Genomic DNA, 72,089 nt, shown 5'->3' on the forward strand with positions numbered 1-72,089 from the left:
TATGATGGTCACCACAGCTCCCTACACACTGTATGATGGTCCCCACAGCTCCTTAGATACTGTATGAGGTCCCCACAGCTCCCTAGACACTGTATGATGGTCCCCACAGCTCCCTAGACACTGTATGATGGTCCCCACAGCTCCCTAAGCATTGTATGATGGTCTCCACAGCTCCCTATGCATTGTATGATGGTCCTCATAGCTCTCTACGCACTGTATGATGGTCCCCGCAGCTCCTTAAGCACTGTATGATGGTACCCATGGCTCCTTATACACTGTATGATGGTCCCCACGGCTCTTTATGTACTGTATGATGGTCCCTGCAGCTCCCTACGCTTGGTATGATGGTCCCCACAGCTCCCTATGCACTGCATAATGGTCCCCACACCTCCCTATGCCCTGTATGATGGTCCCCACATCTCCCTATGCACTGTATGATGGTCCCCACAGCTCCATAGGCACTGTATGATGGTCCCCACAGCTATCTATGCACTGCATAATGGTCCCCACAGCTCCCTATGCACTGCATAATGGTCCCCACAGCTCCCTATGCACTGCATAATGGTCCCCACAGCTCCCTATGCCCAGTATGATGGTCCCCACATCTCCCTATGCACTGTATAATGGTCCCCACAGCTCCCTATGCACTGCATAATGGTCCCCACAGCTCTCTATGCACTGCATAATGGTCCCCACAGCTCCCTATGCACTGTATGACGGTCTCCACAGCTCCCTATGCATTGTCTGATGGTCCCCACAGCTCCCTATGCCCTGTATGATGGTCCCCACAGCTCCCTATGCCCTGTATGATGGTCTCCACAGCTCCCTATGCATTGTCTGATGGTCCCCACAGCTCCCTATGCCCTGTATGATGGTCCCCACAGCTCCCTATGCACTGTATGATGGTCTCCACAGCTCCCTATGCACTGTATGATGGTCCCCACAGCTCCCTATGCACTGTATGATGGTCTCTACAACTCCTTATAACTGGCATGATGGTCCCTACAACTTCCTATATCCTGTATAATGGCCCTCACAGCCCCATATATACAGTACTGTATGATGGCCCCCGCAGCCCAATATATACTGTATGATGGCCCCCACACCCACTTGTACACTATATTATGGCCCCTACAGCTCCCTTTTTACTGTATGATGGCCCCACAGCCCCTTATAAACTGTATTCTGGCACCCACTCCCCATTTTATATAATTTGATGGCCCCACTGCCCCTTATATATAGCATGATGACTCCCATAGCCCCTTATAGTATGATGACACCCACACCCCTTATATATACAGGTGCATCTCACTAAATTAGAATATCATCAAAAAGTTTATTTATTTTAGTTCTTCAATGCTGAAAATGAAACTCATATATTATATAAAGTCATTACAATCAAAGTGATCTATTTCAAGTGTTTATTTCTGTTAATGTGGATGATTATGGCCAGGGGCGCACATAGAAATCATGACGCCCCATAGCAGAAGCTCTAATTGGACCCCCCCCACCAAAAAAATAAAGAAATATTTGTCTGTGTCACAGAAGAGCCGATCTCACAACTTTCCAGCCTTTACTTCGTTTTTTCTAATTTTCCTGCTACTGAAGTCCTAGATCCCTCTTTCATTGCCCCCATGAAGTATTATGCCAATAAAAGTGCCCCCCAAACACAGTATGATACCCCCATGGTGCACTCCTCCACATTAGCCTCTATATGAACAGTATAATGACCTTATTGTACCCCACTTCAACTCCCAAGGCAAAGTATGGTGACCCTAACACAGTATGATTCCCCCCACTGTGACTCCCACACAACCCTCCATACAGTATAATGGGCCTACATACAGTATAATGGCCCACACTAGCCCTCCAAACAGTATAATGACCCCACACAGCCCTCCATACAGTATAATGGGCCTACATACAGTATAATGGCCCACACTAGCCCTCCAAACAGTATAATGGCCCCACACAGCCCTCCAAACAGTATGATGGACCCCACACAAACCTTCACACCGTATAATTGCTTTCATACAGTATAATGGCCCCCCACATAGCCCTCAAAATATCATAGAGTCCCCACATAGACTTCCATATAGTATAATATGCCACCCATAATCCTCCATATAGTATAATGCACCCTCCAAAATCCTCCATATAGTATAATGCACCCCCCATAATCCTCCATATAGTATAATGAACTTCCCATGGTCCTTGATAGAATATAATGCACTCCCCATAGTCCTCCATACAGTATAATTCACACCCCAAAGGGTAAAATGCAGCCCCCATATAGTATAATGCACCACACAGTCCTGCAGTATTATGGGCACCACGTACTCACTGATTTTAAAATACTGTATGTTTTAAATAAGACGACCCGAGTATAAGCCGAGGCCCCTAATTTTACCACAAAAAAACTGGGAAAAAGTTTTGTGTTGAGTATAAGCCTAGGGTAGGAAAGGCAGCAGCTACTGGAAAATTTCACCATCCTGGTATGTATGGCACCCCTCATCACCAATCCTGGTATGTATGGCACCCATCATCCCCCAATCCTGGTACATATGGCACCCCTCATCCCCCAATCCTGGTATGCGTGGCCCCCTCATCCCCCAATCCTGGTATGTGTGGCCTCCTCATCCCCCAATCCTGGTATGTGTGGCCTCCTCATCCCCCAATCCTGGTATGTGTGGCCTCCTCATCCCCCAATCTTGGTATGTGTGGCCTCCTCTTCCCCCAATCCCGGTATGTGTGGCCTCCTCATTCCCCAATCCTGGAATGTGTGGCCTCCTCATCCCCCAATCCTGGTATGTGTGGCCTTCTCATCCCCCAATCCCCTGGTGTGTGTGGACCCCTCAACCCCCAATCCTGGTATGCATGGCCCCCTCATCCCCAAATCCTGGTATGTGGGGCCTCCTCACCCCCCCAATCCTGGTATGTGTGGCCCCATCGCTGCACACTGTCTGTCATCACTGTATTCCTGTGACAGCCAGCCTGTTGCTAGTGTTCATAGGAGACCGTGATTTCTGTTATATATAGCAGTGCTGTATATAGCACAAGCAATCAGATGATTGCAGGTCCAAGCCCCCTAAAGAGACGAACAAATACAGTGAAAAGTAAAAAAAAAAATCAAAAAAGTATAAAAGTTCAAATCATCCCAGTTTTCCCCCCATTAAAAATTAGGAATTATAAAACATTTTAAAAAATACACATATTTGGTATCGCTGCGTTTGTAAAAGTCAGATCCATCAAAATATAAAATAAATTAATCCATTTAGTATACGGCGTAACTAGAACATTAAATAAAATGCCAGAATTACAGATTTTCAGTCGTTGCAACAAGAAAAAAATAAATAATAACAGGCAATCAAAACATTGTATATACCCCAAAATGATATCAATATAACCATCAGTTTATAGTGCAAAAAACTAGCCCTCACGCAGCCCCATTCCCGAAACATGAAAACGCCGCGGCTTTCAGATCTCGGAAAGTGGCGACACAAGCAAATTATTTTTATTATTTTTTTTACAAATTTCAGAATTTTTTTTCATCACTTAAATATAAATCCTATAAATCGTCACTTAAGTAGAACAGATGAAGCTTTACTACCTCCTGCTCCAGCTCCAGCACTTCACCGCTGCCGCTGATCTTTAGTCATTGGCTTCAAGGGTGACATCATGACTGCAGCTCTGCAGCCAATCACTTGGCTCAGTGGGCCATGCTGACAGAGCTTCTAAGCTCAGTGATTGGCTGCAGCAATGATGTGTGCTGAAGTTGAGCCATCACCCCTGCAGCCTGTCACAATAGAGCACAGGAAGCGCTGAAGATCCAGAGCTGGAGCAGCAGGAGAAAGTAAAGCTCTGTGTGTTTTCTCTACCACTGGGAACCTCCTATATATTACATAAAAACATTCCTGAAAACCCCTTTAATCTGACTTTATAGAAAAAGTCTCTATCCGGCTACTGTCCTCCCCTCATGAATCACAAAATATGCCAAGTGTGAACAACTCCTGTCCCAAAATGAGGACTTGCAGGCGATCAGTTGATAGTCGGGGGTCTGGCAGTGAACCCCCTCAGCAATCAGCTGTGTTTTGCTGGACGTAGTGGCCTCTCCAGGACACATGTGGTATTACATGGTGCTCTTTCAAAATAATATGTAATATGTAATACATGATATCTTAAAGTCTTCCAGAAGAAGATATTGGCAGACAGGTAATGACTTATTACCTACCAGCCATTGTCTCCTTTATCACTCGCTAGTTCTTATACACATTTGGATGATGTCACATCTTCGTTGGAAGCCGTATTAGGAACCTCCATCGCAGATTTTATCATATAGGACGAGTTTTCAACCAACAGCTATTTGGCCATTGTTCACATAAAGTAAACCTATGTTATATACAGCAATATGCAGCAGGATACACGAGATCCAGGGAAATATCCAATCACCAGAAATGGGGTCAGGAATGGTATGTGTGGCCTCCTGATCCCCCCAATCCTGGTATGCATGGCCCCCTCATCCCCCAATCCTGGTATGCATAGCCCCCTCATCCCCCAATCCTGGTATGCATGGCCCCCTCATCCCCCAATTTTGGTATGTATGGCCTCCTCACTCCCCAATCCTGGTATGTGTGGCCCCATCACAGCACACACAAAAAATAAACACTTATACTCACCTTCCTTCCTCACCTCTGCTCCAGAGCTGCTGTGTTCTGTCTGCCAGCAGCTCATGTTGGTATCTGAGCAGCGCACGCTCTCAGTTGCCTAGGTGAGCTGCTGCCGCTGCCAGCATATTCACTCCTCTCCACGCCGGGACTATGAGCGTTGACAAGCGTGAATATGCATTCTCTTTGGTAGCGGGCACTGTAAGCAGGAGCCACGGCTCAGCGCTCCTCCGTGCCCGCTACTAAAGAGAATGAATATTCCCTCTTCTCCACGCCCATGGAATATTCATAAAACACAGTGGACCTACACCAGCAGATGACATGGCTCCCCAAACCATCACTGATAGTGGAAACTTCACACTAGACCTCAAGCAGCTTGGATTGTGGCCTCTCCACTCTTCCTCCAGACTCTGGGACTTGATTTCTAAAGGAAAATTGGAACTCTGGGACCTTGTGGATGGTGTCAATGACTGCCTTCTTGGCATTTGTCAAGTCAGCAGTCTTCCCCATGATTGTGGAGCCTACTGAAACAGACTATGGGACATTTTTAAACACTTAGGAAGCCGTTGCAGGTGCTTTTTGTTAATTATTCTAATTTACTGAGATATTGACTTTAGTGTTTTCATTGGCTGTAAGCCATAATCGTCAACATTAACAGAAATAAACACTTGAATTAGATCTCTCTGTCTGTAATGACTCTATATAATATAGGAGTTTCACTTTTTGTATTGAAGAACTGAAATAAATTATCTTTTTGATGATATTGCAATTTAGTGAGATGCACCTGCATATGATGACTGTTGCCCCCAGTGGAATATATGCGGTGTCTATTTTGGGATATTTTAGTACACCCATGATGATACTATAGACAGCCATTATACCTGGAATGGCCCCTTCCTTGCGTGCCTTGCTTTTTTCGCTTACATGTCTAACAATCACATATGTGTTGTGTCCCTTCCCCCATCATCCTATTTTTCTATTGCTGAATAGATATGATAGATTTTATACTCCCTGGACTCCTTTCATGGTCTTTTACCCTGCGGGGTTTTCTTTCATATATGGACTCACTGTGTGGTGGTGATGGTAGAGGACATTGTGTAGCAGGATCATTTTGGCCTTGTATAGTAGTAATTTTGGGAATATTGGTCTTTGTATAGTGTATTTTAGATTAGTAACAGTGGTATACTGTAATTATATATGTATAAATCCTCTTTTAAGTGGCAGGGAGGTTATATGGGGAAACACGTACTTTGGGGCTGGGGTCCCTGATCTCTTAGGACCCCAGCAACGCTCCTGCACTGGGGAAAAGCAGGGTCTGGAGGCCACTTTAATATCATCATTTTACGGATATGACGCCAAAGAAACTAATGAAGTTCTTTGCAAAGTGCCATAATTAAAAAATAAAATGGAACCATTTTACAAGACCCGCAGCGTCTCCATTTTTCGGGATCTGGGGCCGGGTTTATTTTTTGCACGCCGAGCTGAAGTTTTTATTGATACCATTTTGGGGTAGATCCGATGTTTTGATCGCCCGTTATTGCATTTTATTGCAAGGTAGCGGCGACCAAAAAACGTAATTCTGGCGTTTAGAATTTTTTTCTCGTTACGCCGTTTACCGATTGGATTAATTATTTTTTTATATTGATAGATCGGGCGATTCTGAGCACGGCGATACCAAATATGTGTATGTGGGTGGTATTTTTAGAAGTTTATTTGGAATGGGGAGAAAGGGGGGTGATTTAAACTTTTATATATTTTAAAAAATTTTTTATATTTTTAAAAACATTTTTTTTTTTACACTTTTTGCTTGCTTCTATAGTCTCATTAGGAGGCTAGAAGCAGCAACTGTCCAATCACCTCTGCTACATACAGGGGATGAGCAGATCAGCTCTATGTAGCAGAAATGCTCCTGTGCTATGAGCGCCGACCACTAGGTGGCGCTCATAGAGTCAGTACCTGACAACCACTGGGGTCTGCTGCAGACCCAGGGTTGTCATGCCCACCCATCAGTGACCCGCGATTACGTGACGGGGTCACAGATGGGCGGGGTAAGTGACGCGCTTCCGGCGCGGCGCTGTTAAATGCCGCTGTCAGAGATTGACAGTGTAACGGGTCTGGGAGGTGGAACCTCAGAGCAACTATACAAAGGGGCAGTCCTTGTAAGGAAGCGGGTGGCTCCCAGGGAAGGCGGGCAGGTAGTCACGGCAAGTGACAGGGACAGTCTCTGGGTAGAAGGGCAGGAGGTCACGGCAAGTGACGGGGACAGTCTCTTGACAGGCGGATGGTCACGGCAAGTGACAGCAGGGTAAGAGTCTCTAGACAGGCAGGTGGTCACGGCAAGTGACAGCAGGATAAGAGTCTCTAGATAGGCTAGCAGGCAGGTAGCAGGTGAGCGCTCCCAGGTGAGCGGGCAGGAGTCTCTGGACAGGCAGGTGGTCACGGCAAGTGACGGCAGAGCCTCCAGGTAGGCTAGCAGGCAGGTAGCAGGTGAGCGCTCCCAGGTGAGCGAGCAAGAGTCTCTGGACAGGCAGGTGGTCACGGCAAGTGACGGCAGAGCCTCCAGATAGGCTAGCAGGCAGGTAGCAGGTGAGCGCTCCCAGGTGAGCGGGCAAGAGTCTCTGGACAGGCAGGTGGTCACGGCAAGTGACGGAAGAGCCTCCAGGTAGGCTAGCAGGCAGGTAGCAGGTGAGCGTTCCCAGGTGAGCGGGCAGGAGTCTCTGGACAGGCAGGTGGTCACGGCAAGTGACGGCAGAGCCTCCAGGTAGGCTAGCAGGCAGGTAGCAGGTGAGCGCTCCCAGGTGAGCGGGCAGGAGTCTCTGGACAGGCAGGTGGTCACGGCAAGTGACGGCAGAGCCTCCAGGTAGGCTAGCAGGCAGGTAGCAGGTGAGCGCTCCCAGGTGAGCGGGCGGGCAGATCCATAGACAGACTGACAGGTGTTGGAAGGCAGACTGTCGGACCGCAGGAATGCAAGCAGATAGACAGGAATCAGGTGGGTATCAAGCAGAGATCTGGCAGGTAACTGGCAGGTATCTGGTAACGGGACCTGAGGGCTGAAGCAGAGTTGAAAGGCTTTGCAACAACATTGCTCGGGCACCTCCATTTTGGAGGAGGTGCCTTATATATGGTGAGGTCCTCCGGCCATTGGCCGGGGACTCCTTAGGACGGTGCGCGCGGCCCCTTTAAGAGAGGGAGAGCGCGCGCGCGCGTGCCCTAAGCACAGAGGCCGGGAAGCAGCGCGCGCTGTCAGCAGAGCGGGAGGAAGCTGCCGGGCACGGAACGGAGAGGTGAGGGGAACGGCGGCCCTGCCTAGCAGGAGGCAGGGACGCCGACGCTACAGACAGCAGCATTTAACATGTTAACAACCGCAAGTGGATCGCGATTCCACCCGCGGCTGTTGGGGGCACATGTCAGCTGTATAAATCACGGTTTTAGGCACTGGTCTTGTAGTGTGGTATTGGTCTGCGACCAAGTGTGAATAGGTTCAACAAAACACAGCTGGCAGACTTTAAATGGAGGGTAATATTTGGCACGCTCCACAAAATGTCACAATTATTAGGTAAGGTGTGTATAGGAAAATGTTATTTAAGGAAATAAAATGTACATTTTATTGGGGAATCCACCGCAGTCAGTGATTTTAGTCCAGTGTTTTCCTGTAACTCACATAGCAGTAGAAGACAAAGACAGAAACACAATACACAAATAACGGTAAAGTTTTAAATATTAGAGTTAGGACTGTCCCATAAGGGTTGCAGTGACGAGGCGGGATGGCTTTCGCATTATTTAGATCAAAATTATGTTAACTAAGTACACTTTATTATTTTCATGCACTATTGCGATTTATTTATTTACTGCAGGGTGTTTGAGTATTGTATTTCTGTCTTAGTTCTTTTCTGGTTAGTGGCCAAGTGTGAACATGCTCTTACATGCTGCATGCACGACAATTTAAATTCCAGTTCATGTCTCGAGGTTTTTTTCATATAGCAGTAGGTTATATGGATTAAAATAAAGGTTCATTTAAATAGCTGTCATGAATAATAACATGGGGCTGTGGGATATTTGCAGTCTGTGACTTTTTTGTTTAGTAATTTATTTCCTGAAGTGTAAACTTGATACATAAAACAGCAGTGTCCATTATGATGACATCACAAAGCACATGACAGCACCGAGAACATGACATCATAGACCTCACATGACATCATAACTGCTACAGAATGTACAAAGTTCTATTCCTGAGCCATCTTGTGTCACAGCTTGAAGAGGACCAGTCCAGGTAAGTAGCTCATCACTGAACGCTGGGGATCGGGTCACATCGGAAAGGGAGGAGGACTGGCTGCACAGCATTGTGTCACAGCACAAGCAGCAGAGTAGGATCAGGAAGAGATCTGCAGTGTGTGCTGTATGGACTGTGTCCTCATCCCCATGATATTTCCAGATGATTATTAGCTGCATTGTTTTCTTTCTTCCTGACCTTCCTCAAGGCTGTTCTGAGATCTGTGGAGTAACTATCATACGTCCGGCAATTATCAACTGAGAAGACTTTTTGGGATTCAGCAAGAAGGTAGGTGTGCGTGCATGTGACTGTGAGTGTAGGCACAGCATTGAAGGTTTGTGTGACCCCAGATCTAAAGGGAAGTGTGTCTGTGACCCCAGCACTACAAGGATGTGTGTCTGTGACCCCACCAATAAAGGGATGTGTGTCTGTGACCCCACCAATAAAGGGATGTGTGTCTGTGACCCCACCAATAAAGTGATGTGTGCCTGTGACCCCACCAATAAAGGGGTGGCAGTGTGATGGTTTGTGTGTCCCTGCACTAATGGGGTGTGTGTTTGTGTCCTCAACACTGCAACACTGAAGGGGTGTGTGCACGTGTGTTTGGCACACATGTACATGTCTCCAGAAATGCAGCACTGAAGGGCTGTGTGTGTGACCCCAGCACTGAAAGTGTGTGTCTGTGTCTGTTTGTGTGACCTCAGCACCAAAGGGATGTCTGTCTGTGATCCCAGAAATGAAGGGGTGTCTCTGTGACCCCATCAATAACGGGGTGGCTGTGTGATGGTTTGCGTGTCCCTGCACTAATGGGGTGTGTGCTTGTTTCCTCAACACTGCAGCACTGAAGGGGTGTGTGCACGTGTGTTTGGCACACGTGTACATATCCTCTGAAATGCAGCACTGAAGGGCTGTGTGTGTGGCTCCAGCACTGAAGGTGTGTGTCTGTGTCTGTTTGTGTGACCTCAGCACAAAAGGGATGTGTGTCTGTGACCCCAGCAATAAAGATGTGTGTCTCTATGGCCCCATCAATAACGGGGAAGCTGTGTGATGGTTTGCGTGTCCCTGCACTAATGGGGTGTGTGCTTGTTTCCTCATCACTGCAACACTGAAGGGGTCTGTGCACGTGTGTTTGGCACACGTGTACATGTCCCCTGAAATGCAGCACTGAAGGGCTGTGTGTGTGGCTCCAGCACTGAAGTTGTGTGTCTGAGTCTGTTTGTGTGACCTCAGCACCAAAGGGATGTGTGTCTGTGACCCCAGCAATGAAGGGCTGTGTCTCTATGGCCCCATCAATAAAGGGGTGGCTGTGTGATGGTTTGTGTGTCCCTGCAATAATGGGGTGTGTGTTTGTGTCCTCAACACTGCAGCACTGAAGGGGTGTGTGCACGAGTGCTTGGCACACATGTACATGTCTCCAGAAATGCAGCACTTAAGGGCTGTGTGTGTAGCCCCAGCACTGAAAGTGTATGTCTGTGTCTGTTTGTGTGACCTCAGCACCAAAGGGATGTGTGTCTGTGACCCCAGAAATGAAGGGGTGGATGTGTGATGGTTTGCGTGTCCCTGCACTAATGGGGTGCGTGTTTGTGTCCTCAACACTGCAGCACTGAAGGGGTGTGTACAAGTGTTTGGCACACGTGTACATGTCCCCTGAAATGCAGCACTGAAGGGCTGTGTGTGTGGCCCCAGCACTGAAGGTGTGTGTCTGTGTCTGTTTGTGTGACCTCAGCACCAAAGGAATGTGTGCCTGTGACCCCAGCACTGAAGATGTGTGTGTTTGTGACCCCATCAATAACGGGGTGGCTGTGTGATGGTTTGCGTGTCCCTGCACTAATGGGGTGTGTGCTTGTTTCCTCAACACTGCAGCACCGAAGGGGTGTGTTCACGTGTGTTTGGCACACGTGTACATGTCTCCAGCACTGAAGGGCTGTGTGTGTGGCCCCAGCACTGAAGGTGTGTGTCTGTGTCTGTTTGTGTGACCTCAGCACCAAAGGGATGTGTGTCTGTGACCCCAGCAATGAAGGGGTGTGTCTCTATGGCCCCATCAATAAAAGGGGTGGTTGTGTGATGGTTTGTGTGTCCCTGCACTAATGGGGTGTGTGTTTGTGTCCTCAACACTGCAGCACTGAAGGGGTGTGTGCACGTGTGTTTGACACAAGTGTACATTTCCCCTGAAATGCAGCACTGAAGGGCTATGTGTGTGGCCCCAGCACTGAAGGTGTGTGTCTGTGTCTGTTTGTGTGACCTCAGCACCAAAGGGATGTGTGCCTGTGACCCCAGCACTGAAGATGTGTGTGTCTGTGACCCCATCAATAACGGGGAGGCTGTGTGATGGTTTGCGTGTCCCTGCACTAATGGGGTGTGTGCTTGTTTCCTCATCACTGCAACACTGAAGGGGTGTGTGCACGTGTGTTTGGCACACGTGTACATGTCCCCTGAAATGCAGCACTGAAGGGCTGTGTGTGTGGCTCCAGCACTGGAGGTGTGTGTCTGTGTCTGTTTGTGTGACCTCAGCACCAAAGGGATGTGTGTCTGTGACCCCAGCAATGAAGGGCTGTGTCTCTATGGCCCCATCGATAAAGGGGTGGCTGTGTGATGGTTTGTGTGTCCCTGCACTAATGGGGTGTGTGTTTGTGTCCTCAACACTGCAGCACTGAAGGGGTGTGTGCACGTGTGTTTGGCACACATGTACATGTCTCCAGAAATGAAACACTGAAGGGCTGTGTGTGTGGCCCCAGCACTGAAAGTGTGTGTCTGAGTCTGTTTGTGTGACCTCAGCACCAAAGGGATGTGTGTCTGTGATCCCAGAAATGAAGGGGTGTCTCTGTGACCCCATCAATAAAGGGGTGGATGTGTGATGGTTTGCGTGTACCTGCACTAATGGGGTGTGTGCTTCTTTCCTCACCACTGCAGCACAGAAGGGGTGTGTGAACGTGTGTTTGGCACACGTGTACATGTCCCATGAAATGCAGCAGTGAAGGGCTCTGTGTGTGGCCCCAGCACTGAAGGTGTGTGTCTGTGTCTGTTTGTGTGACCTCAGCACCAAAGGGATGTGTGTCTGTGACCCCAGCAATGAAGGGGTGTGTCTCTATAGCCCCATCAATAAAAGGGATGGTTGTGTGATGGTTTGTGTGTCCCTGCACTAATGGGGTGTGTGTTTGTGTCCTCAACACTGCAGCACTGAAGGGGTGTGTGCACGTGTGTTTGGCACACATGTACAAGTCCCCTGAAATGCAGCACTGAAGGGCTATGTGTGTGGCCCCAGCACTGAAGGTGTGTGTCTGTGTCTGTTTGTGTGACCTCAGCACCAAAGGGATGTGTGTCTGTGACCCCAGCAATGAAGGGGTGTGTCTCTATAGCCCCATCAATAAAAGGGATGGTTGTGTGATGGTTTGTGTGTCCCTGCACTAATGGGGTGTGTGTTGGTGTCCTCAACACTGCAGCACTGAAGAGGTGTGTGCACGTGTGTTTGGCACACATCTACATGTCCCCTGAAATGCAGCACTGAAGGGCTATGTGTTTGGCCCCAGCACTGAAGGTGTGTGTCTGTGTCTGTTTGTGTGACCTCAGCACCAAAGGGATGTGTGTCTGTGACCCCAGCAATAAAGATGTGTATCTCTATGGCCCCATCAATTACGGGGAGGCTGTGTGATGGTTTGCGTGTCCCTGCACTAATGGGGTGTGTGCTTGTTTCCTCATCACTGCAACACTGAAGGGGTGTGTGCACGTGTGTTTGGCACACGTCTACATGTCCCCTGAAATGCAGCACTGAAGGGCTGTGTGTGTGGCCCCAGCACTGAAGGTGTGTGTCTGTGTCTGTTTGTATGACCTCAGCACCAAAGGGATGTGTGTCTGTGACCCCAGCAATAAAGATGTGTGTATCTATGGCCCCATCAATAACGGGGAGGCTGTCTGATGGTCTGCGTGTCCCTGCACTAATGGGGTGTGTGCTTGTTTCCTCATCACTGCAACACTGAAGGGGTGTGTGCACGTGTGTTTGGCACACGTGTACATGTCCCCTGAAATGCAGCACTGAAGGGCTGTGTGTGTGGCCCCAGCACTGAAGGTGTGTGTCTGTGTCTGTTCGTGTGACCTCAGCACCAAAGGGATGAGTGTCTGTGACCCCGGCAATAAAGATGTGTGTCTCTATGGCCCCATCAATAACGGGGAGGCTGTCTGATGGTCTGCGTGTCCCTGCACTAATGGGGTGTGTGCTTGCTTCCTCATCACTGCAACACTGAAAGGGTGTGTGCACGTGTGTTTGGCACACGTGTACATGTCCCCTGAAATGCAGCACTGAAGGGCTGTGTGTGTGGCTCCAGCACTGAAGGTGTGTGTCTGTGTCTGTTTGTGTGACCTCAGCACCAAAGGGATGTGTGTCTGTGACCCCAGCAATGAAGGGGTGCGTCTCTATGGCCCCATCAATAAAAGGGGTGGTTGTGTGATGGTTTGCGTGTCCCTGCACTAATGGGGTGTGTGTTTGTGTCCTCAACACTGCAGCACTGAAGGGGTGTGTGCACGTGTGTTTGGCACATGTGTACATGTCCCCTGAAATGCAGCACTGAAAGGCTGTGTGTGTGGCCCCAGCACTGAAGGTGTGTGTCTGTGTCTGTTCGTGTGACCTCAGCACCAAAGGGATGAGTGGCTGTGACCCCGCAATAAAGATGTGTGTCTCTATGGCCCCATCAATAACGGGGAGGCTGTGTGATGGTTTGCGTGTCCCTGCACTAATGGGGTGTGTGCTTGTTTCCTCATCACTGCAACACTGAAGGGGTGTGTGCACGTGTATTTGGCACAAGTGTATATATCCCCTGAAATGCAGCACTGAAGGGCAGTGTGTGTGGCTCCAGCACTGAAGGTGTGTGTCTGTGTCAGTTTGTGTGACCTCAGCACCAAAGGGATGTGTGTCTGTGACCCCAGCAATGAAGGGCTGTGTCTCTATGGCCCCATCAATAAAAGGGGTGGTTGTGTGATGGTTTGTGTGTCCCTGCACTAATGGGGTGGGTGTTTGTGTCCTCAACACTGCAGCACTGAAGTGGTGTGTGCACATGTGTTTGGCACAAGTATACATGTCTCATGAAATGCAGCGCTGAAGGGCTGTGTGTGTGGCCCCAGCACTGAAGGTGTGTGTCTGTGTCTGTTTGTGTGACCTCAGCACCAAAGGGATGTGTGTCTGTGACCCCAGCAATAAAGATGTGTGTATCTATGGCCCCATCAATAACGGGGAGGCTGTCTGATGGTCTGCGTGTCCCTGCATTAATGGGGTGTGTGCTTGTTTCCTCATCACTGCAACACTGAAGGGGTGTGTGCACGTGTGTTTGGCACACATGTACATGTCCCCTGAAATGCAGCACTGAAGGGCTGTGTGTGTGGCCCCAGCACTGAAGGTGTGTGTCTGTGTCTGTTTGTATGACCTCAGCACCAAAGGGATGTGTCTGTGACCCCAGCAATAAAGATGTGTGTCTCTATGGCCCCATCAATAACGGGGAGGCTGTCTGATGGTCTGCGTGTCCCTGCACTAATGGGGTGTGTGCTTGCTTCCTCATCACTGCAACACTGAAGGGGTGTGTGCGCGTGTGTTTGGCACACGTGTACATGTCCCCTGAAATGCAGCACTGAAGGGCTGTGTGTGTGGCTCCAGCACTGAAGGTGTGTGTCTGTGTCTGTTTGTGTGACCTCAGCACCAAAGGGATGTGTGTCTGTGACCCCAGCAATGAAGGGGTGTGTCTCTATGGCCCCATCAATAAAAGGGGTGGTTGTGTGATGGTTTGTGTGTCCCTGCACTAATGGGGTGTGTGTTTGTGTCCTCAACACTGCAGCACTGAAGGGGTGTGTGCACGTGTGTTTGACACAAGTGTACATTTCCCCTGAAATGCAGCACTGAAGGGCTATGTGTGTGGCCCCAGCACTGAAGGTGTGTGTCTGTGTCTGTTTGTGTGACCTCAGCACCAAAGCGATGTGTGCCTGTGACCCCAGCACTGAAGATGTGTGTGTCTGTGACCCCATCAATAACGGGGAGGCTGTGTGATGGTTTGCGTGTCCCTGCACTAATGGGGTGTGTGCTTGTTTCCTCATCACTGCAACACTGAAGGGGTGTGTGCACGTGTGTTTGGCACACGTGTACATGTCCCCTGAAATGCAGCACTGAAGGGCTGTGTGTGTGGCTCCAGCACTGAAGGTGTGTGTCTGTGTCTGTTTGTGTGACCTCAGCACCAAAGGGATGTGTGTCTGTGACCCCAGCAATGAAGGGCTGTGTCTCTATGGCCCCATCGATAAAGGGGTGGCTGTGTGATGGTTTGTGTGTCCCTGCACTAATGGGGTGTGTGTTTGTGTCCTCAACACTGCAGCACTGAAGGGGTGTGTGCACGTGTGTTTGGCACACATGTACATGTCTCCAGAAATGAAACACTGAAGGGCTGTGTGTGTGGCCCCAGCACTGAAAGTGTGTGTCTGAGTCTGTTTGTGTGACCTCAGCACCAAAGGGATGTGTGTCTGTGATCCCAGAAATGAAGGGGTGTCTCTGTGACCCCATCAATAAAGGGGTGGATGTGTGATGGTTTGCGTGTCCCTGCACTAATGGGGTGTGTGCTTCTTACCTCAACACTGCAGCACAGAAGGGGTGTGTGAACGTGTGTTTGGCACACGTGTACATGTCCCATGAAATGCAGCAGTGAAGGGCTCTGTGTGTGGCCCCAGCACTGAAGGTGTGTGACTGTGTCTGTTTGTGTGACCTCAGCACCAAAGGGATGTGTGTCTGTGACCCCAGCAATGAAGGGGTGTGTCTCTATGGCCCCATCAATAAAAGGGATGGTTGTGTGATGGTTTGTGTGTCCCTGCACTAATGGGGTGTGTGTTTGTGTCCTCAACACTGCAGCACTGAAGGTGTGTGTGCACGTGTGTTTGGCACACATGTACATGTCCCCTGAAATGCAGCACTGAAGGGCTATGTGTGTGGCCCCAGCACTGAAGGTGTGTGTCTGTGTCTGTTTGTGTGACCTCAGCACCAAAGCGATGTGTGTCTGTGACCCCAGCAATGAAGGGGTGTGTCTCTATAGCCCCATCAATAAAAGGGATGGTTGTGTGATGGTTTGTGTGTCCCTGCACTAATGGGGTGTGTGTTTGTGTCCTCAACACTGCAGCACTGAAGGGGTGTGTGCACGTGTGTTTGGCACACATGTACATGTCCCCTGAAATGCAGCACTGAAGGGCTATGTGTGTGGCCCCAGCACTGAAGGTGTGTGTCTGTGTCTGTTTGTGTGACCTCAGCACCAAAGGGATGTGTGTCTGTGACCCCAGCAATAAAGATGTGTATCTCTATGGCCCCATCAATTACGGGGAGGCTGTGTGATGGTTTGCGTGTCCCTGCACTAATGGGGTGTGTGCTTGTTTCCTCATCACTGCAACACTGAAGGGGTGTGTGCACGTGTGTTTGGCACACGTCTACATGTCCCCTGAAATGCAGCACTGAAGGGCTGTGTGTGTGGCCCCAGCACTGAAGGTGTGTGTCTGTGTCTGTTTGTATGACCTCAGCACCAAAGGGATGTGTGTCTGTGACCCCAGCAATAAAGATGTGTGTCTCTATGGCCCCATCAATAACGGGGAGGCTGTCTGATGGTCTGCGTGTCCCTGCACTAATGGGGTGTGTGCTTGTTTCCTCATCACTGCAACACTGAAGGGGTGTGTACACGTGTGTTTGGCACACGTGTTCATGTCCCCTGAAATGCAGCACTGAAGGGCTGTGTGTGTGGCTCCAGCACTGAAGGTGTGTGTCTGTGTCTGTTTGTGTGACCTCAGCACCAAAGGGATGTGTGTCTGTGACCCCAGCAATGAAGGGGTGCGTCTCTATGGCCCCATCAATAAAAGGGGTGGTTGTGTGTTGGTTTGCGTGTCCCTGCACTAATGGGGTGTGTGTTTGTGTCCTCAACACTGCAGCACTGAAGGGGTGTGTGCACGTGTGTTTGGCACACGTGTACATTTCCCCTGAAATGCAGCACTGAAGGGCTGTGTGTTTGGCCCCAGCACTGAAGGTGTGTGTCTGTGTCTGTTCGTGTGACCTTAGCACCAAAGGGATGAGTGTCTGTGACCCCGGCAATAAAGATGTGTGTCTCTATGGCCCCATCAATAACGGGGAGGCTGTGTGATGGTTTGCGTGTCCCTGCACTAATGGGGTGTGTGCTTGTTTCCTCATCACTGCAACACTTTAGGGGTGTGTGCACGTGTATTTGGCACAAGTGTACATATCCCCTGAAATGCAGCACTGAAGTGCAGTGTGTGTGGCTCCAGCACTGAAGGTGTGTGTCTGTGTCAGTTTGTGTGACCTCAGCACCAAAGGGATGTGTGTCTGTGACCCCAGCAATGAAGGGCTGTGTCTCTATGGCCCCATCAATAAAAGGGGTGGTTGTGTGATGGTTTGTGTGTCCCTGCACTAATGGGGTGGGTGTTTGTGTACTCAACACTGCAGCACTGAAGTGGTGTGTGCACGTGTGTTTGGCACAAGTATACATGTCTCATGAAATGCAGCGCTGAAGGGCTGTGTGTGTGGCCCCAGCACTGAAGGTGTGTGTCTGTGTCTGTTTGTGTGACCTCAGCACCAAAGGGATGTGTGTCTGTGACCCCAGCAATAAAGATGTGTGTATCTATGGCCCCATCAATAACGGGGAGGCTGTCTGATGGTCTGCGTGTCCCTGCACTAATGGGGTGTGTGCTTGTTTCCTCATCACTGCAACACTGAAGGGGTGTGTGCACGTGTGTTTGGCACACATGTTCATGTCCCCTGAAATGCAGCACTGAAGGGCTGTGTGTGTGGCCCCAGCACTGAAGGTGTGTGTCTGTTTGTATGACCTCAGCACCAAAGGGATGTGTGTCTGTGACCCCAGCAATAAAGATGTGTGTCTCTATGGCCCCATCAATAACGGGGAGGCTGTCTGATGGTCTGCGTGTCCCTGCACTAATGGGGTGTGTGCTTGCTTCCTCATCACTGCAACACTGAAGGGGTGTGTGCACGTGTGTTTGACACACGTGTACATGTCCCCTGAAATGCAGCACTGAAGGGCTGTGTGTGTGGCTCCAGCACTGAAGGTGTGTGTCTGTGTCTGTTTGTGTGACCTTAGCACCAAAGGGATGTGTGTCTGTGACCCCAGCAATGAAGGGGTGCGTCTCTATGGCCCCATCAATAAAAGGGGTGGTTGTGTGATGGTTTGCGTGTCCCTGCACTAATGGGGTGTGTGTGTCCTCAACACTGCAGCACTGAAGGGGTGTGTGCACGTGTGTTTGGCACATGTGTACATGTCCCCTGAAATGCAGCACTGAAAGGCTGTGTGTGTGGCCCCAGCACTGAAGGTGTGTGTCTGTGTCTGTTCGTGTGACCTCAGCACCAAAGGGATGAGTGTCTGTGACCCCGGCAATAAAGATGTGTGTCTCTATGGCCCCATCAATAACGGGGAGGCTGTGTGATGGTTTGCGTGTCCCTGCACTAATGGGGTGTGTGCTTGTTTCCTCATCACTGCAACACTGAAGGGGTGTGTGCACGTGTATTTGGCACAAGTGTATATATCCCCTGAAATGCAGCACTGAAGGGCAGTGTGTGTGGCTCCAGCACTGAAGGTGTGTGTCTGTGTCAGTTTGTGTGACCTCAGCACCAAAGGGATGTGTGTCTGTGACCCCAGCAATGAAGGGCTGTGTCTCTATGGCCCCATCAATAAAAGGGGTGGTTGTGTGATGGTTTGTGTGTCCCTGCACTAATGGGGTGGGTGTTTGTGTCCTCAACACTGCAGCACTGAAGTGGTGTGTGCACATGTGTTTGGCACAAGTATACATGTCTCATGAAATGCAGCGCTGAAGGGCTGTGTGTGTGGCCCCAGCACTGAAGGTGTGTGTCTGTGTCTGTTTGTGTGACCTCAGCACCAAAGGGATGTGTGTCTGTGACCCCAGCAATAAAGATGTGTGTATCTATGGCCCCATCAATAACGGGGAGGCTGTCTGATGGTCTGCGTGTCCCTGCATTAATGGGGTGTGTGCTTGTTTCCTCATCACTGCAACACTGAAGGGGTGTGTGCACGTGTGTTTGGCACACATGTACATTTCCCCTGAAATGCAGCACTGAAGGGCTGTGTGTGTGGCCCCAGCACTGAAGGTGTGTGTCTGTTTGTATGACCTCAGCACCAAAGGGATGTGTCTGTGACCCCAGCAATAAAGATGTGTGTCTCTATGGCCCCATCAATAACGGGGAGGCTGTCTGATGGTCTGCGTGTCCCTGCACTAATGGGGTGTGTGCTTGCTTCCTCATCACTGCAACACTGAAGGGGTGTGTGCACGTGTGTTTGGCACACGTGTACATGTCCCCTGAAATGCAGCACTGAAGGGCTGTGTGTGTGGCTCCAGCACTGAAGGTGTGTGTCTGTGTCTGTTTGTGTGACCTCAGCACCAAAGGGATGTGTGTCTGTGACCCCAGCAATGAAGGGGTGCGTCTCTATGGCCCCATCAATAAAAGGGGTGGTTGTGTGATGGTTTGCGTGTCCCTGCACTAATGGGGTGTGTGTTTGTGTCCTCAACACTGCAGCACTGAAGGGGTGTGTGCACGTGTGTTTGGTACACGTGTACATGTCCCCTGAAATGCAGCATTGAAAGGCTGTGTGTATGGCCCCAGCACTGAAGGTGTGTGTCTGTGTCTGTTCGTGTGACCTCAGCACCAAAGGGATGAGTGTCTGTGACCCCGGCAATAAAGATGTGTGTCTCTATGGCCCCATCAATAACGGGGAGGCTGTGTGATGGTTTGCGTGTCCCTGCACTAATGGGGTGTGTGCTTGTTTCCTCATCACTGCAACACTGAAGGGGTGTGTGCACGTGTATTTGGCACAAGTGTACATATCCCCTGAAATGCAGCACTGAAGGGCAGTGTGTGTGGCTCCAGCACTGAAGGTGTGTGTCTGTGTCAGTTTGTGTGACCTCAGCACCAAAGGGATGTGTGTCTGTGACCCCAGCAATGAAGGGCTGTGTCTCTATGGCCCCATCAATAAAAGGGGTGGTTGTGTGATGGTTTGTGTGTCCCTGCACTAATGGGGTGGGTGTTTGTGTCCTCAACACTGCAGCACTGAAGGGGTGTGTGCACGTGTGTTTGGCACAAGTATACATGTCTCATGAAATGCAGCGCTGAAGGGCTGTGTGTGTGGCCCCAGCACTGAAGGTGTGTGTCTGTGTCTGTTTGTGTGACCTCAGCACCAAAGGGATGTGTGTCTGTGACCCCAGCAATAAAGATGTGTGTCTCTATGGCCCCATCAATAACGGGGAGGCTGTCTGATGGTCTGCGTGTCCCTGCACTAATGGGGTGTGTGCTTGTTTCCTCATCACTGCAACACTGAAGGGGTGTGTGCACGTGTGTTTGGCACACATGTACATGTCCCCTGAAATGCAGCACTGAAGGGCTGTGTGTGTGGCTCCAGCACTGAAGGTGTGTGTCTGTGTCTGTTTGTGTGACCTCAGCACCAAAGGGATGTGTGTCTGTGACCCCAGCAATGAAGGGCTGTGTCTCTATGGCCCCATCAATAAAGGGGTGGCTGTGTGATGTTTGTGTGTCCCTGCACTAATGGGGTGTGTGTTTGTGTCCTCAACACTGCAGCACTGAAGGGGTGTGTGCACGTGTGCTTGGCACACATGTACATGTCTCCAGAAATGCAGCACTGAAGGGCTGTGTGTGTAGCCCCAGCACTGAAAGTGTGTGTCTGTGTCTGTTTGTGTGACCTCAGCACCAAAGGGATGTGTGTCTGTGACCCCAGAAATGAAGGGGTGTCTCTGTGACCCCATCAATAAAGGGGTGGATGTGTGATGGTTTGCGTGTCCCTGCACTAATGGGGTGTGTGTTTGTGTCCTCAACACTGCAGCACTGAAGGGGTGTGTGCACGTGTGTTTGGCACACGTGTACATGTCCCTTGAAATGCAGCACTGAAGGGCTGTGTGTGTGGCCTCAGCACTGAAGGTGTGTGTCTGTGTCTGTTTGTGTGACCTCAGCACCAAAGGGATGTGTGCCTGTGACCCCAGCACTGAAGATGTGTGTGTCTGTGACCCCATCAATAACGGGGTGGCTGTGTGATGGTTTGCGTGTGCCTGCACTAATGGGGTGTGTGCTTGTCTCCTCAACACTGCAGCACTGAAGGAGTGTGTGCACGTGTGTTTGGCACACGTGTACATGTCTCCAGAAATGCAGCACTGAAGGGCTGTGTGTGTGGCCCCAGCACTGAAGGTGTGTGTCTGTGTCTGTTTGTGTGACCTCAGCACCAAAGGGATGTGTGTCTGTGACCCCGGCAATAAAGATGTGTGTCTCTATGGCCCCATCAATAACGGGGAGGCTGTGTGATGGTTTGCGTGTCCCTGCACTAATGGGGTGTGTGCTTGTTTCCTCATCACTGCAACACTGAAGGGGTGTGTGCACGTGTGTTTGGCACACGTGTACATATCCCCTGAAATGCAGCACTGAAAGGCTGTGTGTGTGGCTCCAGCACTGAAGGTGTGTGTCTGTGTCTGTTTGTGTGACCTCAGCACCAAAGGGATGTGTGTCTGTGACCCCAGCAATGAAGGGCTGTGTCTCTATGGCCCCATCAATAAATGGGTGGCTGTTTGATGGTTTGTGTGTCCCTGCACTAATGGGGTGTGTGTTTGTGTCCTCAACACTGCAGCACTGAAGAGGTGTGTGCACGTGTGTTTGGCACACATGTACATGTCTCCAGAAATGCAACACTGAAGGGCTGTGTGTGTGGCCCCAGCACTGAAAGTGTGTGTCTGTGTCTGTTTGTGTGACCTCAGCACCAAAGGGATGTGTGTCTGTGATCCCAGAAATGATTGGGTGTCTCTGTGACCCCATCAATAAAGGGGTGGATGTGTGATGGTTTGCGTGTCCCTGCACTAATGGGGTGTGTGTTTGTGTCCTCAACACTGCAGCACAGAAGGTGTGTGTGAACGTGTGTTTGGCACACGTGTACATGTCCCATGAAATGCAGCACTGAAGGGCTGTGTGTGTGGCCCCAGCACTGAAGGTGTGTGTCTGTGTCTGTTTGTGTGACGTCAGCACCAAAGGGATGTGTGTCTGTGACCCCAGCAATGAAGGGGTGTGTCTCTATGGCCCCATCAATAAAAGGGATGGTTGTGTGATGGTTTGAGTGTCCCTGCACTAATGGGGTGTGTGTTTGTGTCCTCAACACTGCAGCACTGAAGGGGTGTGTGCACGTGTGTTTGGCACAATTGTACATTTCCCCTGAAATGCAGCACTGAAGGGCTATGTGTGTGGCCCCAGCACTGAAGGTGTGTGTCTGTGTCTGTTTGTGTGACCTCAGCACCAAAGGGATGTGTGTCTGTGACCCCAGCAATAAAGATGTGTGTCTCTATGGCCCCATCAATAACGGGGAGGCTGTGTGATGGTTTGCGTGTCCCTGCACTAATGGGGTGTGTGCTTGTTTCCTCATCACTGCAACACTGAAGGGGTGTGTGCACGTGTGTTTGGCACACGTGTACTTGTTCCATGAAATGCAGCAATGAAGGGCTGTGTGTGTGGCTCCAGCACTGAAGGTGTGTGTCTGTGTCTGTTTGTGTGACCTCAGCACCAAAGGGATGTGTGTCTGTGACCCCAGCAATAAAGATGTGTGTCTCTATGGCCCCATCAATAACGGGGAGGCTGTGTGATGGTTTGCGTGTCCCTGCACTAATGGGGTGTGTGCTTGTTTCCTCATCACTGCAACACTGAAGGGGTGTGTGCACGTGTGTTTGGCACACGTGTACATGTCCCCTGAAATGCAGCACTGAAGGGCTGTGTGTGTGGCTCCAGCACTGAAGGTGTGTGTCTGTGTCTGTTTGTGTGACCTCAGCACCAAAGGGATGTGTGTCTGTGACCCCAGCACTGAAGATGTGTGTGTCTGTGACCCCATCAATAACGGGGTGGCTGTGTGATGGTTTGTGTGTCCCTGGTCTGTGTGTTTGTCTACCGAGCACTGCAGCACTGAAGGGGTGTGTGCACGTGTGTTTATTGTATGTGTATAAAGGTGAGTGTGTATTTGTGTCTGTGTGTGTATGTATGTGTGTGTTGAGGTGAGTGTGTATTTGTGTCTGTGTGTGTGTATGTATATGTGTGTTGAGGTGAGTGTGTATGTGTGTGAATGTTCATGTATGTATTAAAGGTAACCCATCACTTCATTTCAGGCCCCTAAACCACCATCATTGTGAAATACCACTGTGTAATGAGTTTATAAAGATGCCCCTGTATAAATCATTCATTTCTGCATTGTGTAGACAATGAGCTTATAATGAACCAACAGTTTATACAAGGACATATTTATTATTCTGTTGGTGCCTTGGTGGTGATTTCATTCCCAGTCCCCTTAAAGGGTTATTTGGGACTTAAGAATTGATGACCTATCTGTAAGATAGCTCATCAGTATGAGATCGGAGGGTCTGACACCTGGCACCCCTACGATCAGCTGAAATCTGCTCCGGCAGTTGCCAGACACATGATAAGCATACTTGATAGGACGCTGCTTCTGGTCTATAGGACGCACACAATACTGAGCAAGATTTTTTGTTGTTAAAAAGTGCGTCATATAGTCTAGAAAATACAGTTAATGTATTAACTAAGAAATGCATCTTAACTTATCTTAACTTATGAAGGACTATATCTGTCATAATTCTGCTCCCCACATTTCTTGCAGGCTCACACGCCGAGTCTGCATCTTTCTCGGCAGATGATGGCTGTGTTATTCAGCAATCATATGCCTCTAACAGTCGCAGGTTGAGTGGAGCTCTGCCCACGACAGTTAGCCTATTAAATCTTGCTATCAGTGTTTGACAGCGGCATTTAATGTGCGCCATCAGGGGGTGCACCATTCCATCTCTTCATTGCCGCACCCGTGACTTGATCACTGAAGATCCCTGTGTCTGTCATCACTGGATTCCTGTGACAGCCAGCCTGTTGCTAGTGTTTATAGGAGACCGTGATCTCTGCTATATATAGCAATGCTGTATATAGCACAAGCAATCAGATGATTGCAGGTTCAAGCCCCCTAAAGAGACGAACAAATACAGTGAAAAGTAAGAAAAATAATGAAAAAAGTATAAAAGTTCAAATCATCCCAGTTTTCCCCCCATTAAAAATTAAGAAATATAAAACATTTAAAAAATACACATATTTGGTATCGCTGCGTTTGTAAAAGTCAGATCCATCAAAATATAAAATAAATTAATCCATTTAGTAAACGGCGTAACTAGAACATTACATAAAATGCCAGAATTACAGATTTTCATTTGTTGCAACAAGAAAAAAAAATATAATAACAGACAATCAAAACATTGTATATACCCCAAAATGATATAAATATAACCATCAGTTTGTGCAAAAAACTAGCCCTCACGCAGCCCCATTCCCGAAACATGAAAACGCCGCGGCTTTCAGATCTCGGAAAGTGGCGACACAAGCAAATTATTTTTATTATTTTTTTTTACAAATTTCAGAATTTTTTTTCAGCACTTAAATATAAATCCTATAAATCGTCACTTAAGTAGAACAGATGAAGCTTTACTACCTCCTGCTCCAGCTCCAGCACTTCACCGCTGCCGCTGATCTTTACTCACTGGCTTCAAGGGTGACATCATGACTGCAGCTCTGCAGCCAATCACTTGGCTCAGTGGGCCATGCTGACAGAGCTTCTAAGCTCAGTGATTGACTGCAGCAATGATGTGTGCTGAAGTTGAGCCATCACCCCTGCAGCCTGTCACAATAGAGCACAGGAAGCGCTGAAGATCCAGAGCTGGAGCAGCAGGAGAAAGTAAAGCTCTGTGTGTTTCCTCTACCACTGGGAACCTCCTATATATTACATAAAAACATTCCTGAAAACCCCTTTAATCTGACTTTATAGAAAAAGTCTATATCCGGCTACTGTCCTCCCCTCATGTATCACAAAATATGCCAAGTGTGAACAACTCCTGTCCCCAAATGAGGACTTGCAGGCGATCAGTTGATAGTCGGGGGTCTGGCAGTGAACACCCTCAGCAATCAGCTGTTTTGCTGGACGTAGCGGCCTCTCCAGGACACATGTGGTATTACATGGTGCTCTTTCAGAATAATATGTAATATGTAATACATGACATCTTGAAGTCTTCCAGAAGAAGATATTGGCAGACAGGTAATGACTTATTACCTACCAGCCATTGTCTCCTTTATCACTCGCTAGTTCTTATACACATTTGGATGATTTCACATCTTCGTTGGAAGCCGTATTAGGAACCTCCATCGCAGATTTTATCATACAGGACGAGTTCTCAGCCAACAGCTATTTGGCCATTGTTCACATGACGTAAGCCTATGTTATATACAGCAATATGCAGCAGGATACACGAGATCCAGGGAAATATCCGATCGCCAGAAATGGGGTCAGGAATGGTATGTGTGGCCTCCTCATCCCCCCAATCCTGGTATGCATAGCCCCCTCATCCCCCAATCCTGGTATGTGTGGCCCCCTCATCCCCCAATCCTGGTATGTATGGCCTCCTCACCCCCCAATCCTGGTATGTGTGGCCCCATCACTGCACACACAAAAAATAAGCACTTATACTCACCTTTCTTCCTCACCTCTGCTCCAGAGCTGCTGTGCTCTGTCTGCCAGCAGCTCATGTTGGTATCTGAGCAGCGTGCGCTCTCAGTTGCCTAGGTGAGCAACTGCTGCTGCCAGCATATTCACTCCTCTCCACGCCGGGACTATGAGCGTTGACAAGCGTGAATATGCATTCTCTTTAGTAGCGGGCACTGTAAGCAGGAGCCAGGGCTCAGTGCTCCTCCGTGCCCGCTACTAAAGAGAATGAATATTCCCTCTTCTCCACGCCCATGGAAGTGGAGAAGAGGGAATATTCATGTCCCTTTAGCAGCAGGCACACGTGGTAGCTACAGCAGCCGCTACTGCGTGTGCCCGCTCCTCCGCCGCCGCAACCTCCCACCCCCCCAATACTCACCTATCCTCCTCGCTTCCACGAGGCTCACGGGCCCCATAGCAGTGGTGTGGCCTGCCACCATTGGCGGTACGCCACTGATTATGGCTTACAGCCAATGAAATCACAAAAGTCATTATCTCAGTAAATTAAAATACTTCATAACATCAGCTTGAAAAATGTTTTTAAAATCCGAAATGTTGTCCTACTGAAATGTATGTTCAGTAAATGCACTCAATACTTGGTCAGGGCTTCTTTTGCATCAATTACTGCATCAATGCGGCGTGGCATGGAGGCGATCAGCCTGTGGCACTGCTGAGGTGTTATGGAAGCCCAGGTGGCTTTGATAGCAGCCTTCAGCTCCTCTGCATTGTTGGGTCTGGTGTCTCTCATCTTCCTCTTGACAATACCCCATAGTTTCTCTATGGGGTTAAGTTCAGGCGAGTTTGCTGCCAATTAAGCAGAGTGATACTGTTGTCTTTAAACCAGGTATTGGTACTTTTGGCAGTGTGGACAGGGGCCAAGTCCTGCTGGAGAATGAAATTCCCATCTCCAAAAAGCTTGCCGGCAGAGGGAAGCATGAAGTGCTGTAAAATGTCCTGGTAGACGGCTGCGCTGACTTTGGTCTTGATAAAACACAGTGGACCTCCACCAGCAGATGACATGGCCCCCAAACCATCACTGATAGTGGAAACTTCACACTAGACCTCAAGCAGCTTGGACTGTGGCCTCTCCACTCTTCCTCCAGACTCTGGGACCTTGATTTCCAAAGGAAAATTGGAACTCTGGGACCTTGTGGATGGTGTCAATGACTGCCTTCTTGGCATTTGTCAAGTTAGCAGTCTTCCCCATGATTGTGGAGCCTACTGAAACAGACTATGGGACATTTTTAAACACTTAGGAAGCCGTTGCAGGTGTTTTTTGTTAATTATTCTAATTTACTGAGATAATGACTTTTGTGTTTTCATTGGCTGTAAGCCATAATCATCAACATTAACAGAAATAAACACTTGAAATAGATCTCTCTGTTTGTAATGACTCTATATAATATATGAGTTTCGCTTTTTGTATTGAAGAACTGAAATAAATTAACTTTTTGATGATATTCTAATTTAGTGAGATGCACCAGCATATGATGACTGTTGCCCCCAGTGGAATATATGTGGTGTCTATTTTGGGATATTTTAGTATACCTTTGATGATACTATAGACAGCCATTATACCTGGAATGGCCCCTTCCTTGCGTGCCTTGTTTTTTTTTTGCTTACATGTCTAACAATCACATATGTGTTGTGTCCCTTCCCCCATCATCCTATTCTTCTATTGCTGAATAAATATGATAGATTTTATACTCCCTGGACTCCTTTGATGGTCTTTTACCCTGCGGGGTTTTCTTTCATATACAGTACAGACCAAAAGTTTGGACACACCTTCTCATTTAAAGATTTTTCTGTATTTTCATGACTATGAAAATTGTACATTCACACTGAACTATGAATTAACACATGTGGAATTATATACTTAACAAAAAAGTGTGAAACAACTGAAAATATGTCTTATATTCTAGGTTCTTCAAAGTAGCCACCTTTTGCTTTGATGACTGCTTTGCACACTCTTGGCATTTTCTTGGCATTCTCTTGATGAGCTTCAAGAGGTAGTCACCGGAAATGGTTTTCGCTTCACAGGTGTGCCCTGTCAGGTTTAATAAGTGGGATTTCTTGCCTTATAAATGGGGTTGGGACCATCAGTTGTGTTGTGCAGAAGTCTGGTGGATACACAGCTGATAGTCCTACTGAATAGACTGTTAGAATTTGTATTATGGCAAGAAAAAAGCAGCTAAGTAAAGAAAAATGAGTGGCCATCATTACTTTAAGAAATGAAGGTCAGTCAGTCCGAAAAATTGGGCAAACTTTGAAAGTGTCCCCAAGTGCAGTTGCAAAAACCATCAAGCGCTACAAAGAAACTGGCTCACATGAGGACCGCCCCAGGAAAGGAAGACCAAGAGTCACCTCTGCTTCTGAGGATAAGTTTATCCGAGTCACCAGTCTCAGAAATCGCAGGTTAACAGCAGCTCAGATTAGAGACCAGGTCAATGCCACACAGAGTTCTAGCAGCAGACACATCTCTTCAACAACTGTTAAGAGGAGACTTTGTGCAGCAGGCCTTCATGGTAAAATAGCTGCTAGGAAACCACTGCTAAGGACAGGCAACAAGCAGAAGAGACTTGTTTGGGCTAAAGAACACAAGGAATGGACATTAGACCAGAGGAAATCTGTGCTTTGCTCTGATGAGTCCAAATTTGAGATCTTTGGTTCCCACCACCGTGTCTTTGTGCGACGCAGAAAAGGTGAATGGATGGACTCTACATGCCTGGTTCCCACCGTGAAGCATGGAGGAGGAGGTGTTATGGTGTGGGGGTGCTTTGCTGGTGACACTGTTGGGGATTTATTCAAAATTGAAGGCATACTGAACCAGCATGGCTACCACAGCATCTTGCAGCGGCATGCTATTCCATCCGGTTTGCGTTTAGTTGGACCATCATTTCTTTTTCAACAGGACAATGACCCCAAACACACCTCCAGGCTGTGTAAGGGCTATTTGACCAAGTAGGAGAGTGCTGGGGTGCTACGCCAGATGACCTGGCCTCCACAGTCACCAGACCTGAACCCAATCGAGATGGTTTGGGGTGAGCTGGACCGCAGAGTGAAGGCAAAAGGGCCAACAATGCTAAGCATCTCTGGGAACTCCTTCAAGATTGTTGGAAGACCATTTCCGGTGACTACCTCTTGAAGCTCATCAAGAGAATGCCAAGAGTGTGCAAAGCAGTCATCAAAGCAAAAGGTGGCTACTTTGAAGAACCTAGAATATAAGACATATTTTCAGGTGTTTCACACTTTTTTGTTAAGTATATAATTCCACATGTGTTAATTCATAGTTTTGATGCCTTCAGTGTGAATGTACAATTTTCATAGTCATGAAAATACAGAAAAATCTTTAAATGAGAAGGTGTGTCCAAACTTTTGGTCTGTACTGTATGTACTCACTGTGTGGTGGTGATGGTAGAGGACATTGTGTAGCAGGATACTTTTGGCCTTGTATAGTAGTAATTTTGGGAATATTGGTCTTTGTATAGTGTATTTTAGATTAGCAGCAGTGGTATACTGTAATTATATATGTATAAATCCTCTTTTAAGTGGCAGGGAGGTTATATGGGGAAACATGTACTTTGGGGCTGGGGTCCCTGATCTCTTAGGACCCCAGCAACGCTCCTGCACTGGGGAAAAGCAGGGTCTGGAGGCCACTTTAATATGATCATTTTGTGGATATGACGCCAAAGAAACTAATGAAGTGCTTTGCAAAGTGCCATAATTTTCACAATTCTGAAAATAAATTGTAAGTTTAGTTCCACTATAAGTGATGTTAATTCTATTATGAGAGCTAACCTTCTGAGACAGTTTATCAATGCGGTGTGTGAATTGTCACATGAAGCTTTGCTACATCTATACATAGTGAAGTTCAGGATCAAAATGCTGCAGGTCCCATCTCTTCTACAGAACAATCCCATGGAAATAAAGCTGATCATTTTATCAGATGGGATCATTAGAACTTACCTGGTCGGATCCTTTGTTTCTGGTGGTTTCTTTCCCAGGTCGTCAATAAGGCCCTTTACAATAAGCTCCAAAAACTCATCGGACTTTCTGAATCTTTCAAGCGTTTTCTCCATCACATAAAGGAGGCGCTTATCCCGGCAGAAGAGAATCACAGATATATTGTTCTACATCTTCCAGATGTTTGGATTTATTTACAGACTAATGATTAATCTCGCAAGAAGAATGATAATATTATAACAGATCAAAATTTTGGGGTAAAATTATTCAATTTTAAAAATATATATAGCAATTACATTATTCTGACAAGACCAATTTTTTATTTTTTTCCTCCCCCTTTTCCCAAAAAATATAACTTTGTTTTTTCATTCACATAGACGGAGGGCTTGTGTTTTGTGGGACTAGTTGTTGTTTGGAATGACAACATTCAATTTAGCACATAAAGTATTGAAAAAATGGGGAAAAAATCAAAGTAAGGTTATTATTTTTGTTTCTTTGGGGTTTTTTATGAACATTTAAAAAAAAATGTGGTTTGTGAGACCATTTTCATCTTGCGAAGACCTAATTTTATAAAATGATCCCATTGATGGAGTTGTCGGCTTTTTCTTGGGGAGAGATCAGTAGTTACAAGTTGCATTTTTGGGAGGGAAGAAGAGTGACCCAAAAACCACAACCACAACCCTGGCACTTTACTGTCCTTTACAGCATTGACCCGACGTGTAATAGATTTATATGTTATGAAAGATTGTACTTATGTCAATGCAGCAGAAACAAATATTGTTTTACGCTTTTTCTTTTTTATAGTTGGCCAGAAAACCGCAGAACCTTAAGCAGAAAATGACATGAATGAGAACATCTGCCTGGCTTGTACCGGATCCGGGGGTGTTACGTACAAGGCGAAGCTCCCAGAATAAGGATTTGCTTCATTTTGGTGCAGAGTTTCTAGTAGTTTCTGGTTACTACTGTTACAGGCAGATGCCGTCTGCATAATACAGCCAGCACCGCCTCAACCCCCTCCATGCATGTGGACCCCGGCACAAACACTCAGGTACATCCTTTTATGCTAAGACATTAATAATTCTACAATTATCACACACAACTTATATACAGAAACCTCCCAACCGTCCCCGATCCAATGGGACTGTCCGGCTGTCGCTGGAGGTCGGGGCTATGTCCTGACGAGCTGTGTTCTGTCAGGACAGTCCGTGTAGTACAAGAACGTCTCATGCCGTGCTGCTGTGATCGCTCCTGGAGAGGGGCAGCATCCGCTCCGTACACCTCGTACACGCCCGGCTCCGCTCCGCACGCCTCGTACACGCCCGGCTCCGCTCCGTACGCCTCGTACACGCTCGACTCCGCTACGCACGCCTCGTACACGCGCGGCTCCGTACGCCTCGTACACGTGCGGCTCCGTACGCCTCGTACACGCCCGGCTCCGTACGCCTCGTACACGCGCAGCTCCGCACGCCTCGTACACACGCGGCTCCGCTCCGTACACCTCGTACACACGCGGCTCTGCTCCGTACACCTCGTACACACGCGGCTCTGCTCCGTACACCTCGTACACACGCGGCTCCGCTCCGTACACCTCGTACACACGCGGCTCCGCTCCGTACACCTCGTACACACGCGGCTCCGCTCCGTACACCTCGTACACACGCGGCTCCGCTCCGTACACCTCTTACACACGCGGCTCCGCTCCGTACACCTCTTACACACGCGGCTCCGCTCCGTACACCTCGTACACACGCGGCTCCGCTCCGTACACCTCGTACACACATGGCTCCGCTCCGTACACCTCTTACACACGCGGCTCTGCTCCGTACACCTCGTACACACATGGCTCTGCTCCGTACACCTAGTACACATGCGGGGCCGCTCCGTACACCTCGTACACACGGGGCCGCTCCGTACACCTCGTACACACGAGGCTGCGCTCCGTACACCTTGTACACACGCGGCTCTGCTCCGTACACCTTGTACACACACGGCTCTGCTCCGTACACCTCGTACACACGTGTCTCTGCTCCGTACACCTCGTACATACGCGGCTCTGCTCCGTACACCTCGTACATGCGCGGCTCCGCTCCGTACACCTCGTACACACACGGCTCCGCTCCGTACACCTCGTACGCGCGCGGCTCCGCTCCGTACACCTCGTACACACGTGGCTCTGCTCCGTACACCTCGTACACACGCGGCTCTGCTCCGTACACCTCGTACACGCGGCTCTGCTCTGTACACCTCGTACACACGCGGCTCCGCTCCGTACACCTCGTACACACGCGGCTCCGCTCCGTACACCTCGTACACACGCGGCTCCGCTCCGTACACCTCGTACACACGCGGCTCCGCTCCGTACACCTCGTACACACGCGGCTCCGCTCCGTACACCTCGTACACACGCGGCTCCGCTCCGTACACCTCGTACACACGCGGCTCCGCTCCGTACACCTCGTACACACGCGGCTCCGCTCCGTACACCTCGTACACGCGGCTCCGCTCCGTACAACTCGTACACACGCGGCTCTGCTCCGTACACCTCGTACACGCGGCTCTGCTCTGTACACCTCGTACACACGCGGCTCCGCTCCGTACACCTCGTACACACGCGGCTCCGCTCCGTACACCTCGTACACACGCGGCTCCGCTCCGTACACCTCGTACACACGCGGCTCCGCTCCGTACACCTCGTACACGCGCGGCTCCGCTCCGTACACCTCGTACACGCGCGGCTCCGCTCCGTACACCTCGTACACGCGCGGCTCCGCTCCGTACACCTCGTACACGCGCGGCTCCGCTCCGTACGCCTCGTACACGCGCGGCTCTGCTCCGTACACCTCGTACACACGTGGCTCCGCTCCGTACACCTCGTACACGCGGCTCCGCTCCGTACACCTCGTACACACGCGGCTCTGCTCCGTACACCTCGTACACACACGGCTCTGCTCCGTACACCTCGTACACACGCGGCTCTGCTACATCCACACTGTAAACCCCTCCTGACCCCACACATAAACTTCAGCTCATCCAGCACCATGACAACCAGCACAGCAGAGTCCTGCATCCACTGAGGCCCCTGATCATGTGACCCCTGACTCCTCCCCTCCTGTGACCTCATCACAGCTCCTGTGCGCACAGAGCAGCCATATATGTGGTGGCGGCTCTGCAGGTGGAGGTATGTGGAGACCCCATTACTGGGCGCAGGGGGCATTAACCCCTTCAGCACGGAGACTCTTTTGGGGTCTTGTGTTGCCCCTTTATACGAATCATAAGGTTTTTGTTCTGTTTCCTGTAATAGATACATACGACCCAACTATGGAGACAGGAAGGGAGGAAACGTATTGTTCTCATAGTACAGGACCCCTTTACTGCCCCCACAGTGTAATGCCCCCATTATGCCCCTTATGCAGGATGTATGATGCCCGCACACAGTGTAATGCCCCCATTATGCCCCTTATGCAGGATGTATGATGCCCCACACAGTGTAATGCCCCCATTATGCCCCTTATGCAGGATGTATGATGCCCCCCACAGTGTAATGCCCCCATTATGCCCCTTATGCAGGATGTATGATGCTCGCACACAGTGTAATGCCCCCATTATGCCCCTTATGCAGGATGTATGATGCCCCCACACAGTGTAATGCCCCCATTATGCTCTTTATGCAGGATGTATGATGCCCCCACACAGTGTAATGCCCCCATTATGCCCCTTATGCAGTATGTATGATGCCCCCACACAGTGTAATGCCCCCATTATGCCCCTTATGCAGGATGTGTGATGCCCCTTATGCAGTATGTATGATGCCCCCACACAGTGTAATGCCCCCATTATGCCCCTTATGCAGGATGTATGATGCCCCCACACAGTGTGATGCCCCCATTATGCCCCTTATGCAGGATGTATGATGCCCCCACACAGTGTAATGCCCCCATTATGCCCCTTATGCAGGATGTATGATGCCCCCACACAGTGTAATGCCCCCATTATGCCCCTTATGCAGGATTTATGATGCCCCCCACACAGTGTGATGTCCCCATTATGCCCCTTATGCAGTATGTATGATGCCCCCACACAGTGTAATGCCCCCATTATGCCCCTTATGCAGGATGTATGATGCCACCACACAGTGTAATGCCCCCATTATGCCCCTTATGCAGTATGTATGATGCCCCCACACAGTGTGATGCCCCCATTATGCCCCTTATGCAGGATGTATGATGCCCCCACACAGTGTAATGCCCCCATTATGCCCGTTATGCAGGATGTATGATGCCCCCACACAGTGTAATGCCCCCATTATGCCCCTTATGCAGGATGTATGATGCCCCCATTATGCCCCTTATACAGGATGTATGATGCCCCACACAGTGTAATGCCCCCATTATGCCCCTTATACAGTATGTATGAGTCCCCCACACAGTGTAATGCCCCCATTATGCCCCTTATACAGGATGTATGATGCCCCCACAGTGTAATGCCCCCATTATGCCCCTTATACAGTATGTATGAGTCCCACACACAGTGTAATGCCCCCATTATGCCCCTTATACAGTATGTATGAGTCCCACACACAGTGTAATGCCCCCATTATGCCCCTTATACAGGATGTATGATGCCCCACACAGTGTAATGCCCCCATTATGCCCCTTATACAGTATGTATGAGTCCCCCACACAGTGTAATGCCCCTTATACAGGATGTATGATGCCCCCATTATGCCCCTTATACAGTAGGTATGATGCCCCCACACAGTGAAATGCCCCCATTATGCCCCTTATGCAGTATGTATGATGCCCCCACACAGTGTGATGCCCCCATTATGCCCCTTATGCAGTATGTATGATGCCCCCACACAGTGTAATGCCCAATTATGCCCCTTATGCAGGATGTATGATGTCCCCACGCAGTGTAATGACCCCATTATGCCCCTTATGCATTATGTATGATGCCCTCACACAGTGTAATGTCCCCATTATGCCCCTTATGCAGTATGTATGATATCCCCACGCAGTGTAATGCCCCCATTATGCCCCTTATGCTGTATGTATGATGCCACCACACAGTGTAATGCCCCCATTATGCCCCTTATGCAGTATGTATGATGCCCCCACACAGTGTGATGCCCCCATTATGCCCCTTATGCAGTATGTATGATGCCCCCACACAGTGTAATGTCCCCATTATGCCCCTTATGCAGTATGTATGATGTCCCCACACAGTGTAATGTCCCCATTATGCCCCTTATGCAGTATGTATGATATCCCCATGCAGTGTAATGCCCCCATTATGCCCCTTATGCTGTATGTATGATGCCACCACACAGTGTAATGCCCCCATTATGCCCCTTATGCAGTATGTATGATGCCCCCACACAGTGTGATGCCCCCATTATGCCCCTTATGCAGGATGTATGATGCCCCCACACAGTGTAATGCCCCCATTATGCCCGTTATGCAGGATGTATGATGCCCCCACACAGTGTAATGCCCCCATTATGCCCCTTATGCAGGATGTATGATGCCCCCATTATGCCCCTTATACAGGATGTATGATGCCCCACACAGTGTAATGCCCCCATTATGCCCCTTATACAGTATGTATGAGTCCCCCACACAGTGTAATGCCCCCATTATGCCCCTTATACAGGATGTATGATGCCCCCACAGTGTAATGCCCCCATTATGCCCCTTATACAGTATGTATGAGTCCCACACACAGTGTAATGCCCCCATTATGTCCCTTATACAGGATGTATGATGCCCCACACAGTGTAATGCCCCCATTATGCCCCTTATACAGTATGTATGAGTCCCCCACACAGTGTAATGCCCCTTATACAGGATGTATGATGCCCCCATTATGCCCCTTATACAGTAGGTATGATGCCCCCACACAGTGAAATGCCCCCATTATGCCCCTTATGCAGTATGTATGATGCCCCCACACAGTGTGATGCCCCCATTATGCCCCTTATGCAGTATGTATGATGCCCCCACACAGTGTAATGCCCAATTATGCCCCTTATGCAGGATGTATGATGTCCCCACGCAGTGTAATGACCCCATTATGCCCCTTATGCATTATGTATGATGCCCTCACACAGTGTAATGTCCCCATTATGCCCCTTATGCAGTATGTATGATATCCCCACGCAGTGTAATGCCCCCATTATGCCCCTTATGCTGTATGTATGATGCCACCACACAGTGTAATGCCCCCATTATGCCCCTTATGCAGTATGTATGATGCCCCCACACAGTGTGATGCCCCCATTATGCCCCTTATGCAGTATGTATGATGCCCCCACACAGTGTAATGTCCCCATTATGCCCCTTATGCAGTATGTATGATGTCCCCACACAGTGTAATGTCCCCATTATGCCCCTTATGCAGTATGTATGATATCCCCATGCAGTGTAATGCCCCCATTATGCCCCTTATGCTGTATGTATGATGCCACCACACCGTGTAATGCCCCCATTATGCCCCTTATGCAGTATGTATGATGCCCCCACACAGTGTAATGCCCCCATTATGCCCCTTATGCAGTATGTATGATGCCCCCACACAGTGTAATGCCCCATTATGCCCCTTATGCAGTATGTATGATGTCCCCACGCAGTGTAATGACCCCATTATGCCCCTTATGCAGTATGTATGATGCCCCCACACAGTGTAATGTCCCCATTATCCCCCTTATGCAGTATGTATGATGCCCCCACACAGTGTAATGTCCCCATTATGCCCCTTATGCAGTATGTATGATGCTCCCACACAGTGTAATGCCCCCTATACAGTATGTTTGATGCCCCCACACAGTGTAATGCCCCCATTATGCCCCTTATGCAGTATGTATGATGCCCCCACACAGTGTAATGCCCCCATTATGCCCCTTATGCAGTATGTATGATGCCCCCACACAGTGTAATGCCCCATTATGCCCCTTATGCAGTATGTATGATGCCCCCACACAGTGTAATGCCCCCATTATGCCCCTTATGCAGTATGTATGATGCCCCCACAGTGTAATGCCCCCATTATGCCTCTTATGCAGTATGTATGATGTCCCCACTCGGTGTAATGCCCCCATTATGCCCCTTATGCAGTATGTATGATGTCCCCACGCGGTGTAATGCCCCCATTATGCCCCTTATGCAGGATGTATGATGCCCCCACACAGTGTAATGCCCCCATTATGCCCCTTATGCAGTATAATAGATGAAATTCATAGGATTATTAGTAGGGAGAGCAATATTTATCATATATCAATCACAATAATACAATAATAGACTCCTACCATTTATTAGGACTAAATATCATGGCCAATCTCTATAAACATAACAAACAAAAAACCGAAGAAAGACGATCTAGAGGCCGTATTGTAAAACCACAATATTCTTTATTAGTTTCTGTAAAGATGTGCGGTTGTGGATTTTAATAATCACCTAGGCTGGTTATCGATGCAAGTAGTTTTATTCCTTCCGACCACGGTGAACTGCAATTCCAGGTAAATGTCCAACTGGCAATTCTCTTAGTTCTCGAGTTTCCATCCTGGGATCAGTAGTTCCACTGTCCCGTACCAGGTGATACCCACTGTCCCCCAACTTTTGGTTGGCCCACAGCCTTTTGTATCTCCCGCCTGTATATTGGCAGTCACAGCATATCCTCCTTCGGATGATGGATATCACGGCCACAGCCCGTGATACCACCCAGTTCTCAGTCCGACTAGCAATGAATCTTCCCTTTCTCCTGCACAGGGTTCAGCCCCCTGAATCGGCTGAAGAGCACACCCCTCCCTCCCACAGCTAATTGTGCCTTAAGCCCCCGTCTCACATAGCGAGATCGCTAGCGAGATCGCTGCTGTGTCACGGTTTTGGTGACGCAACAGCGACCTCACCAGCGATGTCACTATGTGTGACACTTTGCAGCGATCAGGCCCCTGCTGTGAGGTCACTGATCGCTGCAGAATGTCCTGGACCTTTTTTCGGTCGTTGCCCTCCCGCTGGTCAGCACACATCGCTGTTTGTGACCAGCGGGAGCAGCGATCAGGCTGGTAACCATGATAAACATCGGGTTACTAGGGGCACACGCGCACCTAGTAACCCGCTGTTTATCATGGTTACGAGCCTGCTAAAGTGAGCGGTAACCTCCCGCTCACTGTAGTAGAGTGGTAACCATGATAAACAATGGGTTACTAGGTGCGCGTGTGCCCCTAGTAACCCGATGTTTACCATAGTTACCAGCCTGTTCCTGCTTCAGCAGGCTGGTAACCAGGAGCAGGACATCGTGGAAAGATTCTTTCCACGATGTCGCTGCTCCCCTGATCATTGGTGAGCCTGCCTGTTTGACAGCTCACCAGCGACCACATAGCGACGCAGCAACGATCCCTGACAGGTCGTATCGTTGTCGGGATCGTTGCAGCGTCGCCTAGTGTGACGGGGCCTTTAGTGGAGATATTTTCTCAGGTGGAACCCATCCCCTGGGTTTGCATGTGAGACTACCTGTGGTGATCATTATAGGGTAAATTGCAATATCAATTTGCCTTACAATCAATTTACCCTATAATGATTGGCCAGTATGTGGGTACATATAGCCTTGCACATACTGAAGTGGTTCCACACTACCCTAAAGAGTGACATATCATACTAAGACAGATTTATACTTGTTCATTCTTATATGTATTGATTCCTGGATATGTAGGGGGTGTACACATATATATAAATTATCCGCTTTAACTTATTGCTCTTACTATGTATCTTCCTTGCTGCGCGTCTTTGTGCTTAGCCATTTGCACTGTGCCCTGTTCACTTCCATGCCCTGTGATTCATTATTGATACTAATAAGGATTATTGTAGTTTTACAATACGGCCTCTAGATCATCTTTCTTCGGTTTTTTGTTTGCTCTTATGCAGTATATATGATGCCCCCACACAGTGTAATGTTCCCACAGTACCGCCATCCCCCCCACACACAGCATAATATAATTCCAGTGTAGGTAAATGAGATGAGAATTAGCGTTATGGAAGATGAGTCTATGAGAAACGTATTCAGCTGCAGACTCCAAGGAAGAAACTGCTTGTTGTCTGTGGCCTAAAATATATAGGTTTTATTAGTAGAAGTCAATGAAAATAACTGAATGTTGTAAAATAATAAAAATACCATAGCTGTTAGGGTCCCCGCCAATCTCTGTATTTCCTGGTCAGCCCCAACGAACTTGTGATTATTACAGCCAATCAGCTGCTGACGCAGTGAGTAACACAGCCAGTGATTGGGAGTATGGAGGAGATGTCCATATAAGACTAGAGAATACAACATCTACACCTTCTATCTCCTGATATGTTTCCCTTATTATCTCCAGTAATTGTATTAATACACAGGATTTTTATGATGTTACATCGGCTCATCATCTTCTCATTCAGGTCCCTACAATATCAGATCCTCTCAGTGAAGATCTCCTATATAAGAAAATTTTCCTGATTTACCCATCAAAGATGGATACGGACAGACACAAGATGGCGGAGAGGATATTACACCTCACCCTGGAGATCCTCTTCCGTCTTACTGGAGAGGTGAGAGATTCTGATGACGTCACATTACATCATTCTTATCTATGGGAATAACAGATGGACAGAACTGGAGAGGTGAGGACTCTGGAAATGTCTGGAGTGAGATTTATTAATGTGTCTCTCCATAACCAGGATTACTCAGTAGTGAAGAAGACCTCTAGTGAGCACTGTCAGGACCCTGTGTCTGAGGGATGGGAAAGACCCCTGAGCCCAATCACAAGGCCTCCACCTCATCCCCTGATACATGAGGACATCAATGACCAGAAGATCCTAGAACTCACCTACAAGATGATTGAGCTGCTGACTGGAGAGGTGACACTGCTGGGAATGCTGGGACATTATACAGTAACACTATGAAGGGATCGGGGGGGTGACGGTATCATTGTATGTGTCAGGTTCCAATAAGGTGTCAGGATGTCGCTGTCTATTTCTCCATGGAAGAGTGGGAGTATTTAGAAGGACGCAAATATCTGTACAAGGACGTCATGATGGAGGTTCCCCAGCCCCTCACATCACCAGGTAATAGACAGGACTAAATACACACGGCCTATAATTATCTGTATGTAAAGAATGAATTCAGTCCCTGTATGTGTTTCCTTCCAGATCTGTCCAGCAAGAGGACAACACCAGAGAGATGTCCCCGTCCTCTTCTTCCACAGGACTGTAAACAAGAAGACCCCAATGTTCCTCAGGATCATCAGGTAGATGGAGAGAAGGTGTCATGAGATCTCCCCTATGATGTGTAGACGGCTGTGAAGGTCTTGTGTTCAGTCTTGTTTTATCCACCAGTATTATATGTTTTATACTTGTGTAATGAGAACGGTGGAGATGGCAGGATTAGAGCTGATCATAGATGTGACCTCTCCATCTGTCTGACTTTTACAATATTTGTTTCAGGGTGAAGATCTGACCCATATTAATACTACAGAGACATATATGAGGGGTGATGAGTGGTGTAAAGAGGAGATTCCTACATATGACCACCCAGGTGAGTAGTGACCACTAAATGCCGAGAAGTCACAGATTCTTCTCAGTCACCAGCTGTGGCTGCTTTATCGGTGGTGTAGACCGGCCGTATCACAATCGTGTGATCACCATTTCCCTCTAGACCACAACATTCTCCTCCACCCAAAACTGTCCAAATGACTTTGGGCATTAAAAGCCCTTTTCTATAGAACTTACAACCTGGAGGATCCACCTACCCACTGTCATTAGGAGACTTTGACCATTACCTGCCCAGATCTGTAAACTACAAAGCCAAATGTCAGCGTATTGTGATCGACTCACTCAGCTTCTTAAAGAGGCAGACACAGGAACAGTTTCTATTTAAAGTGCGGCTGTTACCTCCAGGCCCACCACACAAATACTCTAAAGGCTGTGAATTTTATCCTATGACCTCCTCCCTCTCTACAGGTGTTCAATCATTCTAGCACTAAAGATGGCTGATTTACCCCCTCGTGTGCTGGAACCTTTTTCCTATGTTTAATTACTGGAGCTAACAATCTCAGTGCTACACATCTCTCCTCCAGTACTTTACCAGTGACTTTTTCACATTATGTAGAATGTGCTGAGAAGTTAGAAAATCACTTGAAGAAAAATATTATGATGGACCTGTAAAAGAAAGCGGAGGGTAATGATGCTGTTGGCTTCCTAGATCCCTGATATCTTATTGGATGAATCTACCTTCTCTCCCTTCTGTGCTGCTGAATGTGCTCATATGGTCCCTACAAGACCAGGTCCAGTCTTTCTGGCCAAACTTCACTTTTATGATCGACAACATTAAATGTGCAGTGAGGGCCAAGTGTGAATTTCTGTCCAATAACAACAGAGTTTCCCTTTATCCTGACTTTTCAATTTCTTTTAAAACCAACTAACTTCAAACAGGATTGTGATAAACTGAACAGAAAACATTACACCTTTGCCATGATATATCTCTAAGCTGTGAGTGGCTGATGGCTGTAATATACATTTATTCACGCCTGCAGGAGATGTGTTGGCTCGAGCCCTGGTTTCATGGATTCACTCCACATCATCAATTCCATTATGTTATCAGTCCTAAGGAATTCAGATTACTGCACAATCTCTCCTGAAATGGGGGCATTAATACTTTCTCTACTCTTCTGCTCAGGAGTCATAGTTGCTCCAATGGTCCATCATAAATGAGTGTGACTCCAGTTTAGTGTTGAAGTTCTCCCCTCATACATATATAGTTATATGAAAAAGTTTGGGCACCCCTATTAATCTTAAGCTTAATGTTTTATAAAAATTGGTGTTTTTGCAACAGCTATTTCAGTTTGATATATGTAATAACTGTTGGACACAGTAATGTTTCTGCCTTGAAATGAGGTTTATTGTACTAACAGAAAATGTGCAATCTGCATTCAAACAAAATTTGACAGGTGCATAAGTATGGGCACCTCACCAGAAAAGTGACATTAATGTTTAGTAGATCCTCCTTTTGCAAAAATAACAGCCTCTAGTCGCTTCCTGTAGCTTTTAATGAGTTCCTGGATCCTGGATGAAGGTATTTTTGACCATTCCTCTTTACAAAACAATTCCAGTTCAGTTAAGTTTGATGGTCGCCGAGCATGGACAGCCCTCTTCAAATGATCCCACAGATGTTCAATGATATTCAGGTCTGGGTACTGGGATGGCCATTCCAGAACATTGTAATTGTTCCTCTGCATGAATGCCTGAGTAGATTTGGAGTGGTGTTTTGGATCATTGTCTTGCTGAAAGATCCATCCCCTGCGTAACTTCAACTTTATCACTGATTCTTGAACATTATTGTCAAGAATCTGCTGATACTGAGTGGAATCCATGCGTCCCTCAACTTTAACAAGATTCCCGGTGCCGGCATTGGCCACACAGCCCCAAAGCATGATGGAACCTCCACCAAATTTTACTGTGGGTAGCAAGTGTTTTTTTTGGAATGCTGTGTTTTTTTGCCGCCATGCATAACGCCTTTTTGTATGACCAAACAACTCAATCTTGGTTTCATCAGTCCACAGGACCTTCTTCCAAAAAGAAATTGGCTTCTCCAAATGTGCTTTTGCATACCTTAGCCGACTCTGTTTGTGGTGTGCTTGCAGAAACGGCTTCTTCGCATCACTCTCCCATACAGCTTCTCCTTGTGCAAAGTGCGTTGTATAGTTGACCGATGCACAGTGACACCATCTGCAGCAAGTTGATGCTGCAGCTCTCTGGAGGTGGTCTGAGGATTGTCCTTGACTGATCTCACCATTCTTCTTCTCTGCCTTTCTGATGTTTTTCTTGGCCTGCCACTTCTGGCCTTAACAAGAACTGTCCCTGTGTTCTTCCATTTCCTTACTATGTTCCTCACAGTGGAAACTGACAGGTTAAATCTCCGAGACAGCTTTTTGTATCCTTCCCCTGAACAACTATGTTGAATAATCTTTGTTTTCAGATCATTTGACAGTTGTTTTGAGGAGCCCATGATGCCACTCTTCAGAGGAGATTCAAACAGGAGAACAACTTGCAAGTGGCCACTTTAAGTAGCTTTTCTCATGATTGCATACACCTGGCTATGAAGTTCAAAGCTCAATGAGGTTACAAAACCAAAAAAAGTGCTTTAGTAAGTCAGTAAAAAGTAGGTAGGAGTATTTAAAACAAGAAAATGATAAAGGTGCCCATACTTATGCACCTGTCAAATTTTGTTTGAATGCAGATTGCACATTTTCTGTTAGTACAATAAACCTCATTTCAAGGCAGAAACATTACTGTGTCCAACAGTTATTACATATATCAAACTGAAATAGCTGTTGCAAAAACACCAATTTTTATAAAACATTAAGCTTAAGATTAATAGGGGTGCCCAAACTTTTTCATATAACTGTATTGTTGTTGGGGATGTAACATTTTTTATTCTATGTCTATTTGTTTACAGATTTTCATTTTGTATGATTGTGGTGGGATCGGCCGGCCTCACTTATGTTACTCAGTAACTCCCTGGTCTCTTTAAAAAGAGGTCTCATTACCTCTTCCAAATGCCAGATATTCAAATATAAGACGCCTCATCTCTGCACTATTATAAAAAGTTCTCTTTAACTGTCTAATATTTCTTCTTGAAGCTCATCTGACAGAAAATATTGGATTTTACGATAATTTAGAGTTTGTGGCTGTTGGTAATCTGTTTACTCCAGAGAGGTTTCTCCACTAGTTAATCTTCTCATTTTTTTTTACTGATTAAGGCTATGTGCCCACGATGCAGAAATGTTCCGGATTTTTTCCTGAGCATTTCTGCATCTCCCTGGCAGAAAAAACGCATGCGGATTGTACATGCGGATTGTACATGCGGATTGTACATGCTTTTTTCCTGCCAGGGACATGCAGATGTGAAGCTTTCTTCACATGCAGTTCCGCATGCCGGTTGACAAGTGGTTGACAAGTGCTTTCCAAGCTATTTTAGCATCACTTGGAAAGTGCTTGACAACTTGGTCACACTATATAAATCCATGCAAACGACCCCAAAGAATGTCAAAAAAATAAAAAAATAAATCTATACTTACCTTCTGATGGCCCCTGGAGTCTTGCTTCGTTCTGTCCTGGCTTGCCGGCAGCTTGCGGTACACAACACTGAAGGACCTGCCGTCGCATGACTAAATGACGTCAGCGCAGGTCCTTCAGTTCACCGCGATCTGGCGACAAGCGAAGACAAGGAGACCGGGAGCCGTCAGAAGGTAAGTATAATATTTATTTTTTATTTTATTCTTTTTTTACAGGTACTATGGTACCTGGGTCCGGAGGAGAGTCTCCTCTTCTCCAGACCCGGGTACCATCCGCACATTGAAACGCTTGGATTCCGCATGTACAGATGCAGTGATGCGGATTCCATGCGTTCCAATGCAAGTCAATGGCGGCGAAAACGCAGCGCTTCCGCAAAATAATTGGTAGTGCTGCGGTTTTTTCCGCAATGATAACCTGCAGCGGAAATTTCCGCAGCATGTGCACAGCACATGCGGATTATCATTGGGGAACATGGCAGGCCTTCTACCAAGCGTTTTTTAAGCGTTTCTGCAGCGTTTTTGCCACTGCGGAAATGCTTTAAAAAACGCATCGTGGGCACACAGCCTAAGACTGTTCAGCCTAATCTTTTCAGTAGAAAATGTGATGTGTTATTGTCTATAGTCACAGTTTTCCCCATCAACCTTTAACTTCTTTAACCCATCTACATGAATCTGGACTTACACAGAGACACCTAGGCTTGGGCCTTGGTGTGACCTGTTGTTCTGTGGAGTGAGATATGAAGAATAGTCAGGTAGCCGGGTTAGAACCAGGAGGGCAGAGAAAATACAAAATCAGAAGACAAAAGAGTAGTCAGTAGTGATGCTTGGTTATTTGTTACTCGAGCAATTTTCCGGCGGTTCCTTCCCCAACCCCCCCCATATCCTCCGTAGGGCTGGAGGGAGTCTAAAAATTGTTCAGATCTATGAAAACAGTGGAAACAGCATGGGGAAGACCCCTGGAATCATCTCTGAATCCCAGGTCGCTGCTGTGAACAATGTTACCAGAGTAGTATGCCACTTTTACGGGCTGACAATAAAAAATACAAAAACGAAGATAAAATGGATTTTCCTGGAAACAATTTTTAAGAAACATTCTTTCCAGGATAATGACTTCTATATAATGCAAAATAAATAACAGAAAAAATACTCCTCCACACCTTGGGCTATGTTCACACTTAGTGTTTTTGCACGTTCACATTGCTTTCAACGGTGAAAAATACATTCACCGGTAAATGTAATTTTAACATTTTACTACCTTATCTGGCCATGTGGTGTGTAAGACATGATCAGATACATCTGTTTCATTCATGAAAGAGAGACTCTGTAAGTCCCATTTTTTTTTCAGGCCTCACTATTTATAAAGCGCCATCAGGCGGCCCTTACTATTGTTAGAGTACCCTGCGGCGGCCACTAAAGCTAGACGGCCAAGCTCCGCAAGTAAGCGCTTCCGGCCGACGGAAGCCACTGGCACCAATAGCAGCTGATTGGCGGGGTTGCCGGGTGCGGGACCCAGGTCAATCAGACATTGATGCCCTATCCTACGGATGGGGTATAAATGTAAAATTAGTGGACAACTTCTTTAATACGGTAAAGTTTGAAACTTGCATGGCCATATATTGCTTCTGCAATATAACGTATCCATCTGAGGTGGTCAAATTTTCTTTTTTGTATATATTATGTAAAGTTTGCAACTTGGAGGTCCAGCAGGCGGCCCTCACAATTTATAGAGTGCCAGCAAGTGGCCTCCACTATTTTTACAGGGCCAGTAGGCATCTTGTGGACAGATGAGACCAAGATAGAGCTTTTTGGTAAAACATATCATTCAGCTGTTTACTGTAAATGGAATGAGGCCTAAAAATAAAAGAACACAGAACTTACAGTCAATTATAGTGGAGGGTCAAAGATATTTAGGGGTTGTTTTGCTTCCTCTGGCACTGAATGCCTTGACTGTGTGTAAGGCATCATGAAATCTGAATATTCCCAAAGGATTTTGGGTAGCAATGTAGTGCCCAGTGTCAGAAAGTTGGATTGGCATCCTAGGTCATGGGTCTTTCAGCAGGACAAGGACCCCAAGTTATGAATTTCTGTCAACCATGATAAATTTCTGTGAACTTTGATGAATTTCTGAGTACAGATCACCGTAAAAATTTTGAATTGGTCAATGAGTGAATGGAAGAAATTAATTAAGTTATGAACTGTGGAAAGATGTATTTGACCAGAATGAACAGTCCTTTCCAGCAGATGCTACCACCTAGCACCTATCCCTATACTAATATACTAAATGTAGCTAACAGTGGTATTAATAAGGAATAGCATAGATTTTTTTTTCTTTTTTGCTTGCAGCAGCACGGAGTATAAGGCTATAATCCCTGACTAGATAACCTGTAATACGCTATTCCTAGTGCTATAGCTCACTCGTACACAAATTACAGATAAGAGAGGTAATATTGCAGAATATAAAATAGATTTTAACCCGCCCCCAGAGTATTTTTTTGGGATATGGCAGCACCAAACTGTGAAGGAACGCACGCAACTCTGCCTGCTTTGTTGACTTTCTGAGTGTAGGTTACATTAAAAAACACATCTGTCAGTGAGTTTTTTGAAGAATGCAATCAAGTTATAGACAGTGTATGCAACGAAAATGAACACTCATTTCCAGCAGGAGTATACATGTATATTGTAAAGAATGTTAGAAGTAGGTCTCTAAAAATTATTCATGCGGGCGTCCTAAATACCTTTAAAATAATTAATGGGGGTGTTGCATGATGATCACCCTGTTGATATTGTGGTGTAGGATGAGAAGAAGGAATAGGACAACATAAAAAGAAGAAATCTTCACACCTATCTGGGTGTGAAGATCTGCATGGGAATAGACCAGAAAAAAATGGATTTGAGTTTATGTTCTGTTGCTGTCATCCGGTGGTGTTGAGAAGTCTGGGCCAATCCAGGCCTTGTTTATTTTGATATTAGTCAGCCTGTCAGCATTTTTAGTTGACAAGTGGGCGCACCTATCAGTTATAATACCCCCGGCGCACTAAAAACCCGCTCTGACAAAACGCTAGAGGCAGGGCAGGCCAGGACCTCCAAGCTGTAGTGAGACAGTTCATGCCACGAGTCTAACTTGGATACCTGATAGTTGTAAGGCACAGAGGAATCACCAAGGACGGTGGTACAGTCAGCAAGATACTCCTTCAGTATCTTCTAAAACTTTTCCCTCATTGTCAGACTACCCCGTGTATCAGGGCCTGGGCACTGGGAGGGTCTGAGAAAACTGTCCCAGACCTTTGAGAGTGTTCCCCTGCTTCTACTGCATATGGCTTTGTGTGTCTGTCTCCCTGTACTCATTGGTTGTCCAATGAACTGTGACCTCTACCATCTAAGTTGTCAGATGGGAATTTTTTATATTCTTCAACTAGGGCCTTCTGGTACTGCAACATTTTATTAGACCTCGCTGCCACTTGAAGGAGAGATAGAAAGTTCTCCATGTAGCATGGATCTAGAAGGGTGACCAACCAGTAATTACTGTTGCCTAAAATGTGTACAACGCGAGGGTCACGGGAAAGGCAGCAGAACATAAACTCAGCCATATGTGCCAGACTGCGAAGAGCCAAGACTTCCCTGTCCCCACCAAGATGGATGATTGTCCATCATCTCCTCCTCATACTCCTCTTTTGTCCTCCTCCTCTTCAGCCACGGTGAACAGACGGGATGAAGGTGGTGCAGGTTGTACCGTCTGTAGCGCAGGAAACCTGCCTGTGTTCCTCATTCGCACCCAATCCACGTTGAAAAGATGATACAAGGCTGGGCTGTGTAGCATCACCCTGTATAGTTTCTTGCCCATCTCAACTTGCTGCGCCTGCAAAACCTCCTCTTTAATTGTGAGCAGCGAGCGTTTCAGTAGGCAGAGAAGCGGGAGGGTGACGTTGATTATGGCGTCACCACCGCTCACTATCTTGGTGGAGTCCTCAAAGGTTTGGAGAACTGCACAGATGTCAGACATCCATGTCCACTCATCAGCTCTTATGTGCGGAGACTGACCAGAATATTGACGGGCGTGTTGGAGCTGGTACTCAACAACTGGCCACTGCTGCTCACAAGGCCTTGTTAACATATGCAACGTTGAGTTCCAACGCATGGTAACATTGTACAACAATCAGTGAGCTGGAAGTTACAAAGGCTGCTGAAGCACAGCCAGGGCGGCGGAAGCTGTAGCTGACTTGCGGAAATGGGCACACGCAGTGTACTTTCACAAGCAGCTCAGGCAGATCATGGTAGGTTTTGAGAAACCGCTGAACCACTAAGTTGAGCACGTGGGTCAGGCATGGTACATGTGCTCGGTTGCCAAGCTTCAGAGCCACTTGCAGGTTCCAGCCATTGTTACACACGACCATGCTTGGTTGTAGGTTCAGCGGTGAGAGCCACAGATCTGTCTGCTCTGTTACAGCTTTCAACAACTCTGCAGGGGTGTGCAGTTTGTCACCTAAGCAGATTAGCTTCTGCAGAGCCTGTTGCTGCTTGGCCAAGGCAGTGCTGAAGTTTCTAGCTTCATATTATTGATGTTTCAGAGATATGGAGGATGAAGAGGCGAAGGAGGTGCAGGAACTGCTGTACAAGGTGGGGGCAACCCTGATTGAACCAGGGCCCGCAATCCTCGGCATCGGTAGCACATGTTCCGTCCCGGCTTGCACAATATTCACCCATTGTGCCGTCAGGGAAATGTTGCATCCCTGGCCACAAGCACTTGTCCACATGTCTGTGGTTAGGTGGACCTTCCTAGTAACTGCATTGTGAGGGCACGGGTAATGTTAAGGGACAAGTGCTTGTGTAAGGCAGGGATGGTACATCGGGAGAAATAGTGGCTGCTGGGGACTGAGTACCTAGGTACAGCTGCGGCCATGAGGTTGCAGAAAGCTTCCTTCTCCACAAGCCTAAAATGCAATATTTCCAGTGCGAGCAGTCTGGAAATGTGGCCGTTTAGTATTGTGGCCTGTGGGTGTGCAGGTGGCTGCGTATTTCCGCTTGTGTTCCAAGGGACAACTGAACGCTGCGCTGGGACAAGGACGTGAATGTGGTTGCTACGACAGGTGGAGAGTGGGAGGCATCTTCGCCTGCATCATGGACAGGGGATTGGCATGCACATACAACAGGTGAAGAGGCAGTGGTGTCGCCCACAGACACTGTTTCTGGTCCTGGCGTTTGGCCCAGCTAGTTGAGTGCTTTGCTATCGTGTGCCTGAGCATGCTGGTGGTGGTCAGGCTAGTAGTTGTGCTGCCCCTGCTGATGCTGGCACAGTATATGTTGCAAATAGCCTTTTTTGGGTTAACTGGACAGTTTTTAAAAAAGCGCCAGACTCAGGAAGACCTAACCCTTGGACTGGCAACTTCCCTCGTGCTGGTGTTCTGGGGAACAGTTGCCCGCCTTGTCTCTATGGTCACGTCACTACCTCTTCCTGCCTGTTGCGGTACTATGGATCCCACCTTCTCTGCGCTGCTGTCTTTGCTCTGCTTGTCACCTTCCCAGATTGGGTAAGTAACCTCATCGTCCACCATCTCGTCTTCCCCGTCCACACCCTTGTCTTCCTACTGACTTACAAATATTTGGGTATCGCTAAGTGTGATCTCCTCATATCCTGCTTGAAGCGAACAGGGCAAGAGGACAGAAACTATAAATGGAAATATAAACAGCCCTTCGGAGTGTCTAAGTGTGAGATCACTTGTCTCCGGGCGCTCGGCATGGTGAGAGGAAGGAGGCTCAGGGTGAGGATTATGTGGTCCAGACTCAAGACTACTGAGACTGGACCGTGTGGAAGACAGGGTGGTGCTGAAAACTGACTGGAAGCATTGTCTGCTATCAACCCAACAACCTTTTCACACTGGTCTGGCTTCAAGAGTGTTGTTCCACAAAGTGGGACAGGACGCTAGGTCGACATGATGTGGGTGTTTGTTGTGCTACTTCAGCAGGCACCGTTTCCCCTTGCCCCGTCTCATGCTGCACATAACACATCTGCATCTCTGGCTGCTATAGGCGTAAAAGGGGACAAACTTATGGTGTGGCACCCATGCTCCCCTGACCTCAACCCCATTGAGAACCTCTGGAGCTTCATCAAAAGGAGTGTCTATGATGGCGGGAGGCAGTTCACATCTAAGCAACAGCTCTGGGAGGGTATTCTGTCCTCGTGCAAAACAATTAAAGCAGAAACCATCCAAAACCTGACAAATTCAATGGACGAGAGAGTTCAGAAGCTCCTTTCGAACAAGGGGTCCTATGTGCAAATGTAACATCACCTAGAATAAAGTTTTGAGGTGAAAACTGTTTGATTTCAGTTTGTAATAACCTGCTAATGCTTATAATTTCAAAAATGACCATTTTTTTGTTCTTTATTAAAATGAAAACGTTGAAAACTCTGCTGTGCATAATAATTTGGAACATGCATTTTGAGTGCAGTTTGAGTGTTTTATTTTTTAAAAAATATACTGTTATCATAGGCAGTTTGTACAAAAACCTTTCAATTGTACTCTAATAGTTATTTGACTGGAAAATTACAATGACTGCAATTCATATAGGTAATTTGGGAAAATCTGAAAAAATATTATTTGCATAATAATTTGGAACACAGTGTATTTGGCAGCTTCAACAAAATTTCACGATTATTAATGCAGTAAAAATCTGACCACTTCAGATGAGCAAGTTTTACTGCAATAGCAATATGCTATTGGTTAGCGGCCAAGTCAGGATGTATGTTTTCAACACACAACTGTCACATTTTAAATGGAGTATAATATTTCGCAGATTACAAAAAATTTCAGGATCATTACGCAGTAAAATCTGACCACCACAGATGGACTTTTTCAATGCTTGCACTACATAGCAATGCTAGTCAAATCAACTAAGTGTGGCTGTATACTGTTAACAAACAAATGGAGCAGTAAAAATAGTGTAGTATATTGCTTTTCACAAAAATTAGCAGGATTAAGAGCAAAAAGGAATATTATTATCCCTGAGAACTAGGGCTATTGATATGAGTTACAGCAGCAGAAAGAACATGCAATGAAGCCTAACCTGTAGTGCACTATCTCTCCACAAACTCTGCCTAACCTGCTAACAGCAGTATTAATATACATCAGAATGAGCCCTTACAAGGGCTGTTGGTTCAGATGAAATAAATACAACTAGTGTGGAATCCCTGCCTAAAAGAAGCTAGAATTCTCTCCCTCGCTCAGCCGCAGCTCTCCCTACTCTGCCTATTTCCGGGGTAGACTGTGATGAGGGCAGGGTCCCTGGTCTTATATAGACCTGATGATGCTATGCGGCCAGCAATTCACTGTAATGTCACTACCAACATGGCTACGGCATTACAGTGACTGGCAGGCGATCCCTACATGTTAATTGGCTGCCTAAAAAGTGCCAAACATGTGAGGCCGGCACTCGAGCTCGCTCCCGAAATTTTAAGAAAAAAAAATACTCGCTGAGTACTGAGCATTTCGAGCACTGTGATGCTCGGGTAAGTAACGAGTAGTGACAAGCATGCTCGCTCATCACTAATAGTCAGTAAATGGGCCAAAGCCATATCAGGAACCAAACACACAAGCCGGGTGCTGAGTACAGAGGACTGAACCAGAGGAGAACAAGGCTGTATCAGGCAGCTTCTGGCAATATACTCTGAGCTTTAGTAGTGTGACTTCAGCTGGATTGCACACACTCATACTGCCAGACTGGATGGTACTACAGGTCCCAAGCACCCTAATCTTAATGGCTGGACAGGGCCTGTGCGCCCAGAGCTTCTGGTTCCAACATCTCCATCACCAATGCCACCCGCAGAATGAATAAGGCGGCTCCTGGTGACAGGAGAAGATCCCAGAGGAGATGGGATTCACCATTTGCAGAAGCCCTAATATGACAAAATGGCAGAAAACCAGAACATTAGAAATCCCCATAAAGTGACTCCATTTTGGAAATTATAACCCTCAATGAATGAATCTATAGGACTAGTGACTATTTTGACTCCACAGACACTTTCCGGAAATTAGCACGCAGTGGATTTTGGAGAGTGAAAATTGCACATTGGCCATTTTATTACCCAACACATAGTGCCCATATTGTGCTCCAGGAGGCACACACCATAAATTAACTGTGTTCTTCTCACTATAGTAATGCCAAATTCATGGATGCTAAATGTGGTTTGGCACACTGCAAGGGTCAGAAGCAAGGGGGGCATTTGTTTTTGGGAGTGCGGATATTGCTGGATTGGTTTATGGAAGCCATGTTTCTTTTTAAGAGCCTTTTGAGCCACTAATAATGTGGAAACCTCTGTTTTTCCACTGACAGATAATGGACTTGAGTGGGGACTTTTTTTTTTTTGCAGGATGAGTAGAAGTTTTTATTGGTATTATTTTCGCCTACATAACATTTTTTGGTGGCTTTTTTTATTCCATATTTTGGAGGCAGAATGAACAAACAGTTGAACACCACGCTCCACTGGTTCATCCTATGAGGTTTTCTATTAGACTGTGAACTGTCATTGTCTTGGTAAATAATAATAATTTTTCTACGTAACTTTCAATTGTTACCGACAGTTTAAGTAGAAATGTTCACAAATATTACATTCAAGGATATTTTATTCAAAAATTATAACTGTTTTTATTCTTGGCAGATGACTGTACCAGGAGATCAGAGGGACAGCTGACATCATCAATTTTTAAATCCGATGATCTTGAGATGCCACAAGATACAATTGAAGTGAATGCCATTACTCCAGATACACCATCATCCCTTCACAGCAAAGATCTGTCATCTGATCCTTTGAAACAGGTCCTGTCTTCTGATTCATTACCGACTACTAAGGAAAATCAAAGTCACAAAATAAGCATTAAAAAGCAAACTGCTCCTAAGGCAAATAATCCATTTTCATGTTCAGAATATGGAAATAGTTTTCCTCTCCAAAAGTTTTTTCTTAAGAATCAAGACATTCACACAGCAGAGAATATATTTTATTGTTCCAAGTGTGGGAAATGTTTTAACCAGAAATCGAAACTTGTTCGACACCAGAGAACTCACGCAGGGGAGAATTCATTTTCATGTTCAGAATGTGGGAAATGTTTTATGAAGAAATCATCTCTTCTTAGTCATCAGAGAACTCACACAGGGGAGAAGCCTTTTTCCTGCTCAGAATGTGGAAAATATTTTAGACATAAACGTAGTCTTGTTTTGCACCAAATAACGCACACAGGGAAGAAGTCTTTTTCATGTTCAGAATGTGGGAAATGTTTTAACCGAAAAGCGTATCTTGATAGCCATCAGAGAACCCACACAGGGGAGAAGCCTTTTTCATGTTCAGAATGTGGGAAATGTTTCAGATGGAAACAGCATCTTGATAACCACCAGAGAACTCACACAGGAGAGAAGCCTTTTTCATGCTCAGAATGTGGGAAATGTTTTAACCGGAAACAGAATCTTGATAACCACCAGAGAACTCACACAGGAGAGAAGCCTTTTTCATGTTCAGAATGTGGGAAATGTTTTAAATGGAAATCAGATGTTGTTATGCACAAAAGAACCCACACAGGGGAGAAGCCTTTTTCATGCTCAGAATGTGGGAAATGTTTTAGCTGGAAATCGCATCTTCGTAGCCACCAGAGAACCCACACAGGGGAGAAACCTTTTTCATGTTCAGAATGTGGGAAATGTTTTAACCGGAAACAGAATCTTGATAACCACCAGAGAACCCACACAGGGGAGAAGCCTTTTTCATGTTCAGAATGTGGGAAATGTTTTAACCTGAAACAGAATCTTGATAACCACCAGAGAACCCACACAGGGGAGAAGCCTTTTTCATGTTCAGAATGTGGAAAATGTTTTAACCTGAAACAGAATCTTGATAACCACCAGAGAACCCACACAGGGGAGAAGCCTTTTTCATGTTCAGAATGTGGGAAATGTTTTAACCAGAAATCAGATTTGATTAAGCACCTGAGAACCCACACAGAAGAGAGGCCTTTTTCATGTTCAGAATGTGGGAAATGTTTTAACCAGAAATCACATTTGATTAAGCACCTGAGAACCCACACAGAAGAGAGGCCTTTTTCCTGTTGAGAATGTGGGAAATGTTTTAACCAGAAATCAGGTTTGATTAAGCCCCAGAGAATTCACACAGGGGATAAGCATTTTTCATGTTCAGAATGTTTGAAAAGATTTAACTGAAAATTGTATCTTCATAAAGGGGTTGTCCACTACTAGGGCAACCACTTGTCATTCCTCATGTTTGGCCTCATTAAAATAAAAACACTCATACTCACGCTCTGTGTCATCGCTGTTCCAGCCGTGTCTGCACTCATGTACCCGGGGCTATTGTGAGGTTGTTACATCACCCGAGCCCTGCGCCCAATCAGCGCCAGCTTCACTGTCCCTGCCTTCAGACAGATTGAACATCAACAGGAAGCCACGGCTACAGCTGCTTTCTGACTTTCTGTTATTGTTCGATGTGTCCAAAGGTGGGGACAGTGACTCCAGGGCTGATTGGGCACAGGGCTTACATGACGTAACAACGTAATATAATCCCTGGAAACGCAAGTGCTGACACCGCTAGAACGCCGCAGGCATGGGAGGTTTGTATGACTTTTTATTTTAACAGGACCAAACATGAGGAATGAGAAGGAGTTGTCTAAGTAGTGGACAGCCCCTTTTAAAGATCAAAAATCCCACACACAGAGAAGACATTATCATACCTAGAGTGTGAGAAATGAATTACTGGAAAATCGTATTTTGTTGACCATCAAAAATAACCCAGACGGGTAGAAACTATATATGTTATTGACAAATTGTACATACGTATTGTGTGTATGTAAATGTGAATCAGAGCTCTGTGTGTATAAATATGCATACAAGTGGTGTTCAAAAGTTCTGCATAGGCATGAAGAAAACTATATATTTCATACTTCTGCATCTCTACAGTGAAACTGGTGGAACATATATGTTTTTGTAATCCCTCATTGTATGCCATACTCATTTTTGAATGTCCCAAGTGTATAAATTGTTATGGTATGCGCATTTTTGATAATTTTTTTTTACAGCATAACCATCATAACCATACCTACACCAGTACAGTGTGTAGAATGGTGAACAGGTTTCTAAGTTCATTAACTTCCAATGCAAGTTCACACAGACTTAAATTTTACTTTTTAAGATTTATTGTTTTTTATTTAATTCAGAGTCCTGAAAAGGGCCTTTTGACTGCATCTTTAGGCTGCCTGCCCACGTTGCGTATTACAAGCGTATATGCTGCGGAATTTCCGCAGCGTAAACGCTTGTAAAACGCATGTATATCCGCACCCCATGGTCCCCAATGGCATTCCGCAATGTCAATGCCCATGCTGCGGATTTTTCCGCAGCGTATATACTGCGGTCAAAAATCCACAGCATGTTCATTAATTTTGCGTTTCCGCATGCGGAATCAATGTGCGGATGGTACCCAAGTCTGGAGGAGAGGAGACTCTCATCCAGACCTGGGTACCAAAGAACCTGTAAAAAAAAGAATAAAATAAAGTTTATACTTATCTTCTGATGTTTTCCCTCCGTTGCGCTGTTGTGTGAAGGACCTGCCACGTCATTGAGTCATGTGACCTATCACATGACTCAATGACTTCACCGCAGGTCCTGCACACAACAGCGTGAGCCGCTCAAGACTCCGGACGGGGCAGAGAATGCATCGGAAGGTGAGTATAAACTTTATTTTTTTATTTTTTACCATTCTGATTTTTTTTTTAACTATTACTTGGTCACACTATATAAATCCATGCCGGTTGCATGGATTTATATAGTGTGAACAAGTTGTCAAGCACTTTTCCAAGTGATGCTTAAATCACTTGGAGAAGTGCTTGATAACCCGCATGCGGAAATGCATGCAAAGACACCTCACAAACGCTTCTACCTGGCGGGAAAACCGCATGCGATTTTCCCGCCAAGGAGAAGTGTAAAAAATATGCTTCAGTTCCGCAACGTGGGCACTTAGCCTTAGCTTCTAATACTTTATTGGCCAGACTTTGCTCTTGAGCACCAACTTGCATCTCTGTGGCATTGAGTGAACAAGCTTCTGCAGATGTTCACGAGTGATGATGTGCTTCCAGGCCTGTATCAGAGACTCCATCAACTCTCTCTTGGTCCTTGGCTATTTTTTAGATATCTCTATTGATACCTTGTGCCACAAATTTTCAATTAGATTGAGGTCCGAGGACTGGGCTGGCCAGTCAATAGTAGCCACCTTGTTCTATTTTTCCATTCTTAGCTCTGTGACAAGGAGCATTATCATCCTGGAAGATATAATCCCCTGAAAACAGGTGTTGAGCAGAAGGCAGCATTTTCTTATTAAGGATGTCTATGTATTTTTTTGCATTACCATACCCTCCACAATATGAAGCCTTCCAACACCATTGGCTGCCATACAGCCCCAGACCATTACTTTCATCGGATGTTTCACAGAGAAGCTCAAACACTGGCTTGTACTCATCATGTGGAAACCTTCTCAGATAAGACTTGCCATCATTTCCTAAAATGAAAAAAGTGCTTTCATCACTAAATAGCACTTTTTCCCACTCCTCCTTCCTCCATTTTGAATATTTCAATGCCCACAGTTTTCGCCTTTGTCTTTGTATGGCTGTCATCAATGGCTTCTTTCGGGCCTTGTACCCTCTCAATCCTGCTTCCAAACATCTCTTCCTAACAGTTGATGTTGATACCTCAATATTGCACTTTTCTTGCCATTCTCGCAGAAGCTGAGGAGAGGTGAGCTTTCGATTGGCAAGGGATGTTCTTATCAGTACTCTATCCTCCCTTTTAGTTGACTTTCTGGGCTGACTAGATCTGGGCCTGTCCTGGGTAATTCCAAGCTGCTTATGTTTCTGCAAAATTCTTACGACTGTACTCTGATTACAGCCGACCTTCCTTGCGATCTGGGGGCCAGTATAACCCTCTTCATGTAGCACCACAACTCGCACACGATCCTCCGCTGACAAAAATCTGAAGGCTCCCATCATAAAGCTCTACAGTATGATTCACTAGATAGACCAACAGATAAAACAAGCAAACAAAGCAGCAGATGTGATGCAATGTAATGGAATGTGATTGGCTGCCATATCCAGGTTATGATTGGTCACAAGAACCTCATCTGTGATTGGCTAATTTTGGATCTGAAGCTGTACAATATTTAGTTGTGCTTTCAATTCCCATATTGTTGCAATTGTTAGAACCTTGCTCTTAGGTTTTTTTTCCTTTGCTGGTCACATGACCTTGTTGGCCTATTTAAGCCTGCTCCGCCCTTCTGGCTTTGCTGGACTTCATTGTATATCTACTTTCTAGCTAGCCTGTGCTCTGTGTCTTGCTCTGTTAGTTTGCTTGGTCTACTGACCTCTATGTTCTATATATTTTGTTTGTTCGTCTGTCTGCTACTATTTCTGTTAGGAGGTGTCCCATATTCCTCCCAGTCCTTAGTACTTGTAGGGATTCCTTCCCCACATCTATAGGTCTCCGTACAGACTAGCTTAGGACTTTAGCAGGTCTGATCGCAGGATCAGGTCCCCTGTTACATCGTAGGGATTAAGCTGAGTTCTATCGTAGGGACAGATCTCCTCTCTTTCCTTAGCTCTGGTAGCAGAACATAACAGCAATAATTTCAGGCAAAACTGCTTCAAAAGCTAAAAATATTACAGGGAGAGAATGCAAAATTGTATTCTGAACAAAACCATATATAATGTCATATTAGCATCGAAGATATTCGACAGAAAACGTTTAAAACTTGAAAAATCAATTTATCCTATACCTATGCAGGACTTTTGAACACCACTGTATGTAGCAGAGCTGTGTGTATGTAAATGTGCGTATGTAGCAGAGCTGAGTGTGCATGCACTGTCCATGCAGCAGTGTTAGAAAGACCACATGGGCCAGGGTTCATCCTATTGATTGCCGTACTCCTTTCCGTTGGTATAACACTTCTCAGACAATGCAGGATAGGGGACCACACTCAGATAAGACTTTATTGGGTCAACAACAGTTAACATCATATATTACAATCCCATTGGCTCGCTGGGGATTAGAACCTCAGCGACTTTGGGGCATTTAGAGCCAATCTGCTGCCAACTACCAGGATGATGAAGATTCCCCATGGGACCTTCAGGATTTTAAGAGTGTTAGTGTGGAATAATGGGCCAAAATCACACCTGGGCAATGCATGTGACTAGTTTCTCCATACAGGAGGCATCTTGAAGCTGTCATCTCCAGCAAAGGCTTTTGTGTGAAGTATTAAATAAACTTAAGTGAGTGAGTTAAATACTTATTCCCTGTGTCATTTCTCATTATTACAAATAGCTTATTTTTTGGCCATCTTTGGTTTGATTTCTTTAAATAGTTGGGTCCAGAAAATATTTGGACAGTGATACGAGTTTGGGCATTTTATCGGTTTACCAAAACATATTTAGGATAAAATTATATAATCAGTCTGGCCTTAAAGTTCCAACTCTCCGCTTTAATTTGAGGGTGTTCACATCATAATTGGATGTAGGGTTTAGGAATTACAGCTCTTTAATATGGGGCTGCATCTTTTTCAAGGAACCGAAGGTAATTGGACAATTATTTCAAAAGCTCTTTCACTGGCTGTATGGGCTCTTCCCCCATTAATCCATCATCAATTAAGATGGTAAAAGGTCTTGTGCTGATTCCAGGTGTGGCTTCGTATTTGGAAGCTGTTGCTGTGAACCCATAACACAGAAATGAGCTCTCAATGGAAGAGAAAAGATCAAATCTACCAATGATCAGAAATATTAGGAGTTGCTAAATTAACAGAATGGTATATTTTGCAAAAAAAAAAAGTTCACTTCTGAGCTTGGGGACTCAAAAAGGTGTGCACGCCCACTGAAGGAAACCGTGGTGGATGATTGCAGAATCCTTTCAATGGTGAAGAAAAGCCCCTTCACAATATGAACCTACGTGAAGAAAACTTTCCAGGAAAAAGGTGTTTCAGTGTTTAGGTCCACCATAAAAGAGCAGACTTCATAAGAGCAAATACAGAGGGTTCACCACAAGGTGCAAAGCATTCTTTGGACAGATGAAACTAATATCAACCTGTATAAAAAAGATGGGAAGAATAAAGTTTGGAGAAGGCTTGAAACGGCTCATGATCCAAACACAGCACATCTTTTGTAACACATGGTGGCGGCTGTGTGAAGTTACAGGCATGCTTGGTTTCCAATGGCCGATATTTTCTGCTCAGATACCACCAAATGCAGTAAGGTTGATTGGACGGCGTGCTACGATACCGGCACAGTACTGCAGGAAACCAGTGGCCAAAGGAGCACGAGCAGAAGAGCAAGCAGTAGCAGAAGTTCTTGTAGTTAGCAAAAGGAGTTGTAGGAACAATCCGTAGATGGGTGAGAACAATCTAGGAAAATGTTCAGGAGCTTGGAGACTGGAAACTAGGCTAACACCTAGACACAATACTACTTGTCACATACATCATCAAATTCTTTATACACAGATGGTAGTTTAGAAGATTATTCAGGATTGTGAAGACCCGGGGTCTTCCATGGGCGTAACGCTACTCAGACAGCACAGGGTGAGGGTAAAACAGCGTGGCAATACTTTATTGACCCACAAACTGACAAACACACAGAACAATCCCATCATATACCCAAGATGGAACATTACACAGTCTCACCCTTCCTTCTTTTACTGCCTAGGATAGAACAACTGCGCCTTTGGAGACTTCCAGGGCCGACTACCTCAACCAGTGGCCCCCCGCTTCTGGTGGGCCCCCACAGAGAGGAGGTAGCAGTAAGCTTAGGAAGCTAGCAGTCCATCAAGGTACAAGGCCAGGAGACCCGAGGGTCCCAACCTGGCCTCTCCGAGAGTTTCCATGGGGCCAGGCGACCGGTGGGTCCCTCCTGGCAACTCTAAATGTCTCCATGGGTTCTAGGTGACCGGCGGGTTCACCCTAGCAACGCCCAAACAACATCCATGGGACCAGGTGACTTCTTTGGCCTCTCCTGGTCTCCCCAAAAGTATCTATGGTATCTCTGATGATTAAATGGAGCAAATCCATATCTTTCCAGTCAGGGAGCATACCCTTAGACCAGAATCATGTGAAATACAAATCGGTGTCTCTTTGGATGCCATGCAATCCATCTGCTGTCCTGAAGGATGTCTCTCATTCTCCTTTCATCTTTCTGATGTTCCTTGATTCTCTGTCCCAAGTCCCACAGCTACAGAAACACATGCTCCCTTCTGCTTCTCTGGGCTCAAGTCTCTTGAATGGGCAGAACTCCTTTCACCCACCCCCTCCAAAGCTAAGTGTGCATTAGTGGAGGTATCTTTCTCAGGTCGACCGCATCACCTGGGTCTACATGTGAGATTCCCTGTGGTGAAGGCTCTGCCGGATCTTCTTTCAACACTTACACAATAGGCCTAGACGACTTTTGAAAAATGGTTAGAGGCTGCTTAGATAGTAATGAAATTAGTGGAATGCTGAACACTTTACAAGTTAAATTAGTGTACATAAACTGAAGAGCAAGCAGAACATTAATAAAGCAGCCAGCAATCTCTAATAAAACCCAATAATGTATTTCTTTTGGATTACCACATCTAATCATCTGGCTAATTAAAGTATTACACTGTATCGGCACAAGAATCCTCTACAAACTCTTCATTTGGTGAAGCCTGTGGGAAGGGTACAGTAGATGGAAAAGACATTTCTTTGGTTTCCAAATTGATAGTGGGATTTTGAGTCTGTAGCCATGGAAACCCGAGGATTATTGGAAAATGTGGAGATGAGATTAGTAGGAAGGATAAAACCTCATGGTGATTAGGTTCCATAACATCTCTAAGGGTTCAGTCTCTTGATTCACTGGTTCCGAATTTTGTGGAGATCTGTCAACAGTTTCCATGATAATAGATGAAAGTCTGTTTTGAATTTTTACCCCATGTTCATTTGCGAAAGAGATGTCCATAAAATTGCCTTTTGCTCCTGAATCATCCATGGCAGATGTGGAAATCATTTGAGAATCAACTTGAAACTTGATAAAAATAAAGCAATGAGAGTCCTTGTTTTCTTTTTTACTGTTGGGTGCAATAGAAGAAATTGAATGGATGACCACATTCACTGGAGGCTCTGATTCAGACAAGACTGATTCTTCTTCGGAAAAGTTGAGATCCACTGCCACTGCTTTATGTAGTCGAGAAGGACAATTGACGAGAAAGTGGTCAGTCTTGCCACAATAAAAACACAAATTTTCCCGAAGTCTCTGTTCTTTTCTCGCAGCACTTTCACGTTTTAATAGGCGGTTAACTTGCATGGCTTCAGCTTCAGATACGTGAGGACTTTTTATAATTTTAGCCTCCACTGTAGACGGCTCACTAGTGAGGAGACTAAAATGGAGTTGCTAGAGTGAGGTCCTCAAAAATCAACTGAAAACTAAGAGTTTGGGTATAAAGTTGCAGGGAGGGTCGTGACAGTGATGGAGCAGAAAACCAAATCATAAGCATTGACAACACAAAAGTGGTGTAAATTACAGCAGAAGTGTCCTCCAGTGACCCTGGACTTTCCTGTATATATACAGGTGCTTCTCACAAAATTAGAATATCATCAAAAAGTTAATTTATTTCAGTTCTTCAATACAAAAAGTGAAACTTATACATTATATAGAGTCATTACACACAGAGTGATCTATTTCAAGTGTTTATTTCTGTTAATGTTTATGATTATGGCTTACAGCCAATGAAAACACAAAAGTCATTATCTCATTAAATTAAAATACTTTATAACACCAGCTTGAAAAATGATTTTAAAATCCAAAATGTTGGCCTACTGAAATGTATGTTCAGTAAATGCACTCAATACTTGGTCAGGGCTCCTTTTGCATCAATTACTGCATCAATGTGGCATGGAGGCGATCAGCCTGTGGCACTGCTGAGGTGTTATGGAAGCCCAGGTTGCTTTGATAACAGCCTTCAGCTCGTCTGCATTGTTGGGTCTGGTGTCTCTCATCTTCCTCTTGACAATACCCCCATAGATTCTCTATAGGTTTAAGGTCAGGCTAGTTTGCAGGCCAATCAAGCACAGTGTTACTGTTGTTTTTAAACCAGGTATTGGTACTTTAGGCAGTGTGGACAGGTGCCAAGTCCTCCTGGAGAATGAAAATTCCATCTCCAAAATGCTTGTCGGCAGAGGGAATCATGAAGTGCTCTAAAATTTCCTGATAGATAGCTGTGCTGACTTTGGTCTTGATTATTGATGAGCGAGCATGCTCATTATTTGAGATTTACAAGCATGCTCGGGCGAACACAGAGTATCTTCAGAGTGCTCTGTGTTATGTTTGAATCACTCTTGTGTGCCTGATTTGCAACTGTTAGGCATTCCTCACATGTATTAAAGCTGTCAAAGAAACATACATTCCTCACATTTATTAAAGCTGTCAAACAGTCGCAAAACATGCACACAGTAGTGATTCAAACATAACACAGAGCACTCTGAAGATACTTGGTGTTTACCTGAGCATGCTCTGCGAAATGATTAACAGAACATACTCGCTCATCACTAGTCTTGATAAAACACAGTGGACCTACACCAGCAGATGACATGGCTCCTCAAACCATCACTGATTGATTGGAAACTTCACACTAGACCTCAAGCAGCTTGGATTGTGGCCTCTCCACTCTTCCTCCAGACTCTGGGACCTTGATTTCCAAATGAAATGCAGAATTTACTTTCATCTGAAAACAACACCTTGAACCACTGAGCATCAGTCCAGGTCTTTTTCTCCTTGGCCCAGGTAAGACGCTTCTGGCACTGTCTATTGGTCATGAGGGGCTTAACACAAGGAATACGATAATTGTAGCCCATGTCCTGGATACGTCTGTGTGTGGTGGCTCTTAAAGAAATTACTCCAGCAGCAGTACAATCCTTGTGAATCTCCCCCAAATTTTTGAATGGCCTTTTTTAACAATCCTTTCAGGCTGCGGTTATCCCGGTTGCTTGTGCACCTTTTCCTACCACAATTTTTCTTTCCACTCAACTTTCCCTTAACCCCTTTACCCCTGAAGGTCGTTTGCACGTTAATGACCGGGCCAATTTTTACAATTCTGACCACTGTCACTTTATGAGGTAATAACTCTGGAACGCTTCAACGATCCCACTGAATCTGAGATTGTTTTTTCATGACATATTGTACTTCATGATAGTGATAAAATTTCTTCGATATGACTTGCGTATATTTGTGAAAAAAATCGGAAATTTGGCAAAAATGTTGAAAATGTAGCAATTTTCTAAATTTTTAATTTTCATGCTCTTAAATCAGAGAGATATGTCACACAAAATAGTTAATAAATAACATTTCCCACATGTCTACTTTACATCAGCACAATTTTGGAACCCAATTTTTTTTTGTTAGGGAGCTATAAGGGTTTAAAGTTGACCAGCGATTTCCTATTTTTCCAACAAGATTTAGAAAACCATTTTTTTAATGACCACATCACATTTGAAGTGACTTTGAGGGCCCTTTATGACAAGAAATACCCCCCTTAATAACCATTGGACCCCCGCGATGAGAATCGCGGGTCCCGATGGTTACCATGGTACCCTGAGGTCATGTGATGAACCCAGGGTACGGTGGCCTGTGAGATCCAGCAACAAGCTGGCTCTCACAGGCACAGTCAGTGAGTCAGACATGACTCACTGACAGGTCTCATACACTGCAGTACAGAGTTACTGCAGAGTATGAGACCACATATCAAAGTGACAATCACACATGTCCCACAGTGGGACTTGGTAAAAAAGTAAAAAAAAAAAACACAAAGTGCACACATCACTAAAATCCGTTTTGCAGCTCAAAAATAAAGGAAACATACACATAATTGGTATCACCGCATCTGGAACAACCTGCTCTATAAAACTGTTGTGTTATTTAGTTCGTTTAGCAAAAAAAAAACACGCCAAAAGTGATGCTTTTTCATTATACTGACTCACAAAAAAGTGAATAAAAAGCGATCAAAAAGTTGTATGTAAAAAAAAATTATATAAATAAAAACGCCAAATCATCCCACAAAAAAGCCATAATATGGCTCATTCGGCAAAAAAATAAAAAAGTTGCAGCTCTCAGAATGCGACGATGCAAAATCAATTTTCTTTTTTGTAAAATACAGTTTTTAGTCTGTAAAAATTGCAAAGCATAAAAAAAATATATAAATCTGGTATCGCTGTAATCGCACCGACCCAGCGGACAAATCAGTCTCATCACTTTTACCACACGGCGAACAGCGCAAAAAATAAAAACAATAACTGAATTGCTGGTTTTTGTTCATCCTGTGTCTGAAAAATCTGAATAAAAAGCGATCAAAAATTATTATGTGCCCCAAAATGGTACCAAAAAATCTGCAACTCGATACGCAAAAAATAAGCTGTCATTCAGCTCTGTTCACCAAAAAATAAAAAAGTTACAGCTCTCAGTATATGGCAACAAAAATAACTACTTTTCATAAAAAAAAAAGGATTTTTACTGTGTAATAGCAACAAAACCTAAAAAAAAACATATAAACCTGGTATCATTGTAATTGCACCGACCCGAAGAATAAATCCGCCTTATCACTTATACCGCATGGTGAACAGCGCAAAAACAAGAACTATTCTGGTACTGCTGTCTATTTCTTCATTGTGCCTCCAAAAAAATCGGAATAAGTCTCGACTCACGTTTATCCTGCGCTCTCCACTGAGCGCCTACGTTGGGGTTTCCGTGTAAATTCACCAAAACTGCAATTCAGACAAAAAACCCAGATGGAGCCACTCATTTATGAGGCTGATGGAGTCCATTTGGACTGGTTTCTGTTCCAGCGGTGTACCATCATTTTAGGCTTTTTTTTTAGTGCACAAGTGTGGACAACCACAGGTCTGTGTGGAGACCACTGGAACAGATGTCAAACAGGCTCCAAAGTGTCTCCATCTGCCTCTTTGTGGTGGGTGGTTCCGTTGGGGGTTTCGTCTGAATCGCATTTTTGTGGGATTTACATGGAAACCCTGTCGTAAGTGCTCAGCGTAGACTGGCGATCCAGTCTTATTCTGGAAGCAATCAATAATTATGTACCCCAAAATGTTACCAATAAAACCCCTAATTTATCCCACACAAAACCAGCTGCCTCTCAGGTCCGTCATCTGTCACGAGGACTATAGGGGGTCCCACGTTACTGGTAGAACAAAGTCTCTGGAAAAGTGACAGCTCCCGTCCCCTCAAATAAAATCCAGTGAATTCTGATCTTCCAAATCCAAATGCCCCACTGTACCTAAACTGCATTAAGTGGCCACATGTTTGGCATTATTGTAGCGGGGAGAGTACTTAATTTACGAGGTGTGTGAGAAATGTATGGGAGCGCTATGTATGGGCACTAAACTGGTATATTTGGAATTCTCCAGAATAAAGCCTGGCGTGGATGTTACATAATAGTCACTGCAGCAGTAGATGAATTCATTGAGATGTGTACTTTCGACAGTGGGGCCACTTTTGTGGTTTTTCTGCTGTTCTGGCACCTTTGGGGCTCCGCAAATGTCATCCACAAACTATTCTACCAAAATCTATGCTCCAAAAGCCAAATAGCGCTCCTTCCTTCTCAGCCCTGACGTGTGGCCTAACAGTAATTTCTGATGACATATGGGGCATTATCGCGTTCGGGAGAAATAGCATAACAAATTATGGGGTCCATTTCCTATATGATGACCTAATGGTATTAAATTCTGTGTAGTACCTGTAGGTTAAAAATGCTCACTATACCCCTGGATAAAATCCTTGAGAGGTGTAGTTTCCTTCCTTGCCGTCCGCCCAAACAATAGTTTTCCCCTACATATAGGGTATGTCCGTACCCAAGAGCAATTGCACAACAAATTTTTGGGTCCATTTTCTCCTGTTACCCTTGTGAAAATAAAAAAAAATTGGGGTTTAATTACATTTTTGTGGAAAAAAATTAGATTTTCTTAATTTCACGGCTCTACATTATAAACTTCTGTGAAGCACCTGGAGGTTCAAGGTGCCCACCACACATCTAGATAAGTTCCCTGAGGGGTCTAGTTTCCAAAATGGTGTTACTTGTGGGGGGATTCCACTGTTTAGTCACATAAGGGGCTCCCCAAACGTGACATGGCGTCCGCTAATTATTCAAGCAAATTTTCCATTCAAAAGTCCAATGGCGCTCCGTCCCTTCCGAACCCTGCCATGCGTCCAGTGGTTTTCCCACCAGTGGTAACTACGAGATCAGGAGAAATTGCACAACAAATTTTGGGGTCCATTTTCTCTCATTACCCCTGTGAAAATAAAAAAATTGGGTCTGAAGTAAATCTTTTGTGAAAAAAGTTAAAATTCATTTTTTCCTTTCACGTTGCTTCAGTTCCCGTGAAGCACCTGAAGGGTTAATAAAGTTTTTGAATGTGGTTTTGAGCACCTTGAGGGGTGCAGTTTTTAGAATGGTGTCACTTTTGGGTATTTTCTGTCATATAGGCCCCTCAAAGTGACTTCAAATATGATGTGGTCCCTAAAAAAATGGTTTTGTAAATTTTGTTGTAAAAATGAGAAATCGCTGGTCAACTTTTAACCCTTATAGCTCCCTAACAAAAAAAAATTTTGGTTCCAAAATTGTGCTGATGTAAAGTAGACATGTGGGAAATGTTATTTATTAACTATTTTGTGTGACATATCGCTCTGATTTAAGGGCATAAAAATTCAAAGTTTGAAAATTGATAAAATTTTCAAAATTTTCACCAAATTTCCATTTTTTTTCACAAATAAATGCAAGTGTTATCGGAGAAATTTTACCACAATCATGAAGTACAATATGTCACGAAAAAACAGTCTCAGAATCAGGGAGATCCAATGAAGCGTTCCAGAGTAATTACCTCATAAAGTGACAGTGGTCAGAATTGTAAAAATTGGCCTGGTCATTAACGCGCAAACCACCCTCGGGGGTTAAGGGGTTAAGGACTTAATTGGCTTCGTCCTTAAGGGGTTAAACACCTGAACAATTTCCTAAAAAAAGCATCAAAAAGCAGAAGAGGCGGCTACACAGCGGAGTGTATGAGGAGCCGGGAGCAGCGCCATCTAGTGGTGGCAGTGCGGAACTGTCTACAGCGGAGGCCCACGCTCCAGCAGCTCCAATCTCCTCCCCTCAGCACTGAGCGGCTACAGCGGAGGAGACAGTGAGGAAAGAGCAACTCCGAGCTCCACACAACTCTGCTATCACGCCTGCGCTGACTAGGCTCCGCCCTCTTACGGTGACACAGCCTCGCATGGCGACATTGGTCTGATGTCAGCAGAGGTCCTGTAGCACGCTTGGCTTCAGTCTCTACCGCAGTGGAATGGAGAAGGCCCCGCCCCGTCCGGTGACGTCACCTCACACAGCCGCCTCCAATCTACACGCTGCCCTTCCCCAGGTAGCTCCGTCTGTCCCGGTGTGCGGCTCTGCAGCTGGAGGTCTGTGCAGACTCCGCGTTATTCTCTATGCGGATTATTTCTTCCTCTTCCGTCTATATCGCCGTCACACTCCACAGCGCTGTACACATTATTATCACACGCACCAGGGGCGGACACAAACTGTAGTGGGCCCCTGTGCAAGAAATTTTTGGGGGCCCCCCCCTGCGCTTCATAAGGCAACAAAGTTATGTAAACATAACCCCCCCCCATGTGCATCTCTCGCCCCCCCATGTGCATCTCCCATCCCCCCCGTGCATCTCTCATCCCCCCCATGTGCATCTCTCATCCCCCCCATGTGCATCTCCCATCCCCCCCGTGCATCTCTCATCCCCCCCATGTGCATCTCTCATCCCCCCCGTGCATCTCTCATCCCCCCCACTCCTAGTTAATTAATTGTATTTAAAACAAATAAAACTTGTTATACTTACCCCCATGCGATCCCTGCAGAATCCTGGCGCTCGTCCACGTCGCTGCCACCAGGCTCTCCTGACTTTCGGCCATGTGACGGTGCCACATACATAGCCATCAGCTTTTGTTTTGGCCAAAAGATTTTTAAAGCCGCCACCACGATAAGGTAGACTCTTCTGGCCGGGCCCTACTCTAACCTATTAAAATTTTCTTAAAATATCCAATACTCTTTTTAGATATATTTTTATTTAGTTTTCTTTAAGGGAATGTATCATATACATTTTTTTTTTTTAAATGACCAATAATACCACATACAGGGAATACCGCCACACCATGACCAGACCACATATTACCACAACATAGTGACCGAATAATACCACACAGAAGGGGGAAAAACTGCCACACCATGACCAGACCACATATTACCACCACATTACTAATATTACCACCACATTACTAATATTACCATAAGTGTCATTATACACGGGAGCTCTATACATGGTATGTATAATGTAAGTGTCCAGGTAATCTAGTGATCACCAGTGACATTATACACAGGAGCTCTGTATATAGTGTCAGTGTACAGGTAATACAGTGATCACCAGTGACATTATACACAGGAGCCCGGTACATAGTATATAGTGTAAAGGCCCTGTCACACATAACGAGATCGCTAGCGAGATCGTTACTACGTCACAGTTTTGAGATCGCTGGAGAGATCGTTCGGGAGCCGTCAAACATGTAAACTTGCCAACGATTTCGGCCGCCCCAGCGATCTAACTAACGATCTCGTTGGTCGCTGGGACGCTGTCACACAGCAGCTATTTCAACGATCCACACTCAACGATACACACTTTGAGGGACTGTACTGTGACAGAAAGGCGTACATAAAATTACCTTTCCGCGCCCACTCATCTTCGATTGGTGGACGCTACTGCGTTCTGATTGGCCGGGGGTTTTTAAAAAGGCGACGTTGGGGCAATTCCGCTCCCTTGTTCCTATCTGCGCTTTGCTTTCGGATCGTAGCAGTGTTCTCCGGGCAAGTTTCGTCCATCTGGGATTTGTTGAAGCCTTGTCAGCGTCCTGATTTTTGGATCCTAGTTGCGATCTACTGCTGTGATTCCATTCATTTGTGGATTTTCTTCAGCTGTGACTGAACATTGACTTTTGGGTTTTTCAGGCACTGTATTGCTTTGTTTCCACGGTAAGTTATTTTAGTGGATTTTTATCACACTCAATAAGTATATATTTGCTTATATATTGGAGGCCATTTTTAGTCAGCAAATGGTGTGTAGTACTTTTTACTTTGTTTGAAAATGTTTCATGTATGCTCACTGTATTGCTATCCTTTTCAGATGGCTTTCAAAAGTGAAGAGTTTGTGAGGGAAATGATTGACCTCTACCGCTCCCTGCCGTGCCTTTGGCAAATAAAATCAACAGACTACTGCAATAGAGAGAAAAAGAGGGAGGCCTACCAGCAATTGATTTCCCTCTTTAAAAGGCATGGCCCCAACGAGAAGGTGGATGAAGAGCTGGTGAAGAGAAAGATCCAGGGTCTACGTACCGTATATAAGAAAGAACTCAACCGGGTGGAGAAATCAAAGAAGTCAGGTACCGGCACAGATGAGGTTTATGTGCCGACATTATGGTATTATGACTTGCTTGCCTTCACCCGTGACCAGGAGCTACCTCGGCGAATGGCGTGTACGATACGGCAGACCCCGGAAGAAGACCCCGACATACGGACTGACTCCCCTGTTGAAGATGTAAGTACCTTCTTTGCTTCCCTGTAAATAGCATTTATACTTTCAATGTACATGCCCTAGTTTAGCCGCCCCTCATATTTGTTTTTTAGTGCACGTGTACCCATGCTGGTCATAACATACCTGCTGGATGTTGTAACCAAATCTTAACTTTATTTTTGTGTTCCCACAGCACCATTGGCAAGATGACGACATCTCGGCTACGGAACGTGGTATGGAGGAGGCGAGTGTTATGTCAAGGAATGAGGAACCTATGGCATTGGTGAATGAAGACCCTATGGCCTCTACAAGTGAAGACCTTGTGCCTCGGCGACAGAGAAAATCAAGGAAAAGAAAGGCCAGCTTGCCGCCATCGCCAGATCTAGTATCTCTGGCGAACAAGATTCTACTTCTGCAGACCCAGGCCAAGCGGGACAGCTTTGCAACATATGCTGGCGAGAGACTACAGAGGCTGGATGACCGACAGAGGGCGCATGCAGAAAGGGTCATGTTTGAGACTTTAAATAAAGCGGCAGCCGGTGAACTTAATGAAACGTCTACTGTACATACTCTGATTGACCCTGGCCATTTTCAACAACATTCTTGGACCCATAGGCCGGACCCACTTCACAGCACACCAGTGCAGAGGATCCGGCGTCCACAAAGCCTTGCCCCCCCCCCCACAGTATCCCATGTGTTCCGATTCTTTTGTTTCCCCCAGGCACGGATACACAAATACAGGTAATCGATATGAAGAACTGTAGTGATGTTTCATTTCAATTTTTTTTTATCATTTTGTAAATATTGTTAATTTAATACTTATTTAAATTGTTAAAATTGTTTATATTTTTGTTTGTTTATAAAAACAAGGTTTATTGTCCTCTTTTTTAACTTTACCCCTGCCCTCTGATCTCACCCTGATTGAAATAAAAATGTTTTTTGGTTGCCTTATTTTCTGCTTTACCTCTTCCCGAGGGTGGGACCCCTCACCCCTGCCCTCCGATCCCTTCCCAATCTCCGTTCCCTCCCCTCCATTCTCTACCGTCTATTCCCATCCCTGCTCTCCGCTGGTGATCACCTCCTCCCCTTCTCCTCCTCCGGCTCCAGGCTTTATCACCTGTCTTCTGTCTTTTCCCTGTGTCCTCTGGTCTTCTTCACAGCTGGTTTTCTTCCCCTCCTCTTCCTACTTCCCTTCTTTTAGTCTTTGGGGTCATAGTCATGGTGCACGGTATGGCAATGATCTGCCATACCATGCACTATGAGTCTGACTCAGATTATAGGTTGTATATATTAGATTCTTGATAGGGCGTTGATCCAGGGAACTAGTCTGATTGCCGTATGTGGAGTCAGGAAGGAATTTTTTTTCCCAAAACGGAGCATGGGTTTTTTTTGCCTTCCTCTGGATCAACATGTTAGGTCTTCCTTATAGTTTTCATACTATGTTCCTATTCTTTCCTCTTCTCTCTTCTTCTTGAATTAGCTGGCATCTGTGAAAGCCGACTTCAGACGGCTTTCCTGCCCCCACACAACTTCAGCTAATAATATCAATAAGTAGGCGGCAATGAAAGCCGACTTCAGACGGCTTTCCTGCCCCTACACTACTTCAGCTGATAACATCAATTAGTAGACAGCTATTAAAGCCGACTTCAGACGGCTTTCCTGCCCCCACACAACTTCAGCTGATAATATCAATAAGTAGGCGGCAATGAAAGCCGACTTCAGACGGCTTTCCTGCCCCTACACTACTTCAGCTGATAACATCAATTAGTAGACAGCTATTAAAGCCGACTTCAGACGGCTTTCATGCCCCCACACAACTTCAGCTGATAACATCAATTTGCAGGCGGCTATTAAAGCCGACTTCAGACGGCTTTCCTGCCCCTACACAACTTCAGCTGATAACATCAATAAGCAGGAGGGTGTGAAAGCCGACTTTGGAGTGGGCTTTACTGCCCCTGCACTGCTTGTTTTAGGCAGTATCACACAGGATAGGATTAGATACACAACCCGTCAGGCAGTATCACACAGGATAGGATTAGATACACAACCCGTCAGGCAGTATCACACAGGATAGGATTAGATACACAACCCTTTAGGCAGTATCACACAGGATAGGATTAGATACACAACCCGTCAGGCAGTATCACACAGGATAGGATTAGATACACAACTCTTTAGGCAGTATCACACAGGATAGGATTAGATACACAACCCTTTAGGCAGTATCACACAGGATAGGATTAGATACACAACCCGTCAGGCAGTATCACACAGGATAGGATTAGATACACAACTCTTTAGGCAGTATCACACAGGATAGGATTAGATACACAACCCTTTAGGCAGTATCACACAGGATAGGATTAGATACACAACCCTTTAGGCCGTATCATACAGGATAGGATTAGATACACAACCCGTCAGGCAGTATCACACAGGATAGGATTAGATACACAACTCTTTAGGCAGTATCACACAGGATAGGATTAGATACACAACCCTTTAGGCAGTATCATACAGGATAGGATTAGATACACAACCCGTCAGGCAGTATCACACAGGATAGGATTAGATACACAACTCTTTAGGCAGTATCACACAGGATAGGATTAGATACACAACCCTTTAGGCAGTATCACACAGGATAGGATTAGATACACAACCCGTCAGGCAGTATCACACAGGATAGGATTAGATACACAACCCTTTAGGCAGTATCACACAGGATAGGATTAGATACACAACCCGTCAGGCAGTATCACACAGGATAGGATTAGATACACAACCCGTCAGGCAGTATCACACAGGATAGGATTAGATACACAACTCTTTAGGCAGTATCACACAGGATAGGATTAGATACACA

At 46.1% G+C, this 72,089-nt stretch overlaps 1 protein-coding gene across 1 annotated transcript; it reads left to right on the top strand.

The window, feature by feature from the left end:
• The first annotated feature begins 32,591 nt into the window (after positions 1 to 32,591).
• On the top strand, positions 32,592 to 55,717 carry LOC141206959 (uncharacterized). The gene is made up of 7 exons (XM_073664325.1): positions 32,592 to 32,673; positions 38,921 to 39,070; positions 39,200 to 39,379; positions 39,463 to 39,586; positions 39,671 to 39,768; positions 39,965 to 40,055; positions 52,244 to 55,717. The coding sequence occupies exons 2-7, from the start codon at positions 38,993 to 38,995 to the stop codon at positions 53,680 to 53,682; spliced, it is 2,010 nt and encodes a 669-aa protein (XP_073520426.1). The 5' UTR covers positions 32,592 to 32,673; positions 38,921 to 38,992; the 3' UTR covers positions 53,683 to 55,717.
• The last annotated feature ends 16,372 nt before the right edge of the window (positions 55,718 to 72,089 follow it).

Source organism: Phyllobates terribilis, unplaced genomic scaffold (genome assembly GCF_046119375.1).
Source record: "Phyllobates terribilis strain yellow unplaced genomic scaffold, ASM4611937v1 Scaffold_153__1_contigs__length_4458050, whole genome shotgun sequence".
In the NCBI taxonomy this organism is placed as follows: Eukaryota; Metazoa; Chordata; class Amphibia; order Anura; family Dendrobatidae; genus Phyllobates; species Phyllobates terribilis.

What these genes read in the sequence shown, in the direction of transcription:
- LOC141206959 (XM_073664325.1), top strand. Translation starts at nt 38,993, where the DNA reads ATGGATACGGACAGACACAAGATGGCGGAGAGGATATTACACCTCACC. An exon ending in TTGAGCTGCTGACTGGAGAG is followed by an intron (nt 39,380 to 39,462) that starts GTGACACTGCTG and finishes TGTATGTGTCAG; the next exon opens with GTTCCAATAAGGTGTCAGGA. An exon ending in ATGTTCCTCAGGATCATCAG is followed by an intron (nt 39,769 to 39,964) that starts GTAGATGGAGAG and finishes TATTTGTTTCAG; the next exon opens with GGTGAAGATCTGACCCATAT.